This window comes from Camellia sinensis, chromosome 3 (genome assembly GCF_055761805.1).
Source record: "Camellia sinensis isolate YWXY chromosome 3, ASM5576180v1, whole genome shotgun sequence".
NCBI lineage: Eukaryota > Viridiplantae > Streptophyta > Magnoliopsida > Ericales > Theaceae > Camellia > Camellia sinensis.
In genome coordinates this window covers 189,252,587-189,324,675 of record NC_138963.1, presented here as the reverse complement: position 1 = coordinate 189,324,675, position 72,089 = coordinate 189,252,587, and the positions used below count along the sequence as shown (strand labels likewise).

The window sequence follows — 72,089 nt, the reverse complement described above, 5'->3', positions numbered from 1 at the left end:
TGCCCATATACTAAGGCATAAAGAGTGACTTTTGTGCTTGGCCTTGGGGAAGTTCTATAAGCCCACAATACATCCAACAACAAGTTATGTCAATCCCTAGGATTGTCCTCCACAACTTTTTGTATTTCCTTTTTCAAGGACTTATTGGATGATTCAGCTTGACCGTTGGCTTGTGCATAATAGGGGGTGGAATTAACAAGGCTAATTTCAAACTCTGCCACAAAAGACTTTACCATTTTCCCATCAAACACAGTCCCATTGTCAACAGTTATAGTCTGTGGGATACCAAATATGTAGATTAAATCCTTAATGAATCTAATAACCTCAGTTTGGTTTACAGCCTTGTATGGCTTAGTTTCGACCCATTTAGTGAAGTAATCAGTGGCCACTAAGATGAAACAATGATGCTTCGAAGAAGGTGGGTGTATTTTCCTCATCATATCCATGGCCCATCCTCTAAACGGCCAAGGCTTTACTACTGCATGCAGGTTAGTTATGGGCACATGCCTGATCGTGCCATGCTTTTGACATGCTTGGCAACCCCTTGTATATTCTATGCAGTCTTTAAGGATAGTTGGCCAATAGTAGGAATGCCTTCGAAGCAACCACCTCATCTTCACACCAGGCTGATAAGCACCACAGATGCCTTCATGAACCTCAGCCATAGCTGTCAATGCTTCTTTTGGGCCTAAACATTCCAGCAATAAACCATCTCCCCCTCTTTTGTAGAGAGCATTACCGTATATGATGTATTGCATAGATTGCAATTTAATTTTCCTGCTAGCCTTCGAAGATGGGCCAGCCAAGTACTGCATTATTGGATGCCTCCAATCTTGTTCCTGTAAGTCATTATGATTGACTTCCAAGACCACATTCCTTTTATTTAAAGGTGGCATTGATTTCTAGTATGTTGTTTAGCTTATGTCCCTTTGAGTATTATCTCTTCTCTTGAAATTCGAAACTTTCTGAGCCACATCATTAGCTCTATTATTCAAGAATCTTGGGACATGAGTTACATTTGCTATTTGAAATTGAGAAAGCAGATGTAATGCAACAACATAGTATGGCAACATGCTTATACTTTGACATTTGAAAATCCCTTTAACTTGGTTAACCACCAATTGAGAATCTCCAAATATGTCAACTGCATGAACTTGTAGTCCAATAAGAATTTTCAATCCCACTATTAAGGCTTCATATTCAGCTTGATTATTAGAACAAGTAATTTCATCCACTTTGAAACCATGTGTGGTTTCTATTCCTTGTGGTGACTTAATCACTATACCAATTCCAGTTAGGCCATTGGCTTTTGATCCATCGAACCACATTTGCTATGGCTCAACACTAGCCATACCAAGTTCCATTATCTCTTGGCTTTCTGTTTGAGATGGGTGGTCTGCCAAAAAATTAGCTACTACTTGTCTTTTTACTGCCTTTTGGGGAACATATTCTAAATGAAATTCTGATAAGGCTAATATTCATTTGCCAATTCTTCCCCTCAACATAGGTCTAGATGACATGTACTTAACCAAATCTGTGGTTGCAATTACCAAGACAGTTGTAGGCAAAAGATAGTATCTTAATTTCATTGCAGCAAAATACAATGCAAGGCACAGCTTTTCTACAGCTGAGTATTTACATTCACAAGAATTTAAAAACCTACTAAGGTAATAAACAACTTGCTCCTTGCCTTCTTCATTGTCTTGGGCTAAGAAAGCTCCCAATGAATTTTCTGCTGCAGCTATGTACAACTTCAAGGGCTTATCACCCTTTGGTGGCATCAGCACTGCAGGGTTGGCCAAGTAGGCTTTGATACCTTCGAAGGCAATTTGATGCTCTGCTGTCCACACAAATTCCTCTTCATCTTTTAGCCTTAATAAGGAAGAAAATACTTTAGTTTTCCCTGCAGTGTTAGAAATGAATCTTTGAAGAAAATTAACCTGTCCAAGAAACTTTTGTAATTCTTTCTTACTTGATGGAGGTCTGGCTTCAATGATGGCCTTGGCTTTATTCTAGTCAATTTGTATTCCTCTCTTGTGTACTACATAGCCCAAGAAGTTTCCAGATGATACGCCAAAAGCACACTTGAGAGGATTGAGTTTCAACTTGAACTTTCTCATTCTTTCAAAGGCTGCTTCTAAGTGAAACAGATGCTCCTCCATGGATTGGGAACCACAATGTCATCAATATAACACTCTAAATACCCTCTAATGAGGTCACGAAAGATAGTGTTCATAGCTCTCTAATATGTAGCCCCAGCATTCTTCAGGCCAAATGGCATTTTAACCCATTCGAAGGTGTCAATATTCCTAGGACATCTGAATGCTGTCTTGTGAACATCCTCCTCTGCAATGCAGATTTGGTTATAACCAGAGTGCCCATCCATCATTGATAAAATTTGATGCCCTGCTGAACTGTCTACCAACAAATCTACTATAGGCATAGGATACTCATCTTTTGGAGTTGCCAGATTCAAGTTTCTGAAATCAATGCATACCCTCATTTTATCATTCTTCTTAACTACAGGCACAATATTAGATAGCCATTCAACATACCTGGCTGTCCTAATAAAGCCTGCCTTAAGTAGTCTAAGAATTTCCTCCTTGATTTTCTGAATCACTTTTGGACTCATTCTTCTTGGTTTTTGCTTGTATGGTTTGAAATTAGGCTTCATAGGGAGCCTATGTTCCATTAATAACCTATCCAATCCTGGTAGTTCATTATAAGACCATGCAAAACAATCTTTATATCTCCTCAAAATAACCAACAACTGGCTCCTGTCAAGAGCATTCAACCAAGCATTTATATAAATGGGCTGTTGTACCAAACCTTCCCCTAAATTTATTTCTTCTAAGGGGTCTTGTATCTGAGAACTTACTGAAGCTCCTTCTTTGATTCCTTCTGGCTTCGAAGCAATCTCCTTGCTGTATTCTGCTCCCAGGTTCTTTGAGTCAACATCTTTACCCTCCTCCTCATAGACAAAGTCTGTCCACAAGACTTCTTCTTCCTGTATCTCCTAGACTTTTGTTTCAATGTCCAATGCACAGTATTTATCAAGGGCCAAAACTCTGGCCTGTTGCTGCTTCTGGTTGCAGCCAATTATCATGGCTTCTTTCTCTTGCTCCTGCACTTTCTGGACTATTGATTTTACATCCAATATTGAAAACTTAATTAGAGCCAAAGACTTGGCTTCTGGTGCTTCATCTCTTTGCCTACAACCAGGCATCATTGTCATCCTTAACGACAACCTCTTCATCAGCACTTTCCTGTACTAAGTGCTTCAGGTGTGTCACCTTCTCATCAGCCGTTACTTCGGCTGAGCCATCAGGTTTCCTCAGTATACTGAGTGGTGTCACTCCCTCAATATACAACTTGGCCTCTGCGAAGTCTGCGCATGCTATGAAAGGTTGAGGATCTGCATCAATTTCCTTTGTCTCTCCATTGCCCAAGGCCATCATTATTTTCTGATGCAAAGAGGAAGGCACACATTTGTTAGTGTGGATCCAATCTCTGCCAAGTAAAGCATTGTACTTAGCATTACTGTCAATCATGAAGAATGCCGTCATGCAGTCCCTGGTTCCCACACTCAGGTTAATGGGCAGAATTCCCTGAGCCATCTGTTTGTCTCCAGCGAAACCAGCAATGGTTGTGCTGGTCGGGATTAACCTGGGGTTCCTCTTCCCTAATTTCTTCAAGGAAGATTTTGGTAGTAAGTTTACCGTTGCCCCATTATCCACCAAGACTCGGTTCAATTGTATCCCATCGAAGAAGGCCTTGATATACAAAGGCTTGACATGCTGTGTCATAGAATTCGAGGGATACTCAAAAGGATATGAGAGGTTAATACTCACCTCTTCTTCACTCTCATATTCAGTTTCCATTGGGGTAGCCATTTCGGAATTATCTTACACCATACTCACTTGTGAGTCTTCGTTAGAGACTGGAATTGGGTCAATTTCTTGCCCCTCTTGATTCTCATCTCTAGCTTGGAATTCATGCGGTAGTATGTGTACCATATTCACTGACACTGAGCCAAATTGGATGGCTAGCTATGTCTGTTTCTCCTTTGGGCCACCTTGTTCAATTACTACGGAAGTATCTTCCATGCTGCATTCTGGTACAGCATTACTAACGAGCTCCTTCGAATGGTCTTTTTTGACTGGCTTTTCAACAAAAAATGTTTGTTCAGCCATGAAGGCTTTGAGCATTTCTTCCTCAACCATTTCTTTCTTTTGGCCTAAGACAACTTCTTTCTCTGCCTTGTTGTCACTCTCCATCAATGCCTTCTCCAATCCTGCTAAATTGGACTTATCTCTAGCTTTTAGTTCAGAGTGAACTTTGGCCAACTGTTCTCTGCTGCAACCCATTTTGCCTTGTAAAGTTGGTTTTGGAGTATGGTCTGACTTTGGATTCTTCTTTCCTTTTGTCTGTACCAATAAAGAACTCCCTCCACTCTCTTTCAAGTCTTACTAGTACTGAGTGTACCTACACTGAATTTTCCTCCTTTGTGATCTAGAAATTACGAGGACCATATCTGGTTCCTTTGTTTTTGGGTGCTTAAGCAACACCCAATTGTTTGGAGCCACCAAAGGAGGCTTGACCATCTTGCCTTGGTTTCCAATTACATCTCTTTGGGTAAACACTTCCCTAGGTTTATTCTGCATCACAAACCAATCTGGGACCCCAGATACCCATGAACTTACTGACCCGGCTGTTGAACTGCTTCTTTCTTCCTTCGAAGTCAACTTCAAAGCTGGCTATGAAAACCACTGTTTGGCCCTGGCTTCATGCTTTGGGCCTAACTCAGGCCTTTGATGAAGGTGTCCACTTTCTGTCCTACGTGAGGCTGTTCTAGGGGGCCAATCTCTGGCTTTGATCCCATAAACTGAACCTCTCTCCAGTCTCCTCTCAGAATGACTGTTCTCCATTCTGTAATAATTAGGTGGCCTGGACTCATATAAAGGCCTCTTGCCTTTGGAATGCATTCTATCAGCTGTTGGTTCAACCATCAATGGCTATTGCCTAACACCAGATGGATATGGCCTTTTATTGTAAGCATTGGTTGGTTTAGGACGTCTCTGCACATCCTTGTAATATTGCTTCCCATCAATTGGAAGTCCTTTCAACCACTTGTAGCTTAGTTTGTACCTAGGACACATCCTTTGCATTACAGCTGCCTCTAAGGAATCGTCATCCAGTGCTTCTTTATCAGAGTCTTCCCTCTGGTGTGAGAAACCTTGTCCAATAGCTGTTAAATTTCCAATGTCTTTCTTGATAGTTGTCTGGTTGGCCACATGGATCTGCACATTGACTTCTTCCAATTCTTTCAAAGACAGGTTCTGAAAGTCCGGCATAATGATATTGGCTGCCACCTCTCCAATTTTTGGAAATGGATTACTGTAGATCCCCATGGTCTTTTCAGCTTTGGCTGGGAATTTCAAACTTACTTTCCGAATTTATTCTTGAATCCTGTCTCGAAAAACAATACAGTTCTTAGTCGAGTGAGACCAAGAATTATGCCATTTACAATATACTTTTCCTTTAAGTTCATCAAGAGATGAAATTTTAACTCCTTTTGGTGACTTAAGGAAGTTGGCCGCAAGCAAATGATCAAAAATGTCATCTGCCTTAGTTAAATCGAAAGAGTATTTCCTGTGAAGGTCTTTCTTTTTAAATTGCTGGTCAATTGTTGTATCCTTATGAATTAATGCTTCACAGATCACAGGTTCTTTCCCCACAATCTCTCCTACATCGATCTCATAATTATGATCTCTATAAAATGTCTTGTACGATGCATTATTTCGATCTTGTTCCTCATCTAGTAATGCTTCGTATCTAGACACCTTGTAAGTGAGTTCCACTAAGTCTCTGAACTCAGTTGACTCAAACTTCTTTCGAAGCCTAAACTCTAAGTCATTTTGAGCCAATCACACGAATTCTGGCTCTGGCAAGATGACTCTACATTTATTTCGAGCCCTTTTAAATCTGGCAATAAACTGAGTAGCCTTCTCGTCAAGCCTTTGACTCAATCTTGCCAAGTCTGCCATGGAAACCTCTGGCTCCGATTGGAAGAATTGGGCATGAAATGCCTCTTCTATTTGTTGCCAAGTTTGGATAGAGCTAGGTGTAAGGTTAATATACCATACAAATGCTCCCCTAGTTAGGGAATTTGGGAATAACCTTAACTACATATAGTCATTATTAGTAAATTCATCGCATTGAGCAGCAAACCTAGCAACATACTCCACTGTTGATTGGTTTTCATTCCCATAAAAAAGGGCAAAGTCTGGTATCCTGAAACCTCTTGGGTATTCATGTACCCTGTCCACCCCTGGGTATGGTTTCCTGTACACTGGAGTCTGGACCCCTCGAGCCATTGGTCCGCACATCTCTCTAACAATGTCACAATTTGTTCCCTAGGGACCATATTTTGTGTTTGCTGAACTACTACTGGAGGGGCAAACACAGGATTTGGTGGACAAACTTGTGCCTGTGGTCTTCTTGGTCCATGAGGTGGTATATTTGGGATTGGTTGTCCCTGTGGTACAGGTTGCTGTTGGGGGTGTGGGTAACCCCTTTGAGCCTGTCCTGCGAAAGGATCTGCGAAAGGTGCTGGAACTGGTGTTGTGTCTCTTCCATTTGTAGGAAAACCTTCCAACCCCCCGGGGTATAAATTCGAATAAGGGATTAGTGAAACCCCTTGTGCCAGGTATGGCTTCGAACATGGGATTTGGAACCATTCTTATGCCATTTTCTTGTACTGGGTCAGATCCACTAAATTGCATGGCTTCACTGTTAAGTATTGAGGCATTTTGACCTGCTATAGGCCTCGGAATAGGTTCGTACTAAAACTGAAGTGATGGTCTTTCATAGTTCTGATTACTAGTTTGACCATTAGAATGTCCATTAACTTGCATAGGCTGTTTATCTCTAGCCAATCTTTGTTGAGGGACATTCGAAACTTCTTCCATGTGTCTTACGTTTGTTAGTTGGTGGTTATTCATTCGATCCAAAAAGGATGTTGCCCACCTTTCCATTGTGTTCATTAATTGCTGTCTCATAGCATCTACTAGGCCACCCCATGGATTTATTGGCTAAGTAGATGGAACAGTAAATGGTCCAATTCCTTGGTCTCATCCAATATTATGAACATGTGGTACTTGTTCTGAAGTACTGGTCTGGTCGACTATAGGTTCTGATAAAATGAGAGTTTCCACAGGATGTGTTATCACATTATCCTTCAAATTAGGTATCTCTACCTCTCCTTCCACGCCTTCTTCCAAGCGTTCATTTTCTCCTTGTCTCCTACGTCTAGCCATTTCAATTTGTCTCACTGGGCGTGCCAAAAATATATGTTGGCTTTTTGGCTTTCGAAGGTTATTTTTGTAATTGCGAGCGTGCAGCAAGGATCAATTAGTCCTTATAGAAAATTAATTGCCAACTAATTATCAGACGATTGTGTTTTAGTTCTTTCAGCCTCAATGAAGAGGACTTTTACTGGTGGCTTGATTTAGGAGAATTAAACAATATAACAATTAAATGAAGAACAATTGAAGCATTTCATTAAAATGAAAAACTTACAATGATCCAAACTCAGCCTCATAGAGGTTTACAGCGACAATCTACTACTTCAAACTACTCCTATGAACGAAGTGCAGTACAGAAATTTAAAGTACAGAAAATGTAAGACTGGAAATGTAAAACTGGAAAGAAAAATAAGTATAATAAGACTGGTTTTTTGGATCTGAGTCTGGGGGGCTTTTCTGGGGCATTCTCTGCTATTTATACTGTTTAAGGATGACCATCGAACTGCATTTCTAACCGTCGAACTGCTCCTCCATGATTGCTGATCATGTTGCCTCAAGATTAGCTCCATTACGCCACTACTTGCAGTTAGGCTTCCCTCATAAATTTGAATTTGAAATTTGAGTAACCGTTGAAGCCACATCACCTTGCATCTCTTTGTTGATCCACTGCTACTCAGATCTCGTAATAATCAATACTAACTACCACGTGTACGATCAGGATCGAAGACTTGAATAGTCTTCCTATATTATCCTTATTTTGCCACGCGTTGAATTGTAATTGGCTTATACAAAATATGTAGCCAACAGAAATACCATGTATTATCTATTTATTTTATTTTATTTTAAATCACCATCTATATGTATATTTATGATTAGCTCCTTATTTAAAAACAATCATTAAGAAAATTAAAATATATATATATATATATATATTATCATATAATCTGATAATCCATGATATAAATATATATAGCAATTCCTTTTTCATGTTATTTTTTAATAATAATATAAAACACTTGCTTCAATAAAAATGTAGATTGATGAATTATGGAATCAATTTGTTTCTTCTTTTAATAAATAAATAAATAAATAAAACTATAGGATCACACGACTCGAATGAAAAAGAGGGTACGGATTTCCGGATACGGCCACAGACTACATACCTAAGCCATCCCAATTCCCAACTGCAACCACCGACTATCACCGTCACATGCCGTTAAAGTAAAGCCAAAAACACGAAAAATGTTTTGAGATTCAAAGGTAGTGTTTGATTTATTTTTTTAAATTTTATTTTATTTTTAAATTATAATTTGAATAAAATATATTAATTAAACATATTTTTAAAATATAATTTAAAATTGTTTTTAAAACTCTTCTCTTTTTTTTATATTATTAATCAATTAATCAATCATTTTTTCTTTCTTATCTCTCTTTTTTCCTCTCACATTCTCTCACATTCTATACAACAATTAATCAAAAAAATTATAAATCATTCCAAAATTATTTTCAAAATTCATGACCAAACAAATTTTCTCTTTTCAAATCATGATTCAAAAACTCAAAAGTCAAAATACAACTCCACACTCAAATTATAATTCTAAAACTGAATCAAACGGATCCTAATTTTTTTTCATAATTCTACCCATAATAATACGTCAGGATAGGGGTTTATTTTTAACTTATTACTTATTCAATCATTGAAAATCTAATTTTCTTATCATATCATTGTGAGTAAATTTATAGATAAAAAAAATATGAATCCATCTTTTATTTTTATGTTGATTATATGTGTAATCAAAAATAAAAGAATTAAATAAATATACAGTCCTTATATTTTAGGATAAATTACAAATACACTCTCTGAGGTTTGCTTAAAATATGAATTGCCCCCTATAGTTTAAAAAATTATAAATAAAAAATTACAAATACCTCTCTGTCAGAATTTTTTATTTAACAAAATTAATTAAAAAAAGTAAAATTTCTAACTATTCACCTATACAATAATAAAATTATCTGAATTATTAATTGAAATACAATTTTAACATTACTAAAAACTGTTGACATCGGTGGGCGCACAAAAGCTTTTGGCCCACCACTTAGAGTCCAATTCACAATTCAAACACTAAAGCCCAACACCATTGAAAACCTAACGTTGCATCAGGAACCAATGACATCTAAACACTTGTCAAGAAGGGAACCAGCCATGTAAGCAGACAAAGATCCTGCAAAGTTATTGCACCACACATCAGCCATTAATAAGGCTCCTGCAGCATTAATTGTGATAATCCCTTCACGTCGGAACGGGCAGCCTCACCGTAAACAATGCAAGTTAGATCATAGACTTTCAGCCAACACGACAGGTCGGAGTGAACAAGGAAATGATGGACAAAGGATATAAGGAGATTTCCAAGACACATTAAAGGTTAAGTTCTCTATTCTTATTCTCTCCCTATCTCCACACCATCAATCTCCTCTCTTCTAACTTGATTGTTGGAGGGTCCGCTAGGGGACTCTCGTTCCCCGTTGGATATGTTTGCAGGCACACCAGCGAACTCAGTAACTGGTGAGAAGTGCAGGAAGTGTGGATCAGCTTGACTCACCCTTCTTTGGATCAACAACATCATCAGTGGCGCCGTCTGTGGGAAACGCCGCTCCGGGTAGTAGTTGTGTTCATTGTTGCCGGAGACCCGTTCTCGATAATTTCTCCTCACCTACCATTAAGGTGGATGATTATAATGAGATCCATGGCTTCCCAACACAACGTCGTCGACCCCCAAGTTGACCCTCCCAACCCGAATAACCCACCTCAGTACTTTACAGAGCTCATCAACAGCATCAACTGCTTGGCCGAGCAAAACCAGGCCTTGATCAACGCTTTGCTCCAGTGAAACCTGCCTATACCTCCTCCACCACCACAAGATATCCCTCCCAATCGAGAACGGACCCCGAGCCATCCTTTCCAACAAGCCCACCTCTCCAACTTAGAGGGTCTACAAGCCTCACCTTAAGACATGAACCCGCTACCTCGGGGTTTACACTCATCAATTCAAGCACCTGCCCCTGAAGGAGAGGCTAGTAGTGTTCAGCCCCCACTGCACTCTGGAGCGGACAATGTTCCTATTTGGGATACGGAACTTCGAGCCATGAAACTCTAGCTTCAAGGAGTCATGCAGAACATACAGAATAAACCCTCCACAACAGCTAACTCCCTGTTTGTCACCTCCATCAGGGACAAACCCCTACCCCCCAGGTTGAAGATGCCCTCGATCGACTCCTTCGACGGCACAACGGATCTAGTCGACCATTTGAAGACCTACAAGACCCTCATGATCCTCCATACTTTTCCTAACGAGATCATGTATCGGGCTTTCCCCGTGACGCTTAAGGGGTCGGATCGACTATAGTTTAGTCAGCTACTACCGGATTCTGTCTCTACTTTCCAATACCTAAGTGATTCCTTCTTGAGCCATTTCATTGGTGCTCAACACCAGCGGCGCCCGACAACTCAACTGCTTAATATCCGACAGACGGAAGGGGAGTCACTACGTAGTTTTGTCACCTATTTCAACACCGAGGCCCTACAGGTGGCGGAAAACGACGACAAGGTCATCCTCACAGCCTTCATAGCCGGCTTACAACCATCTGATTTCCTCTTCTCCCTTTCTAAAAATGCTCCAACCACCATGGCCACCTTCCTTTCCAAAGCCCAAAAGTATATAAATGCCGAAGACTCTTTGGCAGCCCGCCAAGATACTACACCTAAAAATCCAACCCCTAAGGACAAAAGAAAGGAATCCGAAACCAGATCCCCTCAATATATTTACCGACTCGCTCAACCCGACTGACTGGCCCCTACCCCACCACCCAGTTGGTTCGAGTGATACATTCCCCTCAATTCCTCCATGGAACAAGTCTTGAACCAGATCCAACGAGATTACAACCTGAAATGGTCCCAACCATCCCGGTCTCCCTCCAACTGGCGAGATCAATTCAAGTACTGTCGTTTCCATCAGGACTACGACCACAACACAGAGGAATGTGTTAATCTTAAAGACCAGGTAGAGGATTTGATACGCCAGGGGCGCCTCAGTCGGTTCACGGTTGCTCGTCCCCAGCAACGACCAAGGACCGCCCCGCCGGAGGACCACCACCAACATGCCCCGCCGACAACCCGCACAACCAAAGAGAGACAATGATCGGCCCTCGCCACAACCTCGAGCACAAGGCAACCCTGCCCCCCCGGTCGGAGAAATCAGAGTCATCGCGGGTGGGCTCGCATACGGAGGTCTATCCCGTTTGGCCCAGCGAGCCAAGCTCAAAAAAATCAGACAAGGCTCCGACAAATAAGTCAAGACATTAGATCACCCCTTCAAACAATCCAAGCAATAGTCTAAACCCATCACCTTTACGAAGGCCGACTGCACAAGCACCTGTTACCCTCATGACGGCCCCCTTGTCATCTCCGCTCTCCTATCTAATTACAAAGTCAGACATGTGCTTGTCGACAACGGCGACTCTTCATATATCATCTTCCTGAACGCCTATCGTCAGCTCAAGGTCGAAGAAGAAAAGTTGTCCCCTCTCCAAACCCTGCTATTTGGCTTCACTACCGATCGGGTGACCTCCATATGCTCCATCGATCTTGCCATCACCATCAGAGAATATCCACGGCAAACCACTAAGCTACTTATTTTCTTCATTGTCGACTGTCCTTCTGCTTATAACATAATCCTCGAACCTACGGCTCTTAACGCCTTCTAAGCTGTCACCTCCACATACCATCTAGCAATGAAATTCCCAACTGACCTCAGGGTCGGTACAGTGAGGGGCAAGCAGACGGTGGCCAGAGAATGCTACATTGCCTCACTAAAGGAGGTCAGGCTGAATGAGGTTTTGATCATCGAAGGTCTCGATGTCAGAGACGGGGAAGAGTTAGTCAAAGGCGAACCAGTGGAGGAACTTGTCAAAGTGCCTATCGATCCTACCAACTCAGCCAAAATAGCCAGGATTGGCAGCCAACTATCCTCTCAGGCTAAGGCTAATCTCACAGCCCTCTTAGCCAAGCACAACGATGTCTTTGCCTGGACTCATTCAAATATGCTCCACTTCCGACCTTTCCGACAGAGGCAGCGTATCTTTCACCCGGAATGCAATACCCTCATCGCCTCTGAGGTCGACAAACTACTGAAGGCGCAATTCATAAAAAACATGGACAACCCCAAGTGGCTGTCCAATGTAGTCTTGGTCCGCAAAAATAATGGTAAATGGGGACTCTGCGTCAACTATTCCAACCTCAATCAGGCTTGCCCCAAAGATAGTTATCCCCTCTCCTAGATAGATCTGCTGGCCGATGTAACTGCCGGATATCAGCTACAATCAAATCCTGATGCACCCGGCCGACCAGGAACACACCTCCTTCATCACGGACAGGGGAACTTATCACTATCGTGTTATGCCATTCGGCTTGAAAAATGTCGGAGCAACTTACCAACGCTTGGTTAATGCCATTTTTCAACACCAGATAGGTCAGAACATGGAAGTCTACATTGATGACATGCTAGTCAAGAGTAAACTCTCTTCTGATCACTTGGCAGACCTGCGAAAGACCTTCGAAACCTTACGCAAATATCAGATGAAACTAAATCTGAAGAAGTGCGCCTTCGGCGTAGGGTCTGGGAAGTTCCTGGGATTCATGGTTAGCCATCGGGGTATTGAGGCTAACCCTGAAAAGATCAAGGCACTGATAGAAATGCGGTCTCTCAGAACGGTCAAGGAGGTTCAACGGCTCATGGGCAACGTTACCGCCCTCAACCACTTTATTTCTCGGGCAACTGACAAGTGCCTTCCATTTTTTAAAGTCCTCCGATAGGCATTCGAATGGAGCACCGAATCCGAGGAAGCTTTTCAACAACTGAAGCAGTGCATGGCCAACTCTCCATTCTTTTCTCAAGCGCTGCCAGGCAAAACCCTTTTCCTTTACTTAGCTGTGTCAAACACTATGGTTAGCGTTGTCCTCATTAGGAATGACGGCTCAGTACAACAACCAGTCTACTACATTAGCCACACTCTCAGGGGGGCATAATAGAATTACCCTCTGCTGGAAAAAATGGCCTCGCCTTGGTTATAGCCTCCAGACGCCTCCGACCTTATTTCCAAGCTCACTCCATTGTGTCATTGACCAGCCACTAAAAAAGGTCCTGCAACAACCAGAATCGTCAAGCAAACTTATGCAATGGTCCGTCAAGCTAAGTCAATTTGACATCTCTTACTGACCTTGAACAACAACCAAAGGTCAGGCTGTCATCGATTTTATCTTGAAATTCACCAATCTCACTCCAAACATGTCCCCTCCGCCAGCACACTTCAACGCTGATGCAGAAGAGCCCCCACTCCCAGACCTTTAGTGTTGATGGTTCATCCCATGAAAAAGGTAGTGGAGCCGGTCTAACCCTCACCACCCTAGAGGGTGAGTACTTTAAGTGTGCCCTCCGTTTCCTACTCGATGTAAGCAATAATGAGGTTGAATATGAGGCCTTGATAGCAAATCTTCGACTAGCCAGAGACATTGGTGTAAGCCATATCCAAGTATTCAGTGATTCCCAATTGATTGTCGGACAGATTACTGAGGAGTTCGACACAAAGGAAGAAATGATGCGAGCATACAGGGACATTGTCCTTTCTCTTGTCCGCATCTTCAATACTTTCCAGATCAGACACATTCCTAGGTCAGAAAACTCCAAGGCGGACGAAATGGCACAACTAGCCTCGCCCGACCAGTCAGACTTCAGCCAAGGCATCTGCATTGAATACTTGACCCATCCGGCTACTTCGCCAAACCCACAGGAAGTTCACTACCTTCAGAATGAACCAATCCCATGGACTCAAGACATTCTTCAATTTTTGACACAAGGGGAGTTGCCAGACGATAAATAATAGGCCGCCAAAGTCAGAGCCCGGTCGTCCAATTACGTCCTCATCAGCGGCTTACTGTACAAACGAGGATTCTTACGTCCATACCTCAGGTGCCTCAGTCCTGCTCAAGCGACCTATGTGATGAGAGAAGTCCACGAGGGTATTTGTGGTAATCATTCGGGTGGAAGATCTCTGGCCCACAAAATCCTCTACACCGGCTACTTTTGGCCCACTATGAATCAAGATGCCAATGACTTTGTATTTAAGTGTGATAAATGCCAACGCTTTGCCAACATCTCTCATGCTCCACTAACAAAACTGATTACATTCAGCAGTCCCTACCCCTTCGCTAAGTGGGGCATCGACTTAGTCGATCCTTTGCCTTTTGGTAGGGGCCAAACCAAGTTCGTTGTGGTTGCCATTGACTACTTCACCAAATGGGTGGAAGCAGAACCCCTTGCTACGATCACTGAGTGAAACACTACCAGGTTCACCTAGCAGTAGATCGTGTGCCGATTTGGAATCCCCCAAGCCATCGTTTCGGACAATGGCAAACAATTCGACAATGCCAAGTTCAGAAAATTCTGTGAAAAGCTCAACATTAGACCCTGTTTCTTTTCCCCAGGCCATCCCCAAGCTCATGGACAAGTCGAAGTCACCAATCACTCCCTTCTGAAGATCATCAAGACTAAGTTAGAGGCTGCTAAAGGACTCTGAGCCGAGGAATTGCCGAATGTATTCTGGGCTTATTGGACGACCGCTCGAACCCCTACTAGGGAGACTCCCTTTTGCCTAACATACGGTGTCGAGGCAGTCATCCCAGTAGAAATCGGTCTGCCGACCCCTTGGATTTTACACCCAAATCCGGAATTAAACGAAGAGTTGCGTCGGGTGGATCTGGACCTAATTGAAGAGCTCCGAGAGGCAACTACTGTCAGACGGGCATCATATCAGTAGAAAATGAGAACACATTATAAACGCAAAGTCCGACCGAGAGAGTTCACAGGAGGAGACCTAGTCTTACGCGGAGCAACCCTTGCCACTAAAAATCCGACCGAGGGCAAGCTAACAGCCAAATGAGAGGGACCTCATATTGTCAAGAGCAAACCCCGCTCAGGTACTTACTGTCTCAAAGATATAGAAGGCAGAGACCTCCCCCATCCATGGAATGCCGAGCACTTGAAGCGTTATTTCCAGTAAAATAGCGTCTCCTATTTTTGTATTATTCAATTGTTGTATGTTCCTTTTTGCCAATCTGCGCACTTGTTCATTTTTGTCCTTCCCATACACGGTGTAAATTTGTGATCGACAGATTGTGCCTTAATGACAACAATTTCACATCTCCATTTATTTGTGTTGCGTCTCTATGACAAGATTTGGACAAAGCCTCAGTCCGACTGAGCCTTCCAAGCCTCAGCTAGACTCAGCATGAAGAGCTCAGCTAGACTGAGGTAACCAAAGCCTCAGCCTAACTAAGCCCTCCAAGCCTCAGCCTGACTAAGCATGAAAAGCTCAGCCAGACTGAGTTAAGTCAGGCCTCAACCAGACTGAGCATGAAGAGCTCAACCAGACTGAGCATGAAGAGCTCAGCTAGACTGAGGTAACCAAAGCCTCAGCCTAACTGAGCCCTCCAAGCCTCAGCCTGACTGAGCATGAAAAGCTCAGCCAGACTGAGTTAAGTCAGGCCTCAACCAGACTGAGCATGAAGAGCTCAGCCAGACTGAGTTAACCAAAGCCTCAGCCTAACTGAGCCTTCCGAGCCTTAGGCAGACTGAGCATGAAGAGCTCAGCCAGACTGAGTTACTAAAGTCTCAGCCCGACTGAGTCCTCCAAGCCTCAGCCAGACTGGGGATGAAAAGCTCAGCCAGACTGAGTTACTAAAGCCTTAGCCCGACTGAGTCCTCCGAGCCTCAGCCAGACTGAGCATGAAGAGCTCAGCCAGACTGAGTTAACCAAAGCCTCAGCCCGACTGAGCCCTCCGAGCCTCAGCCAGACTGAGCATGAAGAGCTCAGCCAGACTAAGTTACCAAAGCCTCAGCCTGACTGAGTCCTCCGAGCCTCAGCCTGACTGAGCATGAAGAGCTCAGCCAGACTGAGTTAACCAAAGCCTCAGCCCGACTAAGCTAACCAAAGCCTCAGCCCGACTGAGCATAAAAAGCTCAGCCAGACTGAGTTAAGCCAGACCTCAGCCAGACTGAGCATGAAGAGCTCAGCCAGACTGAGTTAACTAAAGTCTCAGCCCGACTGAGCCCTCTAAGCCTCAGCTAGACTGAGCATGAAGAGCTCAGCCAGATTGAGTCAAAACTAGTCTCACCCAGACAAAGCATGTAGTTAAAACTAGTCTCAACCAGACTTAGTTAAATCTTAGTTCGTTTTTACCATTCATACAAATTAGCTTACTTATCCATTTTTACCACTTATACAAGTTAGGTTACTTGTCCAATTTTACCATTTGTATACTTTCTTGATAAACTTTACCATTCAAAAACAACAACAACAACAACAACAACAATAACAAAACTGGTACTTTTATTAACAATTTGCACGATTATACACTTCATTACAGAAACTACATTTACTTCATTACAAAAAAAAAAAAAAAAAAAACAACAACAACAACAACAAAAAACAAACAAAACACCCTGCCCTTAATCCCCTTCGCTTGACGCGAGATCTTCCTCTTCTACCCCCTCGTCCAAGGAAGTCTGAGCAACGTTGTCTTTTCCTACTTTCACTAGATTGAAGTCCACATCTGGGAACAACCCTTGCGCCTTATACTTGAAGTTCATCCAGCCGTTGTCCTAGTATTGGCTCCTCTCGTGCTTGTAGAAGTCTAATCGCTGAAAGCTTTGGATCGTTTCTTCTTTGCTCCTATCTCCAGCGGCCACTCCTGACGGCCCAGCACCCCCTTCCCTCTCCTCAGCCAAGCTCTTAGCGACCGCCCCGTCAATGGCCTTCTGGAATTTGGCAGACCTCTTAAATTGCTCCACAGCCGCCACGTAGAGGTCTGGGTACACCGCCCTTTCCAAGGCCATTTTGGCCCTCTCCTCTGCCAGTGTTCTCTCTAACTCCGCGATGCGCCCATCTGCTTCTTCCTTGTCTTTTAAGGTCTGGTCGTGCAGATCTTCGTTGTTGGAGAGGGCCTCTTCCAACCTTTCCTTGGCGGTGTTGCAGGCTTCTTAGATCACATTTACCTTCCTCCGTTCGCCCGCCAGCTCGAATTCCAACAATACCGCCTTGTGGTGCACCACTTCCAGCTTCGATTTGGTGAAAGCGAGCTCGGAGGCAGCACGCTCTGCCAAGTAGCTCTGCACCCCCGTCAATACTTTCGTCTTCTTCGCAATTTGCGCATAGTCTAGGCCCTTCGCACAGGCACTGCGTGCGGCTTTCCTCCAGCCCGCCATCTCCACTCTTAAATTTTGAAGTTCAGCCCTTACCCCCTCTAGTTGGGCCTTCAGCAGCTCTGCATCCATCTTCGCACGTGCCGCCTTATTCAGTAGGGCCGCCGCCAAGGCCGTTGCTTCCATCTACGCTGAGCAGAACCCCCTCAGGAGGTCGGCTTTCGTAAATTGCGCCATCGACCGCACGGCCGCATCCTCCACTACTCCTAAGAGACAATCTGCGGTGACCCTGGCTTCGCCCCCTTCTTCCGCCGAACGGTCGGCCACCACATGAACATGGTACGTGGCGGTCTTCAATGCCACCCTCGTCTCAAATTTACTCGCCCGCCCCTTACCAGGACTTGGGTACACTTCTGGTATAGACCCAATTTTGGGAGATTGCTCTCCCAATCCCTCGCCTCCGGCCAACTGTTTTGGCTCAACTGCGTCACTCACCACTTGGGCACTTGGACCCCCATGGCCTCTCCTACCACTTGGATACTTGGGGTCGCCTCCGCCCCGCCTTCCTTCACCTTCTTCAAAACTGGCCCCCTCTCACTCTCCTCTGCAACCGCCCTCATTTTCTTCTTCTTCAACACCTCTTCCACCTCTTTTCTGCTCCTCTCCTTCAGTGGATCCACTAAGGGCAGCAGCGGCGCATAATCGGCCAGATCCTTATCTCCCAACGGTTTAGGGCGTAGTCGGACTCGCTCCTTCGTGACCGGCTTAGGCGCACGGCCTAACTGTGATTCTTTATATTTGTCAACTTTGGCGAAGGTCCTTTTATCCTCCACCTCTTGCATCTTTCTCCTCGCCTCCAACTCTTCTAGTGTAAGGTCCCCCTCGGTCAACTGTGGCCCCAGACTTAAGGCAAACAAGGTTGAAGGTTGGATGAGGCCATCCCATTTCACGCCCTTCTTATCCCTTTACTCCTTCACCTATTTAACCTTATCCTCTGCCTTTGCCTTTGCCTTCAGCCTTGGCTCCACTGACTTGATGGGAATTTTCCACGTTGTGCGCACCCCCTCCCACCATTTGCTGACACGTAGAACCACTGTGGTCTCCATTCCTTCACCGACGATGGCAAACCCGCCACCGCTTGCAAGGTCACCCATATTTCTTGTTGACCAGAGGCCTGGTAGCAAGAAAAGAACTCATCTACTGTCATCGCTGCTCCCCTGGTCGCCCATGGCCATGCGATCGTGTAGGCCAGTAATATTTTCCACACATTGGGTATGAGCTGACCTGGCGCCACCTCTAACCGATTCAGCACATCCACCACTATTTGTGGGAGCGGCAGCCTCAGACCGCCGCGCAACGCCTCCTCGTACAGTGTGAACTCCATCGAACGCGCATTCGACGCCCTCTCCTTGGCCGTCGGCAACTTCAACTCTGTCTATGCCGGAATCTAGTCCTTCTTATGCAGCTCCTCTAACTCCTCTGCTGTAAACGTCGACTTATCAGCCTTGGTGTGCCAGTGGTCAGGTCCCACATGGCTAATCGACCTCGCGGTCATGATCATGGTGGACGGACGAGGTCGCACTGCTTGCTCCGCCCCTCTCTTCTCATGCCTTTCCATCCTATATTGCTCCTCCAAATCCACTATGTCGTCTTCACCCAATGCCTCTAACTTCATGGCTGTCACTTCGTTTCGAGCCATCTCTTTTATGTTTTTGTATATTGTTTCGGACGTAGGTGCGAGGAAGTTTGCAAACTGTTGGAGGGGAGTGTCAAAAGAAACGAATAAGATCAGGTCTGGGATGTGTTGGTTTCTCGCAATGAGATATGTAAAACGGATAACTCCAAAAACCCATGGTTTGCCTATTTGCCAAGGATCAAGGTTAAAATTTGCCAGTTTGAAAATTTCAAAAATTTTACAACCCCTACTTTTTCCACGTCCAATCCTAGTCGTAACCTTTCGCTTCCTACTAATGTATCACCTCCCTTACCATTGGTTTAGATCTTACCAGGTGTACAACCACGATTCCCCCCTTTTCCTCTTCCCCGTCTATTTCACTTCGCATCATCACGTGCCTCATCACTTCTCGAGCCTCGTGCGCCGCCACCACCTCGACCCCTTTTCGCGGTCGGCCCATCTCTCGGTCGCTCTCTACGTTTGACCCTCCTTTACGATCGACCCACCTCTCGGTGGGTCTTATCGCTCGACTCCCTTTCGCGATCGGCCCATCTTTCGGTCGGTCTCCGCGCTTGACCACCCTTCGCGGTTGGCCCACTTCTCGATCAGTCTTCTCGCTCGATCCCCTTTCGCGGTCGGCCTATCTCTCGGTCGGTCTCCGCTCTCGACCCCTCTTTGTGGTCGACTCTCCTCTCGGTCGGTCCTCGTGCTCGGCCCCACACACTCCCCATCTTCTTTCTTATTCCTTTCGTTGGACTAAAGTTGCACTTGGGAATGGGGGACTATTGACATCGGTGGGCCCACAGAAGCTTTTGGCCCACCACTTAGAGCCCAATTCACGGTTCAAACACTAAAGCCCAACACCATTGAAAACCCAACACTACACCAGGAACCAATGACATCTAAGCACTTGTCAAGAAGGGAACCAACCACGTAAGCAGACAAAGATCCTGCAAAGTTATTACACTACACATCAGCCATTAATGAGACTCCTGCAGCGTTAAATGCGATAACCCCTTCATGTCGGAACGGGTAGCCTCACTGTGAATAATGCAAGCTAGAGTATAGACTTTCGGCCAACACGATAGGTCGGAGTGGACAAAGAAACGATAGACAAAGGATATAAGAAGGTTTCCAAGACACATCAAAGGTTAAATTCTCTATTATTATTCTCTCCCTATCTCTACTCCATCAATCTCCTCTCTTGTAACTTGATCGTCGGAGGATCCACCAGGGGACTCTTGTTCCCCGTTGGATATTTTTCCAGGCACACCAGCGAACTCAGTAACTGGTGAGAAGTACAGGAAATGTGGGTCAGCCCAACTCACCCTCCTTTGAATCAACAACATCATCAACTGTTAATTAACTTAATGATTTATTAATAAAAGAATCTATTTGTTATGAAATTAGAAACCTTAAAGGACATAATATAATTTTTAGAACTACATGGAATAATTTATAATTTAAATAAACCTCAAAGGGTGTGTTTGTAATTTACTCTACATTTTATTATAGTAGACAAATTATAATATTTCATTGAATTTTTTTTCGATTATTAGATAATTTTTGCAATTTCAGATGGGGCTTTATCGTCTTTCCAACATACCTCTGTTGCCCAATTTGGATTTTAACAATGATACATTTCCTAATATTAGACTTCTAATTGAGCTCTAATGATGTGAAAATTTAAAAACAAAAAATAAAGGTCAAAATATCATATCAATGAATGAGATCCACCCTTAGAGTTCATATTTCAGAACTCTTAAACATTTTTCTTAGAATTTTATTTCCATTTTTCAACACTCTAGCACGGGGGCTTTTCCCATATTAGGCCTCTTTTACATCTTATTTCCCAAACTAGGCCTAGTTTGGACGGATTTCCCAAACTAGGCTAAAGCGTTATTACAAATTGCGCTTTCACTGTTTGGAGTCCAAAATTTGATGAATAGTGAAAGCGCTATTGAGAAACGCGCTTTTAATTAAGAAATTGTTATTCCAAATCACGCTTTTAGTATAAAAAAAAATTTCTGAAGAAAACGCTATTTGAAATCGCGCTTTCACTGTGCGTATAATTTTTTTTTTTTTTTTTTAAGAAAACGTTATTTGTTACAACACAAACCAAAACCAGAACCAACCCACACTCTCACTCTGACATAGGCACACACCCACACACACTGAAGCATTGAAATAATATAATTTTTATATATAATAATAATTTATAATAATCAATTATATAATTTTTATAATTTTCATAAATATAAATCATTTTTAGGTTATAAATGGTTTGATTTATAATACGTATGTAAGGGTAAAAATTTTTATAATCAAAAATAATTTTTGCAATTTTTATAATAAAAAAAAATTATAAATTATCAAAAAATAATTTATAATACGTAAGTATCATAAAATTTTTTATAATAATTTATAATACGTATGTATTTACTTTAAATAAATTATATATAATACGTATGTATTATATATATAATTTTTATATATTTACTTTAAATAAATTATTTTTGATACCTATGTATTATATATATAATTTTTATATATTTATATATTTACTTTAAATAAATTATTAATAAATATATAATAATTATTTTATAAAATAAATTATTAATAAAAATTATTGATTGTAAAATAAATTGATTATTTTATAAAATAAATTGATTATAATTTTTATTAATAATTATTTATTGTATATTTTTAAATAATTTATAAAGATTATAATCAATTTATAAATAATTTTTGCAATTTTTATAATCAATTTTTACATACGTATGACAATAATTTTTATAAATTATTTAAACCATACGTATGTAAGGGTAAAAAATTTTAGGTTATGGATGGCTTGATTTATCATTTATCAAAAATTTTACCCTTAAACCATACGTATGTAAATGTGAAGATGGGTTTACTTTAAATGTAAATGTGAAGATACGTATTAAATTATTTACATACGTATTAATTATAAATTTTTATAAATTATTTTTGAATAATACATACGTATTATAAAATGTGAAGATGGGTTTACTGTAAAAAATTTTAAATCAAAAATGTAAAGATTTAAATAATACATACGTATTATAAATTATTATAAAAAAATTTATAATACATACGTACTATAAAATTTTATTAATAATTTATTTTATAAAATAATTATTATGTATTTATTAATAATTTATTTAAAGTAAATATATAAAAATTATATATATATATAATACATACGTATTATATATAATTTATTTAAAGTAAATACATACGTATTATAAATTATTTTTGATAATTTATAAATTATTTTTGATTATAAAAATTACAAAAATTATTTTTGATTAGAAAAATTTTTACCCTTACATACGTATTATAAATCAAACCATCTATAACCTAAAAATGATTTATATTTACGAAAATTATAAAAATTATATAATTGAATATTATAAATTATTATTATATATATAAATTATATTATTTCAATGCTTCAGTGTGTCTGTGCGCGCCTATGCCAGAGTGAGAGTGTGGATTGGTTTTGGTTTTGGTTTGTGTTGCAATAGTAAAAACGTTATTTGAAATAACGTTTTCTAAAAAAAAAAAATAATTATACGCACAGTGAAAGCGCGTTTTCAAATAGCGTTTTCTTCAGAAAAAAATTTTTATACTAAAAGCGCGATTTGAAATAGCGATTTATTAATTAAAAGTGTGTTTTGCAATAGCGCTTTCACTATTCATCAAATTTTGGGCTCCAAACAGTGAAAGCGCGATTTGTAATAGCGCTTTAGCTTAGTTTGGGAAATCCGTCCAAATTAGGCCTAATTTGAGAAATAAGATGTAAAAGAGATTTAATATGGGAAAAGCCCCCTCTAGCACGAGTTATGTTAGGAATCTCAAATAAATAATCAAATTTTCTATGAAATTGATGATTTGTATGGATCACACGCCATGTGGGCGGTTGGATAAAAAATTTAGCCTCCGTTTAAGAAGTGGGTTAACTTTTTGGCTTTTTGGTTTTTTTAGCTATTTTAGCCTGGGCTTAAAAGCTTGGTTTGGGAAGGACTTTTTGGCTTTTTTTAGTTTTTTTATGAGAGAAGAATGTAATGATTATGGATTTGATGTGATGTTTTATTTGTTATGACTTAAATAATCTATTTTATTTTTTATGACTAAAATAGTAAAAAAAGTCTGCAAACCCACTTGCCAACATGCTTTTATTTAGATCCATAGCCCGCCGTTCTTATGTTTTTGCTAACTTACGCGAGGTGCGAAATGCGCACCCAACGACGTTTAGTCTTCCGTGTCCGTATTCTGGGATCGCTGACCATGACGTGTACTCGATGCAGAAAAGGTGCGCATTCACGCGTGGTGCGCCATCTAGCCACTCCCGCTTATTTTATTTTTTTCAATTACCAACCGCTTTCTGCCTCCCCATCTCCTCATTGGCGCGCGCTCTCTCTCTCTCTCTCTCTCTAGATATATATTTGTTTATGTTATCTACATGTGCACTTGTTGTGTGTGTATATGTATCTGTGGAAGTGCCTTTCTCAAGTCTCTTCCGATCTCCAAACTCTTTTCTTGATTGAATGAGATTGAGATTTTGAATTTGAATATACGTTTATGCATTTGAACTTGGCTCTGAAGCGCTCATTCACATGAGATTTGAGCTGTGGAAGGTTTGTCAAGTTCGTGTATGTATGTATGTACGTACAAAGCAGCTTCCGATTCCGATCAGAAATTTTTGTTCAATAAAAGTTTTGAATTCATTGTATTGGAAGTTGACTTGAAGAAGTGAGTTTTTTCAACGTTTGAATGTGTTGTTGTTGAGAGAAATGCACTGTTCAATGTTTGATTTCTTCGACTCGATGATCTGCAGAAATTTGCAGAGACTGTACGGTCAATTAGGATTTGATTTGTTGTTCTTTACGTGAGGAGTTGAAGTTGTCGAAATTTGTTAGAGAGAGAAAGCAAAGGGAAGGAGAGAGAGAGAGAGAGAGAGAGAAGCGAAGCGTGTGGGTGAGATTGTTGTTCACGTGCAGCTTGTGAAAATGCCGCACAGAACGACTTACTTCTTTCCAAGGCAATTTCCGGACCGTGGATTCGATGCATCGTCAAAAGCATTTATAGATCACGAGAAGACAATCTCCAAAGAGAGCTTTATTAATGGGGAAAGCGACAGAAAATCGTCAAAGATCTCAAAGGAGGTCATAGTCGGAGGCAGGAAGAAGAGCTCAACTGTATCGGATTATCTCACGGGCGACACGATTCACGGAAAACAATTGGCTGCTTTTGTCAATTGGTTGAGTGAGAAAAAGGGAGAGAGGTTCGGTCACGTGAAGTTAAAATTGGACGGCGGCGATGACGATGAGGATCACGAACAACACCCGCTCTTGCTTCAACCTCCGCCGCCGCCGCCGGAACCGGTTGTTGCCGGTAATGACCGGAGTTTTCCGGAGGTGGATGGTGGTGCAGCCGGTAGAGGACGGGGATTTGACCGGCAGGTGTCGTTGCAGAGGTTGTCGAGTGGGAGTAGTTATGGTGGTGGTGCGGCGGCTGAGGTGGTGGTTGGTGGTGGCGGTAGAGAACGGGGGTTTGAGAGGAAGACGACGTCGTTGCAGAGGTTGTCGAGTGGGAGTAGCTATGCTGGGAGTCTGTTTTCGGGGACGACATTGGATGGGAATTTGTCGAGCGGTGGTGTGAAGTATTCTCAGTTCTCGACAACAAGGGAGGAAGAGGAGGAGGAAGAGAGTAGAGAGAGTTTGGCTAGTAAGTCTCGAGAAAGCTATTATTTACAGCTCACATTAGCTAAACGCCTCTCCGAGCAAGCGTCGCTTGCCAGTGACCCCCTCCTCTTTCAACTGTGTGGGGCGGATAGTCTCATTGTATCTCCTGATGCAGAAACTGTTTCGTATAGACTCTGGGTACAATATCTATCCATTTTTCAAACTTAATTATGTGCTAATCTATTAAAATTAACAATATCTATTCATTTTTCAACCTTAATGGTGTGCTAGTCTATTAGAATATCATGATTTTCCATAGTCAGGGGCAAATCCAAGATTATCAGTATGAAATGGGATGCGAAAGTATGTTTAGAGTTCCTAATCCTTATAAATTTTAATTATTTTAAAAATTTTAGTATAATATACAATACGTTTTAAATTTTTGGGGTGCAGTCACCCCCTCCACACACCCCCTAGATCCATCCTTGATTGTAGTTGAAGCTAAGCTTGGGCGTCGCTGGCCAAAAATTTGGTTTATGGGTCATTTTAGTTAAGGAGTATGCTGTTTACTTGCATTTATCTTTGCCTAATCAATAAATGCTCCACTTTTCAGGTTAATGGTTGCTTGTCATATACTGATAAGATCTCAGATGGATTCTACAACATTTTGGGAATGAATCCGTATCTGTGGGTGATGTGCAATGACTTGGAGGAAGGTAAACGGATACCATCTCTGATGGCACTTAAAGCTGTTGAACCCAGTGATGCATCAATGGAGGTTGTTATTGTTGATAGATATGGCGACACTCGTCTTAAGGAGCTAGAAGATAAAGCACAGGAACTGTATTTTGCAACAGAAAATACCTTGGTGTTGGTGGAAAAGCTAGGCAAACTTGTTGCTATATATATGGGGTAAGTGTCAACATTTTTCTTAGGTTTACTGCTTGAGCCTTTGTCTCTTTCCTTGTAAAGACGGGTTTGAGTGTGTTGGAATTTAAGGGGCACTTTTCCAGTGGAGCAAGGTGATCTGCACGTGCGCTGGAAATTGGTTAGCCAGAGATTGAGGGATTTTCAGAAATGCATTGTGCTTCCCATTGGCAGCCTCTCTACAGGACTGTGTAGGCATCGCGCTATTCTTTTCAAGGTGATGACATACACTATACATCTTTTTCATTTAGGAGAGGGAAAATAAAAATAAAAAAACCTGGATTTCTCTTTCTCCATGTTAAATTATTTTTGGTAGGACCAAGTTTAGAATACAAGATGTATAACTTTGTATTCTTATTCTTTCCATTATATATCTTTGTTTGATTCACAGTTCATTTTGTTTGATTCGTATTTTATGAAACTAACCCTTATTATTTATAATTGGAAGGATAATTCCATCCATCTTGTGTAGATCTGCTCTTCTAAATACTTTTTAATGTCGAGATAGTGCAGCAGAATGACATGCTATTCTTCACATTGAAATTAATAGAACTTCAAAAGAAGGTGAAGCAGATAGAATTTATTGTGAAATACTAGGAATGTACTTCCGGTGTGTTTCTTTATTTTGCTCCTTGTTCTTTTCAAAATTTCCAGAGCTTAGCTATGAAAGTTGTAGTCAATGTATCAGATTGAGTGCATAAATTGATCTCCAGCCAGTTATGCTGCACACAATATTTCTGCCTCTTAATGTATATATAAGTGGTGGACGTGCAGGCGGGTGGGCTTGCAGATGCTGGCTGGATAATCTTTTGTTTGTTCGTGTTCGCATAAGTGTATTGCCTCTGATAATCCCAATATGCAGACGGAAAGAAATCAGTAAACTAACAGATGATTTCTTTTCAATTGCAGAAATTGGCAGACTACATAGGTCTGCCTTGCCGAATAGCTCGAGGTTGCAAGTACTGTGTTGCAGACCATCGGTCTTCTTGTCTCATTCAAATTGAGGATGACGGGAAACTTCCTAGGTAACATATTTTTTTTCCAGGCTTTTAGGCTTTACAATATCCTCCATTAACTACTATTCGAGTACAATTGCTAAGGTGATGTTTCTACTTGCTTTTTGATTTTTATGTTGCACTAACCTTGAAGTGCTGCATGACACTTGGTCAAAAAAACCAAGTCTGATATATGTGTTAGCTTATACCATAATAGATTTTGCTTCTAGTTTCATGATGGCATTAGAATCCTGAATAAGTTGATTAGAGGATGATCACTGACCTGAAAGTTGTTACATTATACAATAATGTCTTTTGTATGGGGTGGTACTGATGCCTCGGATATTAGAATGCATATGCCATCAGTGATAGAAATAGGATCCACAAAGTCCTTGACCAAACAGTTCTTTTATTATGTATCTCTTATTTTCATTCATTGGTGTTTATAGACGCATATATTTCTTAACAGGGAATATGTAGTTGATCTAGTTGGGGAACCAGGAAATGTCCATGGTCCAGATTCCTCAATCAATGGAGCTGGACTTTCCTCAGTGCCTTCACCATTTCAGATTTCACATCTAAAAGAGTTTCAACAACCTTACATAGATAACGCATCACATTGTCAGATCTCAAACTCAAAGCACACATGTGCCCCTTCTGAAAATCCTCTACATTCAGGTAAGTCATATTTGCATACCTTGGGGCTTGTCATTCAAATTCTTTCTGCATGACAGCATCACTGGCTGATGGCAGGATGAATCATTCAGGGTGAAGATATAAGGGTACCTTGAGATGTTCAGATTCAGATAACATAGTTTGCATATTAGAAAAATTAAGGGACCAATGTGCCAGGAACAAAATCTCTGGCACTGTATATGACTCAGTTGAAGAATGGTTTAGCAACTGCAAATTAGATAACATGATGTACCTTATACGTTTACTTATCACACGTCTGGGTATTATTTATTAAAAAGTTTGTGTGAATTTTTTATTTTATTTTTTATAGCTTTCTAATGCAAATTCACATAGCTCAGATTTTCTGTTCCATATTTGCAATTTTTATTCTATTGGATACACCAGAATACTAGTCATTGATTAACTCTAGAAAAATGGATGTGCTAGAGTTGTTTTGTTGATTTCATGGCCATCTAAAGAAGCTTGTTGACCATTCTTTATAGTATGCAGCTCTGGCAAAAAAATTAACTGGATCCAGAGAGATGCTGATTTCACCAAATTCACTTTTGAGTCTGAACTTTTACAGGCATTGGGCAAGTTCATCCAAAGGAGGATATTGGCTTGCATAAAAATCCGAGAGAGACCATGTATAGTCCAAGTGATCAAGGTTGTGGAGGAAGTGAATCACCTGAACGTCTGGATGTTGGTGCTGCTGGAATATCAAGAGAGGAATATTCTAGGCCTGGTGGAGAGAACGTAGTCAGACAACACGCTTGGAGAAAAGAAATTTTTGTATCTGGAAGTCCAAGTATAAATACTCCTCTCAAACAACCTAAAGTAAACTTACCTTGTCCATCGGATCTCATGGAGGTCAAGAGTGAACTTGAAAATCAAGGCATATTTCCCAAAATTACTGTCCCAAGATATTTAAACCTTGAGCCTTCTCTTGCAATGGATTGGCTTGAGATCTCGTGGGATGACTTACACATCAAAGAGCGCATTGGTGCTGGTACTTTTTGCTAACTATCTATTTCCAGAAAGGTTTTCTTGAGGTTTTTAAATATTATTTGGAAGCAATTGTGGGAGGTAAAATACTCTTTGTTCCTCTTGCAGGTTCTTTTGGGACAGTGCATCGTGCTGAATGGCATGGATCGGTTAGTATTTGGACCTTGTTATTTCTCCATTGATTACCTAATCCTGTTAATGCAAGTATGATGCTACATTCATGGTCATATTTTATTATAAAAGTTGATGGATACTAAATACTTTTAATTGGGTGATATTCTAGTAATGTTTAGGAGAATTCTACAATATACACCTCATACCATATGTACCATTAGTTACACCATTTACTTATTTAGTTATGACATTATTTTGAGATGTTTAGTTATGTCTCATGGGCCCCGTTTGTTTTGGGTTATATGGAGGGAATTGGGATTCATAGTAAGGTGAGACCCACTAATATCATGTTTGTTTTGAGAGATGGAAAGGAGATTCGTAATCCCCTTCGGACTACGAATCTCCATGGGGAGGGGATTAGATAGGCCCGTGAGCCTTGGTATTAGAAATTAGACCGCCGAACTATTTTTTTTTTATTTAATTTTTTTTTTACATGTTGGGCATTTGTTTTTAACATTAATATTTAATTTTTTGTATTTGTTGTTAAGTAAAAATCATTCTTTTATTTGTTTTATTTTTTTCTGGATTTTTTTAATTTTTTTTTTTTACATGTTGGGCATTTTTTTTTGGAACATTAATGTTAATGTTTAATGTTTTTGTATTTTTTTATTTGTTTTATTATTTTATATAAAAATAATTTAACAATCCCTACACCAACAACTATCATCAAAACAAATACAATTTTACTTAATCCACTCACTATCAATCCCTTCACTATGAATCCCCTCAATTCTATCTCTGAAAACAAACGGAAGCATGTAATGTTTGATTATAAGTATGAAGTTATATTATTTTCTTCTTTAGTTATAAGGTGCATATGTATGTTTATCATCCATCAATTCATAATCCAGAATGCAATTCAATCATTTTGAAATGGTGTTTCATTTTTTAGCCCTCATATAATACAACCCTTTATTTCAGCATTAGAGATCACACTGCATAATTCAATACGAGCTGTACATAGTTAAGAGAAGCTTGCTTCAAATTGACATCATCAATGCTATTGAGGGCGTAGAAGCGTTTAGACATGCGCTCTTAATGCATTTCTACATCTTTCCTCTTGAAAGAACAACGTTTCATGTTGAGATATTCTTCTCTGGCTTGAGAGGTGTAAGGATCCCAGGCACCTAGAAATTCAGTATGAATGTGTGCAATAAGGGCATCGACATTAGGAGTTTCTCTGATTGGCACAATGAGAAAGCGATTAATAGTGGTATGGAACTGTTGCATACAAAATCAAATTGACTCTCAGTTGTTTATGGTTTAGTAATTTATCAGGTACAACAAAAGTGAGTAATGGATATTATTGAGTCCTATTGAGAAACTCCAGACAGAAATTCTGTCCAAATTTGGTATTGGTCTTGATTGTTGCACCGTATTCACTCTTCCTTAAGAAAAATATATTGCATGCTACAGGATGTTGCAGTCAAGGTTCTAACAGTCCAAGATTTTTGTGATGATCAGTTGAAGGAATTCCTGAGGGAGGTATGTATTTAGTAGACTGAACACTCCTCTGCTTCCCAAGACACTATTAAGAGTATCTGCTCTGTTATTAGATAGGTGTTGACTGAATTAGAACTTCCATCTGAAGTGCTAGATTTGTGCATGTGGTTTCATATATCAACATATTTTTTGAGCCATAAATTGAATCCATTTATTTCCAAAACGCAAGTGTTCAGTGCCTTTCTTGTTTATCTGTAGCTTAAGTTGTAGTTGACTTTTTTTAGGTTGCGATAATGAAGCGCGTTCGTCATCCTAATGTTGTGCTCTTCATGGGTGCGGTTACACAACGGCCACATTTGTCAATCGTGACAGAATATCTACCAAGGTAAAGACATTTTTTAGTTCCTAATGCATTGTCCCGCAGTCTTGATGGCTGTGCCACTGCCATCCTTCTCACATGGGTCGGTACTGCAGCGAGAGAGGGGTTGCTGGACGCAGTCAAAATTGTTGTGAATTTAGCAATTTGCTTCCTGAATTATTTTATTATTTGAACTACTTCTATCTAAAGCAGGTGATGGAAGGCTAACTTTGCACAAATCCTGATTTTGTGGAACAGGGGTAGTCTATACCGCCTCATCCATAGGGCAGATGCTGGTGAAGTTTTGGACCAAAGGAGGCGCTTACGCATGGCTCTGGATGTGGTTTGTAGTGGGCTTTACTGTTATGAACCTTTTCTATTGTTAACACTTGCTGTTGTATTATTAATTTATGATATTGCACTCAATGCAGGCCAAGGGTATTAACTATCTTCATTGTCTTAGCCCTCCGGTAGTTCACTGGGATCTTAAATCTCCAAATCTGTTGGTTGATAAAAATTGGACGGTGAAGGTACATCTATGAATGTTATAATCTTTTCCCTGTTGCTAGTCAAACAACAAACTTAAGCTTTATCTTATACATTATGCTCAGGTATGTGATTTTGGGTTGTCCAGATTCAAAGCAAACACTTTCATATCTTCAAAATCTGTTGCTGGAACAGTAAGTCTCTCTCTCTCTCTCTCTCTGAGCATAAAGTTATATTATTGGACCAGAACATAAAATAAAACTTACTGATGAGAATGCTAATCATGCCTACTGACTTGAGCTGAACCTCCATCCCAAACTCTGTATTTAGGTGTCCCTGATTCTTGATTCATGAGCAAATTTCTACATGCTTCTGATGCTAAATTGAAAAAGTGCTACATAAGCAATCAAATCCACTGAGCAACTTCATGCTAATAGGGGCATTTAACAAATATTTAGACCATATTTGGTGAGAATTGTTCCTAAGCTAGTCCAATAGTAATGGAAGCGTCAAGCTGTCTCAAAGGTCACAAGCAAATTAAAATTGCTTCCCGACATTCAAGCCAAGTTTTTCTGGAAATATTTCTCTCTTTTGGAATAATAAAATAAACCTCTCCCCAAGTCCCGTGCAACAATTTGCTACAATTACTTGGAGTCGATTAGTTTTACCAAAATATCTTAAATTCGAAGGGAATTACCTGACACCCTCTTATTCTTTCAGCTGAATGGACATGACTTGGGTTTCTGAGATATTGCTACAAGAAGTTATCACTACTTTTTCTTTATTGTTCATTGTTATCTTCTTTCTTTTCTTTCTTTCTGCCCCCATTGTCGGTAGTGGGCTCCTTCGCCATCCTTGATAGAAAGTCGAATATTTTGATCAATATCTTGCAGGTTGAGAATTTTCTTCGCAGTGCATCAATCAAGCATGTAACTCTCTTGCTTTTCATTTCAGCCTGAGTGGATGGCCCCCGAATTCCTTCGAGGAGAGCCCACAAATGAGAAGTCCGATGTCTACAGTTTCGGAGTAATTTTGTGGGAGCTCGTGACCATGCAACAACCTTGGAGCGGACTTGGCCCTGCCCAGGTATATTCTTCTTCCAATTATCGTCATCATCATGGACTCATTATCCACAACCACAAATGATTTAACATATGCAATGCACATTGAAAGAGCTATATTTTGACTTTTCTGGGTTTACATTAAATTGTAAAATTTCAGGTTGTCGGGGCTGTTGCTTTCCAGAACAGAAGGCTTGCGATCCCGAAGAACACCTCCCCAATATTAGCTTCTCTCATGGAATCTTGCTGGGCAGAGTAAGGATGTTCCCTACTAGTTAGAATTGCTTTCAATATTTCAAAATTATTATAACAAGGAGTGATAAAAAGGGCATTCATTAGTTTACTTCAAAACTTGCATGGACACATGACACAGACTGAACACTAACACACTGACAAAAAATTTCAAATTAAGCATTATCTGTCACATTGTTTGATGCATCGCATTGGAGTCTATTGCTATTGGCCTCCTTTTCACAATGTTCAATACTTTGATATATCACATGTCCGCTATCTGACATCCTCGTCTCTCTCTCTCTACAGTGACCCTGCCGAGCGCCCCTCGTTTGGGAGTATTGTTGAAACGCTGAAGAAGTTACTAAAATCTCCACTGCAGTTGATACAGATGGGAGGGCCATAAAAGAGTCTTTTCCAGATGGGATTTAATCCAGGTGAAGCATTTGAAACCCCTAAAGCCGAGTTTTTGGAGTTTGACCATAATACTACACTATTACCAGAGAAATTCTGGGTATATCTAATTTCTTACACTGACCTGAACCTTGTGCTGTTTCAGAGCAACAAACCCATATATTATGCTTTATCTAACCCATTTGAAAAAGGCTTACTCTAATCTGGCCAAAAGTTTTTAAGTGTAAATGCAGAAAAATTGGATCTCTCTATTAGGGTTTCATCTGGATATGCCCATTCTCCCATATATGTTTTGTTGCAGCTTTTTCTTAAATTTATGAATTTAAATATGATGTAAAAGAATGTTTATTCAAAAGTTGGGAAAGTAGTCTTTTTAGCTTTTGATTATAGATTATCTACTATGAATTTAAATAAGATGTAAAAGAATGATTATTCGAAAGTTATCTTATTTGATGGGAAAGTAGTCTTTTTAGCTTTTGATTATAGATTATCTACTATGAATTTAAATAAGATGTAAAAGAATGATAATTCGAAAGTTGGAAACGTGTGTTTTCAGCTTTTGATTATATATTATATACTTTTTAAATTAAAACAACCTTTTTAACTTCTGTTTACATATAGATTATCTACTTTTAACTTAAAATAAATTAATTGCCCTAAGCTCATTTCTCATGGCAAGTCTGAATTATTTACAACTTATATTTATAGTGTTGTAATAATGTGATGAAACTCGTGAGATATTTTAGCGTGTGTAAAAGAATTCATTGGAAACTCATTATGCTTTTTTATAGAAATAACAAGAAGAAAATTTGCAAAACACATGAAAGTTAGTAATTTTTTTATTTGTTTTTTCTTTTTATTTGCAGCTTTCTTAATTTTTATTCAGAAACTGTTCATATATATGATGATGCAGAGTTGACTTAATGTGGTGTGAGTTATATTTAACTCTGATTGATGTATTTTAAATTCGAAGTAATTTTTTAAGGGAAAATTTCTGAGTACGCTACATTTTTGGAGTTCTATTGCATACTACTTACCATTTTGGGCAATAGAACTGATCCAGGTTTTTCCTCCTTAAAATAAATAAAAACTGAATCAAGTTCTTTATGGAACTGTTTTGTAAATTTTATTATATTACTTCGATAAAAGTCTTTTGTCAATGGCGTTTTGCTAAGATATTATGGAATTGATTCAATGTAAAAATTTTAGAGGCTACAAATATAATTTCTCTAATAAGAAAGGCAAGTTCTGTTTATCACTAATAATCTTAGAAGTTTGAGTAATAATCTTAGAAGTTTGAGATAAATATTATGATCTAGTTGGGGAAAAATGAAATTAAGAGATAATACATAAATATAAAAATAATTAATAATAATTAAAAAATTCAATATAAAGATATGACAATTATTTCTTTCATCTATATAATTAATGAATGACCGATAATATTACATTTTTTATCATCTTTTTGTATAACCATCTCATGGTCATGGCTGCATTAATTAAGTTGATTCCATCAATGACTATTTCCAAGGGAATTGTGACACAAGATATGGTAAAAAATGTGATCACGTGAACGGTTCAGATTATCAAAATGATCCCAAAAATGGCACAGTTGATTGCACAGCAGTGGCTGCTGTGCACCCCGCACAGCAGCCACTGCTGTGCAGCCAATTGGGCCCTTTTTGGGGTCTATTTTGATAATCTGAACTGTTCACATTTTAGAATGCATTAAGTAGAACATACCTGTAAAAAATTAAGTTAATCGGATATCGTTTATCCATTCATCCACACACATTTGTATCTACAAAAATAAATAACAATGTAATTTAAAGTATTAAAATGAATACAAATGTGAGTGGATGAATGGGTAAACGATATCCGATTAACTTGATTTTTTACAAGTTTGTTCTACTTGATATATTCTAAAATGTGAACGGTTCGGATTATCAAAATGACCCCAAAAAGAGCCCAATTGACTGCACAGCAGTGGCTGTTGTGCACCCCGCACAGCAGCCACACCAATTCCTTATTATTCATGAATGACTTTGCCCGGTGGCAGAAGAGAAATGCTATGGGTGTGTTGGGTTTGATTTTGAGCGAGTGATTTTCAAAAAAAGTTTAAGAGAGAAAGTTTAGAAATTTTTTTGATTTATTTGGTTGTATATTTTGAAAGTAATTTTGGAGTTTGGAAGTTTGTGATGATTTGATATTTTATTGTAATTGAATAGATGTGTGTGAGAGAAAAGTGATTGAGAATGAGAGAGGAAAAAGAAAAAGTAATTGATTGATATGTAAGAAAGAGAAAGCGATTTTGAAAATTTTTTAAGAAAAATCTCAAACTAAACAATTTTTTAGAAATTTTTTTCCAAACTCATCTCTCAATGCTAAACCAAATATTCTATCAAACCTCTCACGTGAGGTAAGACTCACACAAATTCACATGTGTGTGGATCACCCACCAATGTGAGAGGTTTAGTAGAATATTTGGAAGTGCCTAGCATAACTCGTGGCAAAAAAGATAGACCCTAAGAATGAACTCTAAACCCAAACATACTGAATACGATCCTATCTAGTATTTCGTGAACTTAATCGATACATGTGATTTGTGAATAACTTTTAGAATTCAGAATTTACTTTCTTTGAAGGTTGGGTCCAATGTAGCTTTACCTTGAGAAGTACCTCATTATAAATAATAAAATAAAATAAAAAGAGCAAAATGTAAAAGAATTTACGTATAGGTCTTAATAGGTAAAATTATTATCCAATAGGTCCTGTGAGAATTAATGACGTTTTTCATTAAATACTGTTAAAAAACGTCACTAATTGTTAATTTCAGCGACAGTTTAAAAATTATCACAAAAAATGTCACTAATTATAAATTTTAGCGACAGTTTAAAAAAAATCATCACAAAAAAATGTCAATAATTTTCAACTTTCAACAACAATTTAAAAAATTCGTCACAAAAAAAATCACTAATTGTAAATTTTAACAACAATTTATAAAAACGAGACCAAAAATTCTTAATTGTCAAATTTTAGCGACATGCAAAAAATCGTCTTAAAAAATTATTTTTACAAATGATTTTATTAGAACTTATTTTTAATAAGACTTGATAGAAATTAAGTACAACTACTAAGACCTATTGATAGTTTATCCCAAAATAAATCTATGTGAATTAAACTTACTTTTAAGGGAGTAAAATATAATTTTATTAAACTTGCAAAAACCCATACGTAATTTTTACAAATCTCAAAATAGAATATTGTAATTTACCCATTAAAAAAAAAAAAATGAATGAAAGAGAGTCCTGAGAATACATGGGTAGTCTTGACGAGGTCCTCTCAAAACTTCATCGTTGGGGTAAATAAAGAGAATGAAAGAGAGTCCTGGGAATACATGGGTAGTCTTGACGAGGTCCTCCCAAAAACTTCATCGTTGGGGTTGACCCCGTGCTCCCCACGACAGAACTTCCTATTCGGTGGAACCAAAATACTTTTATTCAATCAAAAATTAAAAAAATATTCAACAAAGGACAGTATATTCAGTACACCAAAGCATGTGATTTTCCATGGACCCTCTAATCTTCAAACATCCCAATAACAAAGCTTCATCATCAATCCAAAGCTCTTCAAATCAGTAATCAAGTTCTTCACTTTTAGTTTAGAAAAAAAAAAAAAAACTTCTTCAATTCGATTGGTGCAGCTTTTAGAATAGATTATAGATCATAGCTTAATACATTAAGATTATAGTTTTGAACATCAGTTTTTAATATGTTTGTTGTAGTAATTAGATTATAAATTTTAAGTTGTAGATTACTATCTCTTTAAATAAGTTGTAAAATGACTTTTTATTGTGCAATTATCTTTTTTGCCCTTGAGATTCCAGATTCCAGAGTAGGGAGAGATATAAGGGGGGGGAACTGTTTATAAAGGAAGGATAATCAAGTAAATTTCTAATTAAAAAATCTTCCTACACAAGCAAAAAGTTGAAAACCACCCTCTAAGGACATCTCTAACCCTTAGACTCAAACTTGTATCAAATTTAAATTTGAACAAAAATCTTGCAAAACACCTCTCCACTTCTTGACTCAAATTTATATGAAATTGAGTTTTACCCATTTTTTAACCCAAATTAAAGGAGATTCAAATATATACTCAAATTTTTTCAAGACCATTTTGGAGCTTTCAAATTTACCACTGCCATTATTGAAGTTTTACTCAAATTTAAGCTCAAACCTAAGTTTATCCATTGGAATGTCATATCAAATCAAACTTAGATTTTTACTCAAACTTCGATTTTTAATCAAATTTGAGTAAAAATTTAGGAGCCAAAGATGGCCTAACAAACTTTTTAAAATCAGTTTATTTAGCCTCAAATGAGTTGAAATAAACTTAAATTATTTTACAATAGGCCTACATAGACTTAGTTTATTGGTTTTGTAGTAATGCTTGGTTAGTTGGCTTATTGTTTATTGACTAATACCATTCTAAAGCAAGGCAAATACCTAACCTTAAGAAATTGGGAGTGTTGAGCAAGAATTCTAAGGTTGACTCTACTCTAAGACAACTATAAATATACCTTGTTGTATATGATAAAAATATAAGTTGATTCAACAAGGTTGAACTAGTTTGCCCAAAAAGAGAGCCTAAAAGAGAACAAAATGGGAGAGTTCAATACTGAAGTGTCAAAGGTTATGAGGATAAGCAGGGCTGTGTGCCTTTGTGCCCTCCTGGGATTGATTTTTAGTGTCTGTCTGGGCTTATGTTTGAATGTCTGGCCAAGGAATTTGGAAGAAGATAACACAAACCACTTTAAGGATAAATTTGGTGAGTTGGATTTTGTTTCACTTTCCGTATTTTATCTAAATATTCGGTATCTACTTTTTGACTCACTTCTATAAAAATTAATTTGTGTTTCCTAGAAAACAAAAACAAAAATGAAACACAATAAAAAAAAAAAAAGTGATAATTCTCATGTCTTATATCCCATTTTAGCTTTCAATCTTATGCCTCCTAATAGACATTTTGAAATACAACTGCGCAGGTCAATCATACAACATTGTGGCAAGGAGGATTCATGATGGCTTCATCACGTTAACGATCAAATTTCTCCATTTCTCCATTGCCAAAAGTCTACAGTTCATATACTTGTGGCCGCTGAAGCCTGTGCCTTCAACTACATCATCCTCCATGCTATTTTGGGTTTCGTTGACTCGATCAGTTTCTTCGATGTATTCTTGATTTTTCATTTGTTTAATCTCTTTTGTAAAGTTCATTCACGCCAAAATTCTGTCCTCACTAGTTGAACTAACACAATTGCATTCACCTCCATGACTCCATCATCATCGGACATGAAAACAGCCCAACATTTCCGCCCATAATTACTTTTATCCAGTCCACTAAAGAAACCTGGACACACATGGAGAGGGTTGCTTCTAATGGAGATAGCATGATTTGAGCCTACTTTGATTCTACGGGTCACATCATCTTCAACCTCTCTCTATTCTTATTAATTAATAGAACCTACATAACAAAATTGCTCGCCATTCGGTATCTCCAGCCTTTCAACCTGAACTTCTCTATTAGTTCTATTTCTATTGCAATTTAAAGTAATATTCTATGTGTTCAATTTCAGTATTACTTAACCACTCAAAGTGCTTGTATTCTATCTAAATTTCTAATTTAGCATTAATTCCTCTTTTTATATCATCCACTATGACAAATATCATTTGCAAAATAGCATAAATCATAAGACATCACCTTAAACGTGTCTAATCAATACATCCATAATTAAGGAAAATAGGTAAGGACTTGAGGCTAACTCTCGGTGTGATCTTCGAGTAATTAGAAATTCATTTGTTTCTCTTGCAAGTGAACTAAATGTAGTCAAAATTCCATTATACATGCCCTTTATCGCATTAATATAACCTCTTTTGTCAATATTTTTTTCTCTAACACCACCATATTATATCTCTAAGCACCCCATCTTAAGTTTATTTTTTTCTAAATCTATAAAAACTATATAAGCATATTCTTCTTCTTTTTCCTCCGTATTTTTCTATTAATCTCCTTAGGTGAAAATTTCAGCTAAATATTTCACTATGTGAAGCCAAGAATATATAATTGGCTTCACGTGATATGCAGGAAACGGTGAAAATAGAGATCAATTGATAAATTCATAAAATTACAAAGACCATGTATGGCAAAATAGTTGGGGGGGAAAGTGTATAAGCAAATGTTCACTATCTTACAAAACAGCAACTGTTCTTTGGTAAATTGTATGAAAACAAGCTACAACTGAACCGTATGAGAAACAGGATAAGGAAAGAGAGAGAAACCTGATATAGAGAATGTAGAATCAATGCAATTCTACACCATCGAGCCAATTAAGTGCAGGCAATATCTTAACCAGAAATGACATAAACTCTTCTTCAGCGACAACATTCCCAATAATGTCTAATTGTGTCAACTTCGAGTCTTTAAAAATTGTAAAAGCTTCCCAGTAATTTGTCACATTGACACCACTGATTGCAAATTCACCAAAATTCCAATCACTTCCTACCGTATGGGAGAGGGGAGAAGAGCATAAGTACCTTCTTGTGTCGACAGCGTGTGCACCAATTTCATTGTATGAGATATCCAACACTTTCAATGACTTCAGCAGTTTTAAAGGCTCCAGGGCAGAAAAACTACCAATTTTGTTGTTACTAACGTTCAAGCAAGAAAGAAGTTGCATAGCCTGCAATGCTGTCATAAAGACCGATAAAAAGCATTCAGTTACTCTCATTTGAACGATCATTAGAAATGACTTTTAAACATCAAAATGCGCCATGAAACTATCAAGACTTTGACTGGCACCATTTTACAAAATAAAGATGGCCATGCAATAAACTAATGTTGTACAAATGTGTTTATGCATAATATTGAATATGTGAAGACATGATATACAAACATAGACAGATACATACATATAGAAATACAATGAATTGAAAGTCGAAACCACAAAAACATATTCAAATGGTAATACATATACCATGTTTGTGGAGGACTTAATTATTCATTATGGCAAAACGGTAGTAACTTTTTATTGCCTCCAAGTGACAACGAAAAATTTAAAGAACTAATTGTAGTTTACCTTCAATTGAGCTAAGTTGGTTGTGGCTGAGGTCTAGCATTTGGACCCACAGTAATTTCTCAATAGACCCAATACGTGACAATGAAAGATTACTGAGTCGTAAACAGATATAATTATTGGTGCCTGATGATGCTGAGTCCCTGTAATTACAGCAATGCCTCAGCAAAGATTCCGGACTGGAGGTCAGCTGAAGAAGCACAAAAAATATGAGAATCTGTGTTATAGAAAAATCAGCAATCTATATCAAAGGTTTTACGCAAATCTTTAACACTAACTCTCACTAATATTATTGACTAGAGATCTCTCTGGGTGTGTGCTGAAAAGAACTATCAAACGATTCTTACACAAGACATTCACAATTCCAATGAACATAACTATATAGTTAGTTAGATTAATCTCAATAAATAAATTATAATAATAATAATAATAATAATAATAACCCATTATATGAACAGATCAGCCACTAAATAGTCGAAATGAGTGTGGTTTTACTTTGAATTCTAGATTAAGTTGTTGAAGGAGCATGCCCATCTATTTCGGTAACTATAACGCAGCACCAACTATGCCCCCTGTCCGCTATGATCAGAACGATAATGAAGTGATGGATTCTGATGATGAAAGTACCAGTGCTGTTCAACGAGAAGCTGCAACGGAGCCATATGCAGTATGTTCATCTTGGAGTTATCCAAGTTCGTTTACAAGTCTTGCACAGAACGGAACAGGGAAATATGGCTGTCTTATCAAGACTTGTGTTTGCTCTTTGTTCTTTTACAGAATGGCCTACAGAGGAGGATCAGGACAGTATGGAGGTTCTAGCAGGTCTCAACCAAATCGACGAACTTATCCTGTTATGCCGAGAGAAGAACGGATCAGACTGTCGCAATCTGCACCTTCAGACCGTTGGATTGATCCAACAGTTCATCCCAATGCTACAGAATATCAATCTCTCCTGCAACGCATTGAAAACCGATTTGCATATGACTCAGGAATCACCTTTGATGAACATGCAGAAATTCAAGCCCTTCTCATCCATGAAGAAGAAGATGCCATGGAGAAAGCAAGAACAGCTCTTCAACAGCTTGTCAAGATACAACAACTCAAACTTGAAGCTGTAGCTCGATCAGCTGTTAGTGATAACCACCAAAGTGACAAACTTCCAGAAATCTATCAACAAACTCAAGAGTTAAAGGAAATTGACAATGAGCTCTTTGATGTTGTCATGTTGATGCGTCTTTACCATTATTGAAGGAAGAAATGGTGGGCCCCCCCCTTTCATTGATGATATTATTACACTTCAGTCACTACTCAGAATCACACTGAGAAAAGCTGTGTAATAAAATTACTCAATGTTATCTTTTTCTTATTAGGATTGTCGTGTTGTGTTTGTCGTGTTGCCAGATATTTTATATCTTGGTATCGTGTTCTTTTCGATTTGAAAGAAAGGTTCTTTCTTATCTTAAAGTGTGTCGTCTAGCATAAAAGAATCCTACTTTCTCAAAAGGTTTGATTCTTCTTTATGCTTTCTTTTATTATTATGTCGTCTAGCATAAATAATTGTAAAAGAATCCTACTTTTTATCTACATGTTCCGAGAATCAGACCAGAAGTATTGGCTCGGACAAGAAGGAAGTTATCGTGCACAAGTGAAGGTCACTCCTGAAATTTATCATTGCCAACATAACTGGGATCAACAAAATCCACTACCACACGATAGAAGACCGGAGTGTACAACTTGTAAAAGGAATTTGGCTGGCCAATCCAGGGCGTTCTGTGGAAAATGTAATGCCTTAACCTGTGCATTATAGCCTGGCAATCAGTTCTTAGGGTCAGATGTCCCTTATCAAGATAATAAATCTTGAAAGCTTCCAATGAATTTATGCATGCATAAATTTCAGCATCTATAGTGGATTTGATGGGACTGAATTTTCCACTAGCATAAGCACAAATTCGTTCTGTTGAATGAGGGTCTTTGAGTGCTTTCTTCCATTTGCATACTCCTCCCCATCCTTCCATGCAGCCATCGGTTTCAAGGATGATGACACATCCTTCAGGGGGAATTGATAGATTAGGCAGAGACTGGATTTTTCTTTTGATTTCACGGATTAAACTCCAATCCTGAGAATTAAGCCTCCTTTCTCCCTTTGGGCTGACTTTGGAATATAGTGGGCTTAGCATCCGGCCCAAATCTTTAATGTAGCTGCGTGCATAGTTGAGTAAGCCCAACCAAGACCTTAAGCCCTTTGTCTCCTTCAGGGTTTCTTCCGAAAAGTTGGATACCTTGGTTATTATATGGGCTTGTAATTTGATTTCTCCCTGACTCTATGAATGGCTAGTCATGCCATTTGGTCTAAAGAATGCCCCGGCTGTGTTTCAACGAAAAATGGACATCTGCTTCAAAGGAACGGAAGAATTTATCGCCGTATACATTGATGATATCCTTGTATTTTCACCCGATGAACAGACCCATGCAAAACATATCCATGTAATGATTGAAGTCTGCAAGAAGAATGGGCTAATTCTTAGTCCAACAAAGATGAAGATAGCAGCAGTCCAAATGGATTTTCTGGGATCCACAATTGGAAAGGGAGAAATCAAATTACAAGCCCATATAATAACCAAGGTATCCAACTTTTCGGAAGAAACCCTGAAGGAGACAAAGGGCTTAAGGTCTTGGTTGGGCTTACTCAACTATGCACGCAGCTACATTAAAGATTTGGGCCGGATGCTAAGCCCACTATATTCCAAAGTCAGCCCAAAGGGAGAAAGGAGGCTTAATTCTCAGGATTGGAGTTTAATCCGTGAAATCAAAAGAAAAATCCAGTCTCTGCCTAATCTATCAATTCCCCCTGAAGGATGTGTCATCATCCTTGAAACCGATGGCTGCATGGAAGGATGGGGAGGAGTATGCAAATGGAAGAAAGCACTCAAAGACCCTCATTCAACAGAACGAATTTGTGCTTATGCTAGTGGAAAATTCAGTCCCATCAAATCCACTATAGATGCTGAAATTCAACATGTTCTTCTTCTTCTCCTTAACTTCTCCACTTGCAACTGTTTCCATCATCATGAGCTGTTCAGAGGCTTCTGCTTCTTCTTCTAAGGCTTCTAAAGCATTATCAGAACCATTGATATGTTCTCTTTATCTTTGCTTTTGTTAAAGTAGCTTTAAGTCGATTATTGAGATGCTATGTCATGTGGACAACTTCTCTATAAAAGACTATGATTAGAAGTAGTTCAAACATCGAAAGAAGTTCAGACAACTAAATTCGGTATTTGAAGTTTAAGTCTTGTAATCAAGTATCAAAATTTCCGCTGTGTAATCAAAAGTTCTGTAAGTTTTTTGAATGGGGATCGCAAAAATTCTATAAAGTAAGCAAAGAACTAGTTGAAACTTACAAAAAAAACTTACAGAACTTTTGATTACACAGCGGAAATTTTGATACAAGACTTAAACTTCAAATACCGAATTTAGTTGTCTGAACTTCTTTCGATGTTTGAACTACTTCTAATCATAGTCTTTTATAGAGAAGTTGTCCACATGACATAGCATCTCAATAATCGACTTAAAGCTACTTTAACAAAAGCAAAGATAAAGAAGAATCAAACTTTGTAAAAAGTAGGATTCTTTTACAATTATTTATGCTAGACGACATAATAATAAAAGAAAGCATAAAGAAGAATCAAACCTTTTGAGAAAGTAGGATTCTTTTATGCTAGACGACACAAATCCATCTTGATCTCGAAGGCTTGTGTTCAGCAGTCTTGTTAAAGAAACTGATTATAGCCTGGCAATCAGTTCTTAGGGTCAGATGTCCCTTATCAAGATAATAAATCTTGAAAGCTTCCAATGAATTTATGCATGCATAAATTTCAGCATCTATAGTGGATTTGATGGGACTGAATTTTCAAACTTTACCCGTGTTGTTGAAGTGGAAGGTATATTGGTCTCCCATCCAGCGGCCAGAGTGTGCGATTCAGCTTCTCGTTGAACAGCACTGGTACTTTCATCATCAGAATCCATCACTTCATTATCGTTCTGATCATAGCGGACAGGGGGCATAGTTAGTGCTGCGTTATAGTTACCGAAACGGATGCTATATCTTCCTCCTGGTAAATTTCTGGTGACCGCCGTGGTTGGTTGTTGAGGTTGTACTTGTCTGACTGGAGGTTGAATAATCCAGTTCCTGCCTCGTAGTTCCTCAGTGGAAATTCTTTCTCCTGGGATTGCTCGTACGTCTCGAGAAGTGAGATATTCTGTAACACCTTGAATCTCATAGGCAAAGCCTACGTTTGGTGTATTCGATAGACGTCCAACCCTGAATATCATTGCCATAATGGAGGAAGGAGAAACTCAAGCCTATCTAAATGGCGTCCAGATCACGCACACAGACAGTTACTCTTCCCAGGGTAACAGATCGACCACCAGCAACTACGGCAACACCTGGAGCACCATTATTCGAAGACCAAATTCGAACATATCGGCGAGATCAACGAAGGAATTAGTAGTTCGATGCCTGCTTTTGCTTGCACGAATAACCTTCAATTCCAGCAGCTGATCAATATGTTTCTTAAAGCTTTCTTTCATAGCTGGAGTAACATGCTTCATTGGCTTATCATCAATGATAAATTCTGAATTCTTCAGGTCCAATTTGCATGTAATTTGTAAAATGTGACATTGTCTCCTTCAATACGAACACCGCCATACATTGACCGTATGAAGTTACAGCCAATAATCATCTGTATACGACCACCTAGTCGAAATGGAAAGAACAGCTTATAATGAAACATAAGAAGGATCCTCAATATGTCCTTTCTTCCACATCTGCTGTTTCAAACTACAATCCTCCGCAGGATACGATGATGGGTCCTCCAGGTTATCCTCCAGCAACTGGCCAAGGAACAATTAACATTCCCCAGAGACCTACATATGAAGGACAGTCCAGGTTCAATGTGAAAACAGTTCGCATTTGCGAGAGAATATTCTGTGTTCCTTCATTACCCTCTCCCATGGTAATAAGGTTATTGAACTCTGTATCATACTTCATCCGCCACTGAGTCCAAATTAATTTCTCCGTTTCACCAAGCATATTTTCGATGTACTGGAGCTTATCCCTTACATCCGTGAATCCTTGCATTGACACATGTGCCTTGGTGATAGATTCCCATCTCATAAATACTTCATCAAATCTACCCAGTTGATGAGGTAATATAAACATAGCCCCAGTTGAATGCATGGCTGAGATGCTATGTCATGTGGACAACTTCTCTATAAAAGACTATGATTAGAAGTAGTTCAAACATTGAAAGAAGTTCAGACAACTAAATTCGGTATTTGAAGTTTAAGTCTTGTAATCAAGTATCAAAATTTCCGCTGTGTAATCAAAAGTTCTGTAAGTTTTTTGCCCTGAGGTTATCAGAGTTGACAGAAGCACCAGGCATCGGTCTTTCAACAACCATTGCTAACATCACTACTCCCATCGGATTCAAGACCCTTATCCGACAAAATAACACTATAATTGAATTGTGTGTTCAGTTGTCACAACAGGTGCAGGCACTTGAAGCACGAATTAGAAGTTTGGAGGCTCAGAAAGCAAAAACTGAAGTGATTCCAGAAGCACTAATCACTAAGCTTGAGAACCTGTCACTTGGACCAAAAGAACGACCAAAGGAACCAAGAGGGTTGCTTAGAGTTCACAGGAATCCCAACAAGTTGCTGCAAGACGAATTAGATAAGCTAAAACTCAAGCCTATCTAAATGGCGTCGTTGCTGATTTTCCTCTTCTTCACCACCTTCCGTTAAAATATTGAGGGATTCAATATTTGGCGCAAAGGGGTTATCAAGTGCCTGCACCTGTTGTGACAACTGAACACACAATTCAATTATAGTGTTATTTTGTCGGATAAGGGTCTTGAATCCGATGGGAGTAGTGATGTTAGCAATGGTTGTTGAAAGACCGATGCCTGGTGCTTCTGTCAACTCTGATAACCTCAGGGCCTTTTGATAGACCAGATCGTCCTGAGTCATTCAATCAGCGCACCCTTGATTTGTTGAAGAAGTGCTTCAATTGGTTTTAGCTGAGCTTTGGTTGAACTGACAGTTCCTTCTTCAATGCAAACTTGAGTCAAGGAATTGATTCCCTTTTCAAGTTTTTCAACTTTCTTTGTCAGATGCTGAACACTACTTTCAAGAGATTGGATTTGTAACTGTTGACTTCTAAATTCCGGATTCCTAGACATAACAGGACGAGGCACTAGCGGTTTTGGTCATTCAGGAATGGCTTCGGAGCCTAAGGATTCGGATTCTGATTCGAACTCCACCCTGAATATCATTGCCATGATGGAGGAAGGAGAAACGGAATACCCACAGGTGAAGAAACTGGAACAGCTTATAATGAAACATAAGAAGGATCCTCAATATGTCCTTTCTTCCACATCTGCTGTTTCAAACTACAATCCTCCGCAGGATACGATGATGGGTCCTCCAGGTTATCCTCCAGCAACTGGCCAAGGAACAATTAACATTCCCCAGAGACCTACATATAAAGGACAGTCCAGGTTCAGAAACTTCCGAAGGGATGATAAAAGTGAATGGTGGAATCTGCCATCAGCCATGCATTCAACTGGGGCTATGTTTATATTACCTCATCAACTGGGTAGATTTGTGGCAGAGATGCAGTAAGTCCAGTGAAACCCTGTGGTGAATGAAGACTTAAATTGGTAAGAACAACTTGGACCTTGAGTTGTAAATATAGATTATAGCGCTTCTTTCTGGTAATTAGAAATTCTAAATAGCTCAGACTAGTTAATATATTTTTACCCAGACCAGTATATAGATTATGACAAATATATGGGAACAAAAAATTAAGGAATGGTATGAAAAATCAGAAACTTCACGCCTGAACTACCTTGATCTTTCCACAACTGTTAAGCCATCTTCAAAAGAACTAGCTCATAATATTGCTGTAATTTACGATAGAGTTTGCCTCTCTAGTAAAGTAAATTTAAAGGAATTTAGAAGTCAACAGTTACAAATCTAATCTCTTGAAAGTAGTGTTCAGCATCTGACAAAGAAAGTTGAAAAACTTGAAAAGGGAATCAATTCCTTGACTCAAGTTTGCATTGAAGAAGGAACTGTCAGTTCAACCAAAGCTCAGCTAAAACCAATTGAAGCACTTCTTCAACAAATCAAGGGTGCGCTGATTGAATGACTCAGGACGATCTGGTCTATCAAAAGGCCCTGAGGTTATCAGAGTTGACAGAAGCACCAGGCATCGGTCTTTCAACAACCATTGCTAACATCACTACTCCCATCGGATTCAAGACCCTTATCCGACAAAATAACACTATAATTGAATTGTGTGTTCAGTTGTCACAACAGGTGCAGGCACTTGAAGCACGAATTAGAAGTTTGGAGGCTCAGAAAGCAAAAACTGAAGTGATTCCAGAAGCACTAATCACTAAGCTTGAGAACCTGTCACTTGGACCAAAAGAACGACCAAAGGAACCAAGAGGGTTGCTTAGAGTTCACAGGAATCCCAACAAGTTGCTGCAAGACGAATTAGATAAGCTAAAACTCAAGCCTATCTAAATGGCGTCCAGATCACGCACACAGACAGTTACTCTTCCCAGGGTAACAGATCGACCACCAGCAACTACGGCAACACCTGGAGCACCATTATTCGAAGACCAAATTCGAACATATCGGCGAGATCAACGAAGGAATTTTCTTCTTCGACGAGGAGCAGCAAATATAGCCCAAAGAGTGCGAGGAAGACCTTCTACATCAAATACTCTGAAGCAGCAGATTGCACCAGACACACAGCTTCAACTTTCCATGGCAGACAGAGCCAGTATAGCACCAGCCGAGGTGTTATATCGTACAAGAAGAGATGATGCTCATCACAAGGTCTATGTTCATAGATCTGAGGAAGCAATACTCTGTGTAGGAGACACACAGATTGAGCGACCATTTATACAACCTGAAAGTTTTGAAGAACTGCAACGGAGCCATATGCAGTATGTTCATCTTGGAGTTATCCAAGTTCGTTTACAAGTCTTGCACAGAACGGAACAGGGAAATATGGCTGTCTTAGTACTCCGAGATACACGGTGGACTGGAGATCAAGCCACTTTTGCTTCTATGGAAGTAGATTTGACACGCGGAGCTCAAATGGTTTACATAGTACCAAATACTATGATGACCATAGGAGATTTCTTTAATCATGTCCAAATTGTTCTGCAGACACGTGGCTATGAAAATTGGCAAGGAGGAGAGGCCAATTTATTGATAACCAGAGGAATGGTTGGACGTCTATCGAATACACCAAACGTAGGCTTTGCCTATGAGATTCAAGGTGTTACAGAATATCTCACTTCTCGAGGCGTACGAGCAATCCCAGGAGAAAGAATTTCCACTGAGGAACTACGAGGCAGGAACTGGATTATTCAACCTCCAGTCAGACAAGTACAACCTCAACAACCAACCACGGCGGTCACCAGAAATTTACCAGGAGGAAGATATAGCATCCGTTTCGGTAACTATAACGCAGCACCAACTATGCCCCCTGTCCGCTATGATCAGAACGATAATGAAGTGATGGATTCTGATGATGAAAGTACCAGTGCTGTTCAACGAGAAGCTGAATCGCACACTCTGGCCGCTGGATGGGAGACCAATATACCATCCACTTCAACAACACGGGTAAAGTTTGATAATTTTCCTGATCATTTCCCTACAACTTCTGACGAAGAGGAGGAAGACGATGATGATGTTCCCTTGGGATATGATCCTCAGTATGAGCCCTCTGCTCACACTCTTACTGAATATCCAACCCCCCCCGTTTGGGATAACCCCTTTGCGCCAAATATTGAATCCCTCAATATTTTAACGGAAGGTGGTGAAGAAGAGGAAAATCAGCAACAAGAAGAGGAAAATCAGCAACAACGGCAACAGCAACAGCAACAAATGCAACAAATGCCACAACAAGAAGCTGAACAACAGCCAATCATCTCAGACACTTCTGATGCCGATGATGAATTATACTTCAAAGCACAAAGGCGACGAAGACAGGCTCATGCAAGACAGAACTTTCCATGTCCATACAAACACTGTCGAGAAAAAGGCCTTATTGAATATGAAGGTATCACGGCAGTACACTTTGTGAGGCTATGTCCAGAAGCAAAAGGGCCCTCAAGATCAACGGATGGAGCTGTTGGGTATGATCTTAGTTCAACTGCTAAGATATTCATCCAGCCTCAAGATCGTTGTCTTATCCCTACTGGAATAGCATTACAAATTCCATTTGGCATGTATGGAAGAATTGCACCGCGATCCGGGTTAGCACTACAACATGGAATTCATGTGGGTGCAGGTGTTATTGATCCCGATTATCGTGGGGAAGTTAAAGTCCTACTCTTTAACTTTGATTTGAAGATGTTTAAGATTCAACCTGGCCAACGAATTGCTCAGATCATTTTTGAAAAGGTTGCATTGCCTAGAATGGTAGAACAAGACGGATTCCTAGACATAACAGGACGAGGCACTAGCGGTTTTGGTCATTCAGGAATGGCTTCGGAGCCTAAGGATTCGGATTCTGATTCGAACTCCACCCTGAATATCATTGCCATGATGGAGGAAGGAGAAACGGAATACCCACAGGTGAAGAAACTGGAACAGCTTATAATGAAACATAAGAAGGATCCTCAATATGTCCTTTCTTCCACATCTGCTGTTTCAAACTACAATCCTCCGCAGGATACGATGATGGGTCCTCCAGGTTATCCTCCAGCAACTGGCCAAGGAACAATTAACATTCCCCAGAGACCTACATATGAAGGACAGTCCAGGTTCAGAAACTTCCGAAGGGATGATAAAAGTGAATGGTGGAATCTGCCATCAGCCATGCATTCAACTGGGGCTATGTTTATATTACCTCATCAACTGGGTAGATTTGATGAAGTATTTATGAGATGGGAATCTATCACCAAGGCACATGTGTCAATGCAAGGATTCACGGATGTAAGGGATAAGCTCCAGTACATCGAAAATATGCTTGGTGAAACGGAGAAATTAATTTGGACTCAGTGGCGGATGAAGTATGATACAGAGTTCAATAACCTTATTACCATGGGAGAGGGTAATGAAGGAACACAGAATATTCTCTCGCAAATGCGAACTGTTTTCACATTGGAAGATCCATACCAGGGCTCGACACTGATGCAGGAAGAAGCCTACAGAGATCTGGAACGACTATCTTGTAGAGATGTCAAAGATATAATCAAGTTTTTAAATGATTATTTACATCTTGCTACAAGATCAGGGCGTTTGTTCGTGGGAGAAGAACTGTCGGAAAAACTATGGTCAAAAATGCCGGGAGATCTTGGTGAACGAATCAAGAAGGCATACCAAGAACGACATGCAGGAAACGTAATTGGCGTTGCTCCTAGGATACTTTTTGCATACAAGTATCTTGAGACTGAATGTAAGAATGCTGCTTTCCAGAAATCCCTCAGAAATCTGGAGTTTTGTAAAGAGATTCCAATTCCAGGTTACTATAAAGAGCCAGAAAGGAAGTATGGCATCCGGAAGGCAACAACGTATAAAGGCAAGCCACATTCTTCCCATGTCCGAATTGATAAAAGGAAATATTTGCAAAAGTCAAAACATTGTAAATGTTATCTTTGCGGTGAAGAAGGCCACTATGCTCGTGACTGTACCAAAGACAAGAAGAATGTTAAGAGGGTTGCAGTCTTTGAAAATCTTGGAATACCGGACGACTATGATGTCATCTCTGTTCAACCAGGGGATGAAGATTCCGATGCTATTTATTCAGTTTCCGAAGGTATTGACGATACGGAGCAAATTGGTGGAGGCCTTATTGAGACAATCTACATGTTCCGAGAATCAGACCAGAAGTATTGGCTCGGACAAGAAGGAAGTTATCGTGCACAAGTGAAGGTCACTCCTGAAATTTATCATTGCCAACATAACTGGGATCAACAAAATCCACTACCACACGATAGAAGACCGGAGTGTACAACTTGTAAAAGGAATTTGGCTGGCCAATCCAGGGCGTTCTGTGGAAAATGTAATGCCTTAACCTGTGCATTATGTTCTACCTATTATTTTGGCTTCACCAAATTTGCTATGCACAAGGCGCCAATCCCATATAACCAGAAGCCCTTACTCCAAGAACAACAGGAGTACATAAGATGGTGTGAGGCCGAAATGAAGCGGTTAAGGGAGGAGGCACTACATTATAAGAATGAGCTGGAAGAACTGAAACTCCAAATTCAATTGGAAAAGGATGAAAAGGAGTTGCGAAAAACAGGCAAATTCAAGGCTGAAGAACTAGAAGCCTTAGAAGAAGAAGCAGAAGCCTCTGAACAGCTCATGATGATGGAAACAGTTGCAAGTGGAGAAGTTAAGGAGAAGAAGAAGAACATGTTGTACAATCTTTCTGTTGAACTGGAAATTCCAGGCGTACAAAAGAAGGTTGTCCTCAATGCTATCCTTGATACTGGAGCCACCACGTGTGTCGTGGATTCAGAATCCGTTCCATCAGAGGCCCTAGAAGAAAACACTTACACTGTGCAGTTTAATGGGATTAACTCACAGTCCAAGGCAAATAAAAAGCTTCGAGGAGGAAAAATGTATATCGGAGACAACTGGTTCCGAATCCCTTATACATATAGCTTTCCATTTCGACTAGGTGGTCGTATACAGATGATTATTGGCTGTAACTTCATACGGTCAATGTATGGCGGTGTTCGTATTGAAGGAGACAATGTCACATTTTACAAAAATGTGATAACTATCCAGACGCGCCAATCTGTCAACACCATGGAAGCTGAAATTGATGATGATTTCCTCATCGATCATTACTATGACCCTACTGCAGAATGGATATTTCACTCTATTGAGCATAATCCTCATGCTCCCAGATTTGAAGACAAATATCCAAAGGTGATAAAACACTTGCAGAACTGTGGAATTATTGGAGAAGATCCTATGAAGCAATGGTCGAAGAACCAAATTACATGCAAATTGGACCTGAAGAATTCAGAATTTATCATTGATGATAAGCCAATGAAGCATGTTACTCCAGCTATGAAAGAAAGCTTTAAGAAACATATTGATCAGCTGCTGGAATTGAAGGTTATTCGTGCAAGCAAAAGCAGGCATCGAACTACTGCTTTTATTGTCAACTCAGGGACTTATATTGATCCAATCACAAAGGAGGAAAAGCGAGGAAAAGAGCGTATGGTTTGCAATTATAAGCGACTCAATGATAATACGCATAAGGATCAGTACAGCTTGCCCGGAATCAATACAATTATGGCAAAGATTGGCCATAGCAAAATCTCTTTGACATCTCTACAAGATAGTCGTTCCAGATCTCTGTAGGCTTCTTCCTGCATCAGTGTCGAGCCCTGGTATGGATCTTCCAATGTGACAATGAGCTCTTTGATGTTGTCATGGTGATGCGTCTTTACCATTATTGAAGGAAGAAATGGTGGGCCCCCCCTTTCATTGATGATATTATTACACTTCAGTCACTACTCAGAATCACACTGAGAAAAGCTGTGTAATAAAATTACTCAATGTTATCTTTTTCTTATTAGGATTGTCGTGTTGTGTTTGTCATGTTGCCAGATATTTTATATCTTGGTATCGTGTTCTTTTCGATTTGAAAGAAAGGTTCTTTCTTATCTTAAAGTGTGTCGTCTAGCATAAAAGAATCCTACTTTCTCAATAATCTATATACTGGTCTGGGTAAAAATATATTAACTAGTCTGAGCTATTTAGAATTTCTAATTACCAGAAAGAAGCACTATAATCTATATGGCTTCGGAGCCTAAGGATTCGGATTCTGATTCGAACTCCACCCTGAATATCATTGCCATGATGGAGGAAGGAGAAACGGAATACCCACAGGTGAAGAAACTGGAACAGCTTATAATGAAACATAAGAAGGATCCTCAATATGTCCTTTCTTCCACATCTGCTGTTTCAAACTACAATCCTCCGCAGGATACGATGATGGGTCCTCCAGGTTATCCTCCAGCAACTGGCCAAGGAACAATTAACATTCCCCAGAGACCTACATATGAAGGACATAGCCCCAGTTGAATGCATGGCTGATGGCAGATTCCACCATTCACTTTTATCATCCCTTCGGAAGTTTCTGAACCTGGACTGTCCTTCATATGTAGGTCTCTGGGGAATGTTAATTGTTCCTTGGCCAGTTGCTGGAGGATAACCTGGAGGACCCATCATCGTATCCTGCGGAGGATTGTAGTTTGAAACAGCAGATGTGGAAGAAAGGACATATTGAGGATCCTTCTTATGTTTCATTATAAGCTGTTCCAATTTCTTCACCTGTGGGTATTCCGTTTCTCCTTCCTCCATCATGGCAATGATATTCAGGGTGGAGTTCGAATCAGAATCCGAATCCTTAGGCTCCGAAGCCATTCCTGAATGACCAAAACCGCTAGTGCCTCGTCCTGTTATGTCTAGGAATCCGTCTTGTTCTACCATTCTAGGCAATGCAACCTTTTCAAAAATGATCTGAGCAATTCGTTGGCCAGGTTGAATCTTAAACATCTTCAAATCAAAGTTAAAGAGTAGGACTTTAACTTCCCCACGATAATCGGGATCAATAACACCTGCACCCACATTCATTGGCTTATCATCAATGATAAATTCTGAATTCTTCAGGTCCAATTTGCATGTAATTTGGTTCTTCGACCATTGCTTCATAGGATCTTCTCCAATAATTCCACAGTTCTGCAAGTGTTTTATCACCTTTGGATATTTGTCTTCAAATCTGGGAGCATGAGGATTATGCTCAATAGAGTGAAATATCCATTCTGTAGTAGGGTCATAGTAATGATCGATGAGGAAATCATCATCAATTTCAGCTTCCATGGTGTTGACAGATTGGCGCGTCTGGATAGTTATCACATTTTTGTAAAATGTGTTTTCACATTGGAAGATCCATACCAGGGCTCGACACTGATGCAGGAAGAAGCCTACAGAGATCTGGAACGACTATCTAGTGTACTGCCGTGATACCTTCATATTCAATAAGGCCTTTTTCTCGACAGTGTTTGTATGGACATGGAAAGTTCTGTCTTGCATGAGCCTATCTTCGTCGCCTTTGTGCTTTGAAGTAATTTGCAACTGTTTCCATCATCATGAGCTGTTCAGAGGCTTCTGCTTCTTCTTCTAAGGCTTCTAGTTCTTCAGCCTTGAATTTGCCTGTTTTTCGCAACTCCTTTTCATCCTTTTCCAATTGAATTTGGAGTTTCAGTTCTTCCAGCTCATTCTTATAATGTAGTGCCTCCTCCCTTAACCGCTTCATTTCGGCCTCACACCATCTTATGTACTCCTGTTGTTCTTGGAGTAAGGGCTTCTGGTTATATGGGATTGGCGCCTTGTGCATAGCAAATTTGGTGAAGCCAAAATAATAGGTAGAACATAATGCACAGGTTAAGGCATTACATTTTCCACAGAACGCCCTGGATTGGCCAGCCAAATTCCTTTTACAAGTTGTACACTCCGGTCTTCTATCGTGTGGTAGTGGATTTTGTTGATCCCAGTTATGTTGGCAATGATAAATTTCAGGAGTGACCTTCACTTGTGCACGATAACTTCCTTCTTGTCCGAGCCAATACTTCTGGTCTGATTCTCGGAACATGTAGATTGTCTCAATAAGGCCTCCACCAATTTGCTCCGTATCGTCAATACCTTCGGAAACTGAATAAATAGCATCGGAATCTTCATCCCCTGGTTGAACAGAGATGACATCATAGTCGTCCGGTATTCCAAGATTTTCAAAGACTGCAACCCTCTTAACATTCTTCTTGTCTTTGGTACAGTCACGAGCATAGTGGCCTTCTTCACCGCAAAGATAACATTTACAATGTTTTGACTTTTGCAAATATTTCCTTTTATCAATTCGGACATGGGAAGAATGTGGCTTGCCTTTATACGTTGTTGCCTTCCGGATGCCATACTTCCTTTCTGGCTCTTTATAGTAACCTGGAATTGGAATCTCTTTACAAAACTCCAGATTTCTGAGGGATTTCTGGAAAGCAGCATTCTTACATTCAGTCTCAAGATACTTGTATGCAAAAAGTATCCTAGGAGCAACGCCAATTACGTTTCCTGCATGTCGTTCTTGGTATGCCTTCTTGATTCGTTCACCAAGATCTCCCGGCATTTTTGACCATAGTTTTTCCGACAGTTCTTCTCCCACGAACAAACGCCCTGATCTTGTAGCAAGATGTAAATAATCATTTAAAAACTTGATTATATCTTTGACATCTCTACAAGATAGTCGTTCCAGATCTCTGTAGGCTTCTTCCTGCATCAGTGTCGAGCCCTGGTATGGATCTTCCAATGTGAAAACAGTTCGCATTTGCGAGAGAATATTCTGTGTTCCTTCATTACCCTCTCCCATGGTAATAAGGTTATTGAACTCTGTATCATACTTCATCCGCCACTGAGTCCAAATTAATTTCTCCGTTTCACCAAGCATATTTTCGATGTACTGGAGCTTATCCCTTACATCCGTGAATCCTTGCATTGACACATGTGCCTTGGTGATAGATTCCCATCTCATAAATACTTCATCAAATCTACCCAGTTGATGAGGTAATATAAACATAGCCCCAGTTGAATGCATGGCTGATGGCAGATTCCACCATTCACTTTTATCATCCCTTCGGAAGTTTCTGAACCTGGACTGTCCTTCATATGTAGGTCTCTGGGGAATGTTAATTGTTCCTTGGCCAGTTGCTGGAGGATAACCTGGAGGACCCATCATCGTATCCTGCGGAGGATTGTAGTTTGAAACAGCAGATGTGGAAGAAAGGACATATTGAGGATCCTTCTTATGTTTCATTATAAGCTGTTCCAGTTTCTTCACCTGTGGGTATTCCGTTTCTCCTTCCTCCATCATGGCAATGATATTCAGGGTGGAGTTCGAATCAGAATCCGAATCCTTAGGCTCCGAAGCCATTCCTGAATGACCAAAACCGCTAGTGCCTCGTCCTGTTATGTCTAGGAATCCGTCTTGTTCTACCATTCTAGGCAATGCAACCTTTTCAAAAATGATCTGAGCAATTCGTTGGCCAGGTTGAATCTTAAACATCTTCAAATCAAAGTTAAAGAGTAGGACTTTAACTTCCCCACGATAATCGGGATCAATAACACCTGCACCCACATGAATTCCATGTTGTAGTGCTAACCCGGATCGCGGTGCAATTCTTCCATACATGCCAAATGGAATTTGTAATGCTATTCCAGTAGGGATAAGACAACGATCTTGAGGCTGGATGAATATCTTAGCAGTTGAACTAAGATCATACCCAACAGCTCCATCCGTTGATCTTGAGGGCCCTTTTGCTTCTGGACATAGCCTCACAAAGTGTACTGCCGTGATACCTTCATATTCAATAAGGCCTTTTTCTCGACAGTGTTTGTATGGACATGGAAAGTTCTGTCTTGCATGAGCCTGTCTTCGTCGCCTTTGTGCTTTGAAGTATAATTCATCATCGGCATCAGAAGTGTCTGAGATGATTGGCTGTTGTTCAGCTTCTTGTTGTGGCATTTGTTGCATTTGTTGCTGTTGCTGTTGCCGTTGTTGCTGATTTTCCTCTTCTTGTTGCTGATTTTCCTCTTCTTCACCACCTTCCGTTAAAATATTGAGGGATTCAATATTTGGCGCAAAGGGGTTATCCCAAACGGGGGGGGTTGGATATTCAGTAAGAGTGTGAGCAGAGGGCTCATACTGAGGATCATATCCCAAGGGAACATCATCATCGTCTTCCTCCTCTTCGTCAGAAGTTGTAGGGAAATGATCAGGAAAATTATCAAACTTTACCCGTGTTGTTGAAGTGGATGGTATATTGGTCTCCCATCCAGCGGCCAGAGTGTGCGATTCAGCTTCTCGTTGAACAGCACTGGTACTTTCATCATCAGAATCCATCACTTCATTATCGTTCTGATCATAGCGGACAGGGGGCATAGTTGGTGCTGCGTTATAGTTACCGAAACGGATGCTATATCTTCCTCCTGGTAAATTTCTGGTGACCGCCGTGGTTGGTTGTTGAGGTTGTACTTGTCTGACTGGAGGTTGAATAATCCAGTTCCTGCCTCGTAGTTCCTCAGTGGAAATTCTTTCTCCTGGGATTGCTCGTACGCCTCGAGAAGTGAGATATTCTGTAACACCTTGAATCTCATAGGCAAAGCCTACGTTTGGTGTATTCGATAGACGTCCAACCATTCCTCTGGTTATCAATAAATTGGCCTCTCCTCCTTGCCAATTTTCATAGCCACGTGTCTGCAGAACAATTTGGACATGATTAAAGAAATCTCCTATGGTCATCATAGTATTTGGTACTATGTAAACCATTTGAGCTCCGCGTGTCAAATCTACTTCCATAGAAGCAAAAGTGGCTTGATCTCCAGTCCACCGTGTATCTCGGAGTACTAAGACAGCCATATTTCCCTGTTCCGTTCTGTGCAAGACTTGTAAACGAACTTGGATAACTCCAAGATGAACATACTGCATATGGCTCCGTTGCAGTTCTTCAAAACTTTCAGGTTGTATAAATGGTCGCTCAATCTGTGTGTCTCCTACACAGAGTATTGCTTCCTCAGATCTATGAACATAGACCTTGTGATGAGCATCATCTCTTCTTGTACGATATAACACCTCGGCTGGTGCTATACTGGCTCTGTCTGCCATGGAAAGTTGAAGCTGTGTGTCTGGTGCAATCTGCTGCTCCAGAGTATTTGATGTAGAAGGTCTTCCTCGCACTCTTTGGGCTATATTTGCTGCTCCTCGTCGAAGAAGAAAATTCCTTCGTTGATCTCGCCGATATGTTCGAATTTGGTCTTCGAATAATGGTGCTCCAGGTGTTGCCGTAGTTGCTGGTGGTCGATCTGTTACCCTGGGAAGAGTAACTGTCTGTGTGCGTGATCTGGACGCCATTTAGATAGGCTTGAGTTTTAGCTTATCTAATTCGTCTTGCAGCAACTTGTTGGGATTCCTGTGAACTCTAAGCAACCCTCTTGGTTCCTTTGGTCGTTCTTTTGGTCCAAGTGACAGGTTCTCAAGCTTAGTGATTAGTGCTTCTGGAATCACTTCAGTTTTTGCTTTCTGAGCCTCCAAACTTCTAATTCGTGCTTCAAGTGCCTGCACCTGTTGTGACAACTGAACACACAATTCAATTATAGTGTTATTTTGTCGGATAAGGGTCTTGAATCCGATGGGAGTAGTGATGTTAGCAATGGTTGTTGAAAGACCGATGCCTGGTGCTTCTGTCAACTCTGATAACCTCAGGGCCTTTTGATAGACCAGATCGTCCTGAGTCATTCAATCAGCGCACCCTTGATTTGTTGAAGAAGTGCTTCAATTGGTTTTAGCTGAGCTTTGGTTGAACTGACAGTTCCTTCTTCAATGCAAACTTGAGTCAAGGAATTGATTCCCTTTTCAAGTTTTTCAACTTTCTTTGTCAGATGCTGAACACTACTTTCAAGAGATTGGATTTGTAACTGTTGACTTCTAAATTCCTTTAAATTTACTTTACTAGAGAGGCAAACTCTATCGTAAATTACAGCAATATTATGAGCTAGTTCTTTTGAAGATGGCTTAACAGTTGTGGAAAGATCAAGGTAGTTCAGGCGTGAAGTTTCTGATTTTTCATACCATTCCTTAATGTTTTGTTCCCATATATTTGTCATAATCTATATACTGGTCTGGGTAAAAATATATTAACTAGTCTGAGCTATTTAGAATTTCTAATTACCAGAAAGAAGCGCTATAATCTATATTTACAACTCAAGGTCCAAGTTGTTCTTACCAATTTAAGTCTTCATTCACCACAGGGTTTCACTGGACTTACTCCTCTCTGCCAGATATAGGGCCTGCGTCTTTTACTTAGCACTTAAATTTCAAGAATTAAACTGCCTTAAGAGTTATAAATACAGAAATCATGCTATACTTTCTTATAATATCGAAACATTCAATAACCTTTGCCTTGGTTAATATACGGTTACTTTTGCCCTAGCATACAGATGATACTTCAAATATACAGATAAAACAATTCAAGAAAGCATAATTAATCATTCACAACAGAGGCCTTACTACCCTGATAAGTGGTTTACGCTAAAGTAGCCATAACAAAACTAGCTCTGATGCCATTCTTCTTGCAGACTTCAATCATTACATGGATATGTTTTGCATGGGTCTGTTCATCGGGTGAAAATACAAGGATATCATCAATGTATACGGCGATAAATTCTTCCGTTCCTTTGAAGCAGATGTCCATTTTTCGTTGAAACACAGCCGGGGCATTCTTTAGACCAAATGGCATGACTAGCCATTCATAGAGTCCCAAGGGTGTCCAAAAAGCTGTCCATTCGATTGAATCGGGGTGCATTGCAACTTGGTGAAATCCACTCTTTAAGTCGAACTTAGAGTAGATTTTGCTATGGCCAATCTTTGCCATAATTGTATTGATTCCGGGCAAGCTGTACTGATCCTTATGCGTATTATCATTGAGTCGCTTATAATTGCAAACCATACGCTCTTTTCCTCGCTTTTCCTCCTTTGTGATTGGATCAATATAAGTCCCTGAGTTGACAATAAAAGCAGTAGTTCGATGCCTGCTTTTGCTTGCACGAATAACCTTCATAGTACCAAATACTATGATGACCATAGGAGATTTCTTTAATCATGTCCAAATTGTTCTGCAGACACGTGGCTATGAAAATTGGCAAGGAGGAGAGGCCAATTTATTGATAACCAGAGGAATGGTTGGACGTCTATCGAATACACCAAACGTAGGCTTTTGCTTTCTGAGCCTCCAAACTTCTAATTCGTGCTTCAAGTGCCTGCACCTGTTGTGACAACTGAACACACAATTCAATTATAGTGTTATTTTGTCGGATAAGGGTCTTGAATCCGATGGGAGTAGTGATGTTAGCAATGGTTGTTGAAAGACCGATGCACAAAGGCGACGAAGACAGGCTCATGCAAGACAGAACTTTCCATGTCCATACAAACACTGTCGAGAAAAAGGCCTTATTGAATATGAAGGTATCACGGCAGTACACTTTGTGAGGCTATGTCCAGAAGCAAAAGGGCCCTCAAGATCAACGGATGGAGCTGTTGGGTATGATCTTAGTTCAACTGCTAAGATATTCATCCAGCCTCAAGATCGTTGTCTTATCCCTACTGGAATAGCATTACAAATTCCATTTGGCATGTATGGAAGAATTGCACCGCGATCCGGGTTAGCACTACAACATGGAATTCATGTGGGTGCAGGTGTTATTGATCCCGATTATCGTGGGGAAGTTAAAGTCCTACTCTTTAACTTTGATTTGAAGATGTTTAAGATTCAACCTGGCCAACGAATTGCTCAGATCATTTTTGAAAAGGTTGCATTGCCTAGAATGGTAGAACAAGACGGATTCCTAGACATAACAGGACGAGGCACTAGCGGTTTTGGTCATTCAGGAATGGCTTCGGAGCCTAAGGATTCGGATTCTGATTCGAACTCCACCCTGAATATCATTGCCATGATGGAGGAAGGAGAAACGGAATACCCACAGGTGAAGAAACTGGAACAGCTTATAATGAAACATAAGAAGGATCCTCAATATGTCCGAAGATCCATACCAGGGCTCGACACTGATGCAGGAAGAAGCCTACAGAGATCTGGAACGACTATCTTGTAGAGATGTCAAAGATATAATCAAGTTTTTAAATGATTATTTACATCTTGCTACAAGATCAGGGCGTTTGTTCGTGGGAGAAGAACTGTCGGAAAAACTATGGTCAAAAATGCCGGGAGATCTTGGTGAACGAATCAAGAAGGCATACCAAGAACGACATGCATGAAACGTAATTGGCGTTGCTCCTAGGATACTTTTTGCATACAAGTATCTTGAGACTGAATGTAAGAATGCTGCTTTCCAGAAATCCCTTTCTGGCTCTTTATAGTAACCTGGAATTGGAATCTCTTTGCAAAACTCCAGATTTCTAAGGGATTTACTTAAATGAGCATGTAAAACAGCATGTCTATAGGACTGCAATACAAGCACAACTATTTAGACTTTGGATGGCTAAAGGGTCACTTGACCTAGTTCTTAAGCAAAATGAGTGAAGGCTTACGCAAGAGCTGAGACAATTTCTTTCAATTTGAGTGTGAAAAACTCTTCACTATGTTGAGCAAAGCCCTCAAACCTAATAACATTTAGATTCTTTAATATGAGGGCATTCAGTAGGTATCATCAGATATCTAATTTGATGCAAGCATGATGAGTGGTGACAACCTCACATGTCCAGAGTTAGATGAAAGGCTTGTCATTCTGTCATGTGTAACATAGACCAATTTACATAGCAGTATGTAGGAATGATATGATTCAAGTTGAAGGTCACTTTAGCCTAAGAGGGTGTGTGGGTTGAGGCTGTGAGAACATGCCTTTGTATAGGGACAATTGAAGAAGACTATTTCCATGGGACTTTGCCACCTGAGCTTGTTAAATTGAAAACAGATATTTTCATTTTAGGTGTTGTTTTACTAATATATTTTAAACATATTTATGACTCTATATAATGAGCTTTGAGGCATAATTTCATATAAGAGATCTGTGCTGGCCAATCAAGAAATCAATATGTCAGTAGGATATTAAAACCATCAGCAAATCCTATCTGATAGTATTCACAAAATGAGCAGAGACAAACTGGGGTAGCTTGTCTGTTTTGGCCAAACTGAGCTCAAACAATAACAGCACAAATTCAACTGAACTAGAACCACGCACAAGCACTACTCCTTACCTGCTAAGTACAATCACACGGTACACATTTTGCTGCTCAACTCAGATCAGCTTGTTCTTACTCCTAAATGCAATGGTTCAAAGCTCTAGCTCTCCTCAAGGAGACCATGAAATATTAAAGAGACACTACTCATACATGCAGCACAACAATAAAAAATGAACCTAAATGGACTGTGCTTTCCTACACAGATAATATAGAAGAGAAGAGATATTCACCTGCTTTAATACGGCTAAGCTGTATTCATCCTTGTAGTATTGAGAATGTGGTGGGTCCATTGTCATAAGATCACTATATAATTCTTTAACTTCTTCAGAATGGACCATCTTGCATGTCTCTGGAGTTTTATCATATGACATCATTGCATCATGTGCAGTCAACAATCTTGCAAGCATAAGCTTTCCAATTTTACTACAATAACCAGAGGGAGAAAATAAGAGGACATTGGACAAACGATAAAGCTGCTTTGATGCTGCAAAGCTATTCATGAATGAATTCCACATACCAGTTTATCTCTGACAGCAATTCCCGGAAAAGAGCTATCTCATTAACTATAGTCTCAGCGCTCCAATTAGAAGCTGTTGGCTCATTCACCTCACTATTCCTCAGTTGATCAAAAATTTTAATTTGGCTTGGTTCCTGAAGATGTGTTTCACCAGTAAGAAAATTTTCGTCTCCCCATGATATCATCTCTGCACTTTTCATTTCAGCATGTTGTGAACCATGAGGTTGTATAAAAACGGTAAATTCAAAATGAGAAGGATGGCTATGGTGAAATCCACTCAAAGACACGATTCCCTCTGAATGTCCAAGGCTAACCTTTACTGGATGAGCTTGTAAAGAATGGAGATTCTCCTCGTGAAAAGTTAGATATGTTACCCAAGCTTGGGCACTCCCAGAGTTGTTTGTTGAAAGTGGTGACCAAATTAAATCTTTATTTGTGTTATATATGGATTCCACAGTTATTGTAGATGAGCTCACACCTTCAACTGCTTCGTTAAAATAAAGAATGAGTGGAATTATCCCACTATTAAGATGGAAACCTGTGATAGGAGACGAAGCACAAGTATCCAGGAAACCATCTACTGATACATTAAGATTAGAACCATGAGGTGGCCAGGTAGAAACCAGCAGAGGATTCATCACTTTAACCGTTTGCTCAAGAAGCCAAAGATGATAAAACCATCCACTCTGATCATCTGGGTCAGTAAAAAGAGCTTGGTGTACAAGGTCATACTCCTCTGTCAGAACCTTCTCCTTTGAGAAAGATCCTTGAGCCCTTTTCTCCAGTAAATGAGACAAAATTACACTGCAGAACATTCATGGTAAGGTAAAGTAGAATAAAAACAGGAAATATGTTTAAGCAAACAGACATCACAAGGTAAAACATGCACTCAAAGCAACAGGCATGTTTGTGTAGGTTGAAAAAGAAAAACAAAAGGCACAATTGGACAGGAAACTTAATTTTCTAATCCTGCTAGAATAGATAGGATTTCAAAAGGTAGCAGGTGTTTCATCATGAAGTTTCCACTGTAATATTAATGTGCATAAGAATTGTTCATTTGACTCCAAAGCAAATTTGAAGGTCAATCAAGCTACAATTTTATGTAACATTGCATGTCAGATTTACACACATAGAAAGCTGCTTAATCAGTTTACAAACAGAAAATTGCCATTAAAGATTAATCCGAAGTAAACACCATTTGTTTCTTTTCTGGAATTTGTTAGGCTAATGACCATTTAAATAGTGAAGTGCTTATCAACTATTGATATAAGGCCATCTCCAACGGTGCATCAAACCATGCATCAGATTTGAAATTTGATGAAAAAGTGACTTTTTCAAGCTCCAATGGATTCACCAATTTGATATCAAAATGAGAATGGAGCAAACATTTCATCAAACTGAGGACAAGCTCTGTATTTCAGTATTTCACTATTCTGGACTGTTGGACGGGGCAACCGGTCAACCAGCCAGATGTCCGGCCGGTTGACCAACCGATCGACCGGTTCCCTTTCAAATAGGTAGGTTCAAACCGGTCAAAAAGGTTCAAACAGGTAAAAAAAAAAAAAAAAAAAAAATAGCCTTACCGGTCGACCCCTTCCCTTTTGATGCACGGTTGAAGCAAGCTATATCAGATTGAGAAAATTGACTTATTTTTACTCAAATTTGATGAAAAATTTGGTCCACCGTTGGAGATGCTCTAAGGAATAAAACTAATGAATATTTTTTCCCCTGTCCCACAATGTGCATGAAAGGAGAGAGCATTTTGCAACCTTGCATCACAATATGCCATCAATACAAGTTACATGTTTCAAAGTGGATGTTTTATATAACATCGCATACCATCAATATCTTATCAACATTGCATCACATTACAAGATAACTTATACGATGGTTCAATTATAATTTGTTATTCACAATGTTTATGATGTATCTTATCAAGTTATCACTGATGATGATTCTTTAATTGAATAATTCTTAGATTCTTTTGCAAAAATTGCTTTAGGAAAAATGTGTTGGAAATTTGAAATTAGTTCTAGCTTTGGTCCCGTTAGAAGCAGAATGTCTTGTCGTAGTATGCATAATAATATAGAACATACAAAAAAAAATTGTGGATTTTCAGCGACATAGGGGTTTTTTTTAATGACATTTTAGTTAAAGACAAAAAATTCAAATATCCACTATAAACATGTGACTTATTGTTTATGTAATAAAAACATTCAAAACAGGTCAAGCATGACAGACAGGATTTTTGTACATCTCATTGTAATACTACAATAACAGCAGGCACCAAAAAAACTTCGGAACCAAACAATGGCACAAAAAACATTTTTCTCCACTAGTCCATTTTAATTATAATGATTCAAATGGTAAAATAACATTGAGATACAAGCATACCTACGATTATGCCAAGAAGAATAGTTACTGAAGTTTTCATTTATCAAATCAGTAGTGAATTGTAGCTCCTCTTCATCTGATCTGTTCTTTAATGCTGCCACAAATCTGAAAATAAAGACCAAATTAGACCATTTGAAAATACAGTCCATCAATATATTAAAGTAAATCAAACCCAAATCTTCACCTCCGGTAATTCCATGCATGGAAATTCCTGGAATCTTTCTTCAGTAACACCCCCAGAAGCTGCAATTCCCGATCTACAGATGAATGCCCCTTGCTTAGCACCCATTTACGATGATACCAGGCACCATAAGACTTATAATTCTTTGCCAATGCACGCTCTGTCTGCATATATATTGACGTCTTTCATAAAATTCAAAATAAATTGAACCCAAACACAACACACAACATAATTACAATTGGCTGCTGAAAAAGCAAAAGAAAAGAAAGCAACGCAATATTTCAAAATCTCAAGATTTAAAATTTTAAAATTTCAAAACAAACTTTGCACTGAACGCAATTAAACCAAATAGCCCTATTTGGCACAGTTGACTTGTGTTCAGCTGAATTTCTTTTTTCTTTTTCTACAGTTTTTCAGCAACCAAACAGCATCAAATACATGGACAGAAAAAGAAATACATATTGTGGTTCCTACAAACATACAACTCTCAGTTCTTCGCTGTAAATAGATTTAATGAAGTCTGGATCAATCTCTGTATCAGTCTCAGAATGACTGAGAATGTGTTCAACAGCGAATTTTCTGTAATTCCAAGCTGTGAGATACTCAGGATTGGCCTCGAGAAGCTTCGCATTGACCTCTAGGGCTTCTTTTGTGTAACTGAACAATTTGCACATACAAATACATGATTGTTCAAAACTATCAGCATACAATTCGAACAAATAATTTTAACTGAACAATTCACGCAATTGACAATACAAATTGAAGATTGTTCAAAATTATCAGCGTTTACATCACACAGTTCAAAATTATCAGTGTTTAGATCACATAGTGCAATACAATACAATTCGAATAAATAACTTTACTCTCGTGTATAAAATCTGAACAATCTTTCGCGTAACGGAACAATTCACACAACTGACAATACAAATTGAAGCTTGATAAAAATAAAAAATATCAGCGTCATAGAGTTCAAAACAACACAATTCGAATACATAATTTTACACTCGTGTGTCAAATTTGAACAATACACAATTGACAATACAAATCGAATATTCTTCAAAATTATCACCGTTTAGATGACAGAGTTCAATACAATACAATACAATTCGAAGCATAGATAGATACATACATATAAACAGAGAGAGAGAGAGAGAGAGAGAGGATTTACATTTTGTTGTGATGAAAATGGAGGAACTGAGATTGGAGGGGGCGTAGTTTAGCAGCTTTGAGAGCTAAAGCTTTTTCTTCTTCTGGAGTGGGGGCTTTGCGAGGACGACCGTGCATTTTTCGTGCTTGTAGAGAGAGAGAGAGAGAGAGAAACCCTATACGTGGATCTGAAAGACGAAGTTTCGAATCAGCAGGAGACAAAGGGACCTATAGAGAGAGAGCGGCGAAGAGTGTAGGACTGTCAAAAGCTCGCGCCCAAGTCGTGAGAGAACAAGGTTTGGATTAGATACTACTTTGATCTGTGTCTTCAGAGGTAAGCAAAGAAGTGAGAGTTATGCGACTGGACAATGAATAATAAATAAATAAATTCTAAAGGGGCAAATTAAAAACTATTTAATAAATCTAGGTTAACATTTGAGGAGAACATATGCCTCTCTAGGATTAAATACTATCAAATTTTTATTTTAATATATTTTTTTGGGGTCTTTTAACATCGCATAAAAAATAAAAAATAAAAGTATGAGATGTTGATAATTTTTTTTTTTGGTTTTTTGATTTTTTTTTTTTTTTGGCTTTTATTAACCTTGGTTTTGATTGATTTTTTAAAAGTTAAATTTTTTATTTTTTGTATTTTTTTAGTGATTTTTTTAATATTTTAAGTAATTTTTTATTTTCTAAATATACGTAACTTAGATGCGCCTAAAAACTAAAATAATTATAAAAAAATATTTAAAAAATTCAATAAATAAACAAAAATATGAAAATATATTGAATGTTGATATTTTTTTGTATTTTTTGTGTTTGATGAATTTGTTAAAGATTTTTTTACAAATATTTTAGTTTTTAGGCGCATCTAAGTTATGTATATTTAGAAAATAAAAAATTATTTTAAATATTAAAAAAATTACTAAAAAAATACAAAAATTAAAAAAATTAACTTTTAAAAAATCAATCAAAACCAAGGTTAATAAAAACCAAAAAAAAAATCAAAAAAACCAAACACCTCATTCCATATTAAGGTAACAATTCCAACGAAGAGGCTACGAATTTGAGGGCGAATTCTCTCCACCTAGGGGAAGATGATGTAGCATGCATGGCTATATAATTTTTTGATCAAAGGGATAGGCAAGGTAAAGGTAAAAAAAGGTCGGATGCGAAATCACGTGAAATTTGATAGGTTAATGGAAAACATAATTTTAAGAAGAATCCATAATCTCAGTGGATTTTGGGCAAATTCAATCGTTTGGGTGGTTAATTTCACAAATTGTTTTTGAAAAGATTTAAAACTTCAATTATTCCTAGCATAAGTCTCAAAATCCGATTCTGAAAAATTTGTCATGATTGTAGAAGCATATATTAGTAGTTTCTTTATTTTATTGCAATATTTCTATTTTTGATAATTTTCATTATATTTTTTTATTTCTGTGTTGCATTATGATTTTTGCCAATTGCAATTGTTTCCTAGTTAAGTTAGGTCTGTCTTTACTTACAAATAATGAATAAAAGCCTTAAAGCTCTTTAGTTTTTGAGAATTAATATATTTTGAGTTTTATACTCTTTATTCTAACTTTGGATATTCGTTGTAAATCAACCATTGTTGAGCCTTTATTTTCGGTATTCTTTGTGAATCAACAAATTTAGAGAGGAATCTTGCTTTCGGTATTATTGTTTGAATCAACGGGTTCTAAGATTGTTATTATTTTGCGTTTTGCGTTGCATCATTTTGGCATCAAGCATTAACTCCACCCGATATGTCAAATACTGAGTTGGCATTTAGCATGAATTTAACATGTCAAATTTAACATGTTTCATGTTGATGTCAAATTTTGAGTCCACTCAATAAAATAATATTATTTTTAAAAAATAATAGAATAATATATTTGACATATCAAAAAGGGAGTTTTTATGTCAAATTGGTCTATACTAATTTACTTAATATTCAAAAAAGTTTAACACCAAATTTTAAAATTTTGAGTGGAGATGCTCTCTAAGGTCGTTTGCACTTGCCTCGCCTTCTAAATTGCTAAAATAACTTGAATTACGAGCAGTAACGACTAGAGACTTTGCGAGGCCTTTTTTATTGGGACTTTAACAATAAGCATTTTTTAAGAAATTATTAACCAATGGACTAAATGACATAATTGTGGAATCACTACTGATTAAGAGTTTAAACAAGTAATTGAAATATATATATATATATATATGGGGGGTGTGGTTTTTGGAAATACTCTTTTGATCCTGGGAGACGCTCGTGATCCACCGATAGGCACTTGAAAGGAAGTAAACACTCCGGTCGGGGTGGCGGAATTAGCACTCCGACGGACAAGTTAGTCTCTCGTTCTAGATTACTTGTATTCTAAGTTAAACACCACAATTATCACATACCTTTCTCAGTCTGCTATTCCTTTATTTATACTCATTCTCTGGGCCTCGGGGCCAGGTCCACTTTTCACTCATTATGTTTATATTTACCCGGCTCCACAGCTTAGTACCTATTCGGCATATTTTGTAATAAACCGATCTTCACTCGGCCCCTTGCTTAATCGACTATCTAGCCGAATAAGGTTGGGTCCGAGTTTTCGTGGCAATGGCCGAATGTTTAGAATCTTGATTCTTCAATGTTCGACTCTCCGGAATCTCTACGACTTCCAATATTCGGCCCTCACAATTGCCCCCCAAGCACTCCTCTAGCGGCAGTTGGCTGGAGTGTTTGGCTTTGAACTCGAAGGGTCAGAGCCGAAATTCAGCAGTTGATCCTATTCCAACGCGAATGTCTGTCCACACGCTTCTAGGTTATCATTTCAACTTCCTGCCTCTGCGTACACTCTCATTTATTGTGATTTAAAATTTCGACATCTTTTCAAATAGGTATACGCTTTTAGACGCCCGTCGCTGGATTACCTTTCGAACTACCTCTGCGACCTCCTACTCTTCTCTACCTCTTTCGCCACTTGTAAGTTCTCTCTTTCTTTGCTTTGTTTTTTGGGGCCTTATGATTTTGCTTTTGCAGGGAACGATTTGAAGAAAATCTTGACCTCAACTGACGATGCCATCCTTTCAGAAATCAAGACTACGTTCAAGTACTTCGGCCAACGGAGTCTTCAGAAGAAGGGGAGGGCGGCCCACGTTCTGCTTCGCTACGAGCCGACTTATACGACCTTTTCGGGGGCGAAAAATATCCCAATTCCGATCGGTAAGGAGTTTCTTGTCGCCCGTATCTTGACTGACTTCAAAAATTTGAGGCAAGTCGGCTGCGAGGAATCAGATTATGAGCGACCGGAAGTAGCTAAGGCCTCCGAATCAGACGAAGCTGAAACAGAGGTTGACGAGGCTTTGAAATTAGCATTTGAAAAAGCCAGCCTCAATTCAGCTAATAATCCGTCCACTTCGGGTCGAGAGGACCGTCCACTTGACGATATTTTTCAGGGTCTGAAGGATCTTCCCGACGCGTACCCAGAAGATGTGGCTGGGCCGAGCCTCACTAAGCTTGCCAAGAAAGAGAACGCGGAAAGGCTAGCTGCACAGCGGAGGGCGAAGGAGATTCAGGCTGCCGAATCTCAGTCTCAATCTCAGTCCTTCGTGCCTGTTATTGAGGAAGTGACGGCAAAAAGAGGAAGCACCGAAACGGAACCCTTGGTGCAGGCCAGTGTAGAAGCTGAGAAAAGGGTGGAGAAGCGCCCTGTCGATGTCGAGGCCGGCTCAAAAGAAGATCGCGCCGACAAACGGCCTCGCTTGGAGGAATTGGATGTGATTGTACCTTTTGTTATTCAGCCAAAGATGAAAAATACGCCGATCTTCTCCGATGCTTCGGTAATCAAAGATCCAGTTGTTGCACTTAGTTTGGCGATGTCCGTTTCACTGCCTGCTGATAAGGCGACTTTTCGGGCAGAGCCGAATCTGGTTGCAATTGCGTTGGCCACGCAATCGGCTCTTTTGGTACATATCTTGACTCTGTCCTTTCTCCTTACACATTATTTTGGTTTTAACTTCCTGTTTTGCAGACCGTCGGAAGGATAGCCGACATGGGCCGTCGTTATCATGATGCGATGGAGCAGATTGGCCATTTACAAGCGGAGGTTGAGGGCCAAAGGAGTAGGGCACAGATCGAGGGCACTCGTGCCGAGGCCGAGTTGGAGAGAGCTCGCAATGCTGAGGATTTGAGATCGATCGTCGAGGAGAGGGCGAATGCGAGCGACGTCGCGTTTAAATTGGCCTAGGAGGCGAATTCTAAATTGAAGGCTAAGTTGGAAGAGATGAAGGTGGCGAAGGAAACAGTTGACCTGAAGGTTTCTAGCGCATTTGATGCCAGGAAAAAATCTACTTATGATGAATACGTAGATGAAGTCCCCAAGTTTGAGAATCGGGGCTTTAAACACGGCTGGCTCAAAGCCCTTGCTGCCGCTAATGTGTCTTTGGCTGCGCCAATTCCATATGAGCAAGTGGATGTTGAGCCGCTGGAGTCTAATTCCGATGGCTGATTTCAAAGGCGCTTGTTTTTTGTTTTAGGATTTACGTGTATTTTTCAGCATTTTACAGTTTTTTGCTTAGTAATTTTCATATGTAAATTGGTTAAAATTTGTGCACATTTACTTAATGAAAATTCATTTTGTACCTTGGTGTTACTAATGAATGGAATTACTTTGGGTCAAATGTTGTATAATTGCTGACTAAATGATTAGGACGTTTTAAAAGCTAGAAATTGGTGAATGAACTGGCTGTGGCACATATCGATCAGCATGAGGCCAGGGTACGCGGCCGGCTAGATTAATAAATCTACCCTTACCCCAGCCAGTGCATGAACTTCAAAGGCATTGATAAAAAATTGCCGTTTAGATAGTTAGGCCGTTTTAAAAGCCAAAAATTGGTGAATGAACTGGCTGCAGCACATATCGATCGGCATGAGGCCAGGGTACGCGGCCGGCTAGATTAATAAATCTGTCCTTGCCCCAGCCAATGCATGATCAAAAATTACCGTTTAGATAGTTAGTTTGGAAAATAGCGTTAATGAAACTGCCTCGGGGGTGCTGCAAGTATTAGAAATAAATAGGGGGTGGCTGTTTGCGCCAATAACTTCGCTTACTGTGTTTTCAAGGCAACTTATCGCGAATGGAAAATAAAGTTTTTTTCAACAGCAGAGGCGAAGGTCGAACTTTGGCTGAGCTTGATACTGCGATGAATCGCGGCAGAGAAGCCACCCGTGCGGGAAGTGAGGCGTCCAAAGAACGGGAAAAACGTCAGCCTCCAAGTCGTCGAAGCAGATCACCCCGAAAGGAGAAACAGCAGCGGGGAAGCTCTCCGCGACCACGACCATTGAGTTTCGCAATTTTTGTGGGGAATAGACCGATGACGGAGGCAGACTCCATTATCAAGGACCCAATGGTGGCGGTCGAATTTGCTCAACAGATTTTTCCATCGGAGGTGCAGCAGTCGATGGTTGGCCGACAAGATTTCGACGTCTTTCGAGAGGGAATCCATGGGGCGGTGAAGGGGCTGTACACCGCTTACGAAGTCAGCATGCGCCTGCGCGCCGCGTAGCAGGAGATAGAGAAGATGGACGAAAGGGTCCACAATTCAGAGATTCGGGCAGAGAAAGCCGAGCGCGAACTTAATAAGCTTAGGATGGCTAAAGCCGCCGAGCTGCACGTGGTGGGTCGATCCAATCCAATCGTGGACGAAAGGGTGACCCAACGGCTATTGAGTCATGCCATTGCCGATCGCGACACGGCTAGCATGTTTGCCGTAGAAAATATGAAATCCAAAGGTTATAAGCAAGGCTTTCATGCGGGCCGGAAGGTTGGGATCGACAAAATGAAGGAGAAGCTTGCAGAGGAGGTCTGTCGATGCGAGAATCGAGGATTTAAGCACGGTTGGATCGCGGCACTTCAGGCCGCAAAGGCTCTTCAAGAAAAGGGTGTCGATTTGGCGTTGCCGCGGTACTGACGCAATCATTTTCCCTTTCCGCCTTTGAGGTCGAAAAGAGCGACGATGAGGGAGAGGCCGCATAAAAATACTCGTTGTAATGTTTAAGCGCGGATTGCGCCGAAAATTATGTAATTACTTGTCAGATGAATAAGATGCTATGTTGTTAATATTCCTGTTGCCTTATAATCATTTGTCAAATTGCGTAATTATGTAA

The 72,089-nt window shown here is 39.5% G+C and overlaps 3 protein-coding genes and 1 long non-coding RNA gene across 7 annotated transcripts; 3 read left to right on the top strand and 1 right to left on the bottom strand.

Moving 5' to 3' along the window:
- The first annotated feature begins 13,679 nt into the window (after positions 1–13,679).
- Positions 13,680–14,240, top strand: LOC145822112 (uncharacterized). The gene has a single exon (XM_082918709.1). It carries the CDS (start codon positions 13,680–13,682, stop codon positions 14,238–14,240), a length of 561 nt encoding a protein of 186 aa, XP_082774835.1.
- A 9,390-nt stretch (positions 14,241–23,630) lies between these two features.
- LOC114285997 (Protein kinase superfamily protein) lies at positions 23,631–33,198 on the top strand. Of its 4 annotated transcripts, none has more exons than XR_014365028.1 (15): positions 23,631–25,144; positions 25,560–25,858; positions 25,946–26,090; positions 26,783–26,898; positions 27,338–27,546; positions 28,130–28,552; positions 28,657–28,697; positions 30,139–30,207; positions 30,450–30,550; positions 30,782–30,866; positions 30,955–31,053; positions 31,135–31,203; positions 31,903–32,095; positions 32,231–32,325; positions 32,611–33,198. XR_014365028.1 is itself a non-coding variant. In XM_028229084.2 (15 exons), exons 1-15 carry the CDS (start codon positions 24,272–24,274, stop codon positions 32,705–32,707), a joined length of 2,793 nt encoding a protein of 930 aa, XP_028084885.2. In that variant the 5' UTR covers positions 23,631–24,271; the 3' UTR covers positions 32,708–33,198. The 4 variants fall into 4 exon arrangements, 3 of the variants coding, with proteins under 3 accessions (XP_028084885.2, XP_082777869.1, XP_028084884.2); XM_028229084.2 differs by having other exon boundaries at positions 30,955–30,993; positions 31,964–32,095; XM_082921743.1 differs by having other exon boundaries at positions 30,955–31,029; positions 31,964–32,095.
- A 4,115-nt stretch (positions 33,199–37,313) lies between these two features.
- LOC114285999 (uncharacterized) lies at positions 37,314–38,344 on the top strand. The gene is made up of 2 exons (XR_003637378.2): positions 37,314–37,542; positions 37,760–38,344. It is a non-coding gene; the product is annotated as an uncharacterized LOC114285999 (long non-coding RNA).
- Positions 38,345–38,854: 510 nt separating this feature from the next.
- Positions 38,855–66,351, bottom strand: RGTA1 (RAB geranylgeranyl transferase alpha subunit 1). The gene is made up of 8 exons (XM_028229086.2): positions 65,955–66,351; positions 65,269–65,443; positions 64,790–64,950; positions 64,606–64,710; positions 62,212–63,015; positions 61,925–62,117; positions 39,851–40,037; positions 38,855–39,462 (listed from the first exon to the last, which is right to left on the bottom strand). The coding sequence occupies exons 1-8, from the start codon at positions 66,068–66,070 to the stop codon at positions 39,074–39,076; spliced, it is 2,130 nt and encodes a 709-aa protein (XP_028084887.1). The 5' UTR covers positions 66,071–66,351; the 3' UTR covers positions 38,855–39,073.
- Positions 66,352–72,089: the final 5,738 nt, after the last annotated feature.

Bases quoted from the DNA above. Each gene is read 5' to 3' on its own strand.
- LOC114285997 (XM_028229083.2), top strand. From the start codon at position 24,272: ATGCCGCACAGAACGACTTACTTCTTTCCAAGGCAATTTCCGGACCGT. The intron at 30,867-30,954 runs GTTTGTAGTGGG...CACTCAATGCAG, and splicing joins TACGCATGGCTCTGGATGTG to GCCAAGGGTATTAACTATCT. The intron at 31,204-31,963 runs GTAAGTCTCTCT...TTTTCATTTCAG, and splicing joins CAAAATCTGTTGCTGGAACA to CCTGAGTGGATGGCCCCCGA.
- RGTA1 (XM_028229086.2), bottom strand. From the start codon at position 66,070: ATGCACGGTCGTCCTCGCAAAGCCCCCACTCCAGAAGAAGAAAAAGCT. The intron at 64,711-64,789 runs GTGAAGATTTGG...CTTTATTTTCAG, and splicing joins CATGCATGGAATTACCGGAG to ATTTGTGGCAGCATTAAAGA. The intron at 63,016-64,605 runs GTATGCTTGTAT...AATGTTCTGCAG, and splicing joins TCTTCTTGGCATAATCGTAG to TGTAATTTTGTCTCATTTAC.
- LOC145822112 (XM_082918709.1), top strand. From the start codon at position 13,680: ATGCAGAAGAGCCCCCACTCCCAGACCTTTAGTGTTGATGGTTCATCC.